Raw genomic sequence first — 72,089 nt, 5'->3', positions numbered from 1 at the left:
TAAGCAGAAGTTTTTCTAAAAGCTTAGACTCTATCTTGTTGATTCGAAACCATTGAAGAGTTTTAAGCAGCCAGGTGACAAGACGAGATTTGCCTTTTAGAAGCAAGTGGCTAGTAATTAGCATATGGTTACAAAAGGGCTGCAGACTTTAATTTCCTGGAGAGGCAAATAGAAAAGGGGAGTGTCTGAGCTGTCTGACCAAGCCTGGAGAGAGATGTTCTAGCAGGTTTTTTGACACTGGGGCTTCAAAGCCTCCAATTATTCCAGGAAACCATGCCTTTTTTCTTTAATCATAAATAACCATCATCTATCAATCAGACATTTAATCTAGCAGGTTCTGCTGAAAGGAGCCTCTATTTTCCATAGTCAGTCTTAACTACCATTTTAGATTCATATCAAACTTATCACTGGGGGCACATGATGGCATAGAACAGCTGGAAAACCATTAAAAAAAAAAAAGTCATATCCCAATTGTCCTCCTCCATGATGACACCATCACACCCCTTCAAGATCTATCTGGTTAAGAAGCACCTAGGTAAAATGTAAATAGAGCGTTTTTGAAGTTGGAGCTAAACTATTTAATTTCAACTCTAGGTTTATTTCAGGTGTTGGAGAGAAGTATAGAAACTTTCTCAACCGAAGTCTTTTTTCTCTCAACTCACCAAACTTCCCCTAGCAGTAACCCAAAAATATGACAGCCAAATATCATCTATGTTAAATTACTTTTTCAATAGTAGTTGATTTATAGTTGATTAGGTATTTAAATCAAATACAAGTGGCTGAAAGTAAATCTATTTTTATCATCCCTGTAAATTAAAAGTTCCGCATCATAAAAAATCATGACCATCTTGAAAATGACTAGTCAAGTGCCTTTTAGAGGCAAGCAGGATTTATTGTCAATTAACGTATTGAACTGTATAGTCAGCATAACCCTGTGCTCAAGACTTTTAAAATTATTGGCTTCCTCTTCTGAGCTGCTCCCTATCATGGTAATGAAATGTATCTCCCTATTCTCATATTGAACAATTCCGTAGGTTGGGTTTATATCTCCCTATAACAACATTTCATTTTATTTTTATCTCCAATCCGCTGTAATGAATACAAATATGTTCCTTTTTTCCATCATGAGTTTATCAATTTTCATTGATTTGCCTATAATGAATATAGTCAGGAAAAGAAAGGCAGACAGATCATATCCATTAAAGTGTCTTTAGCTTCAGAAGTTTGTCTGTGGCATTGTTTAATTAAAAAAGAAAAAGAAAGTCATCAGGAAACTAATTAAAAAGACACATTACTTTCAGGCCAGCTTATAAACAAGAAGTCAATAATTATTACATAAAGGGATTTGGGAGACTTTCCACCTATAGAAATTTTGCATTTGCATCCATCCCACTTGAAAAAAATAAAATAATTCTTTTTTTTTAATTTTTTTGTGCTTGTAGGTGAGAATTTAAAAATAATTGATTCTTAGCAAACATTTATTGCATATGGATAATCAATATTATCTAGTTATAATAGTCTACTTTCTCTGTCAGTAAAGGTCATCTGGAGCAGTTAAAGCTAAGATGCACTTAGGACAAGTTCAGTTTTTGTAACTAGGTGAATTTGGGAGCTCTCACACACACGCTTCTTTCTGAGTTCTGTAAAAATGAACTGGCTGCGTGATTTTGAGAAATTCACGTGTGTTTCTAGCTGTACACGTCTTCATCTGTAGAGTGTTTTTTCCAAGGTCATTTCTAGAAATGATTTTCTATCCTTGGTACCATTGACTTAGGAGCTCAGTAAAGCAACTGACTTGCCCAAGGACACACTGCTCATGTGGGGCCATCTGGAAGCTGAGCCCAAGTGTTGGACTCCAAGTCAGGGGCTATTTCTACCTCTATGGAAGGCAAGAAGCATTGTCTTATCAGAGGGAGACAATAAATCCATTCTCAATACAGATGAGAATTCAAGTGTAGGCTATAAGGATTCCCCCACTCCCATTCATTTTCTTCTCTACCATTTTCCATCTTGACTTAGAGAAGTACCTCTTGAGGTTAAAGAAGGGTTTGTCATGAGTGAAAACTCACCCTGTTTTCTGGGATGTGCAAAGAAATCAAAACAGCAGGACACAGTGCATTAGAGATGCTTCTTCAGTCTTTCCCAAACTGTTTAATCGAATCCTAACTATTATAATCAAAATCTGAACAGTGGTATCTTCAGTGACATTTCATGGCCCTATAATCATTGCATCTGCTTGAGCTTAGCGATTGTATCCCCATGTGGTAGTGTCGTTTGGTATAAAATCAAGTGATTCAATAACCTTTCAGAATTCTGAAGGAGAAAAAAATTGGGAAACAGCTAAGTATTCCATGTTTCCTTCTTGCTCCCTCATGATCTGGAGTTGGTGAGAACATGTCGTCGTTTTCGTTAGTTACCGTGGAGTTGATTCTAACCTATGGTGACCCCATATGTTATGGAGTAGTACTACTTCATGGGATTTTCTTAAAGGAAGCAGACTGCCGGGGCTTTTCTTCCGCGATACTTCTGGATGGGTTCAAACTGCCAACCTTTTAGGTTAGCTGTTGAGGGCAAATCATTTGTGTCCCCTAGGGGCTTTTGAGAATAACATATGAGGCTTCCAGTTTTGCCCAGAAAGAGATGCTGAATTCAGTTTTGATGTTGGAACTTCCTTCATGGGGGAGTTTCCCTTTTAAAAAGCTACTGATTCTCTTAAGTGTCCCTACTAAGAGCTTAATATTCCAAAACTATGCCTTACTTAAGAGGATCATGAACTTTGTCACCCAAACAGGGACACTGAAATACCAGACAAAAACTGGGATGATTCTGGGCCACAAAGAACATATTTCATTCTTCCTATTCCTCCCTGTATCTTCCGCCCTTACCCCACAGTAAGTGCCTTGTCAACTTTGCTAAAAGAATGAGCTTGCCTTTGACTCAGATAGAATTCGATAATCCAAGAGTGGTCCATGGATCAATAGCGTCCGTATTACCTGGGAGCTTGTTAGAAACTCAGAGTTTTGTGCCCTGCTCCAGATTTACTGATACAGAGCATGCACTTCAGCAAAATGCCCAGGAAGTTCATTCACACATTAAAGTTTGAGAAACATTGACATACAATAATATCGGAGTAAGAGAGAGAGAAGGGATACCGCGTAGACGGTTAACAGTGTTTATCAGTCTTTCCAAATTACTGTGGGCTCTTTTAGCTTTGGAGTAATAGTCAACTCTGCTTAAACCATAGCATCATCTCCACAACCTCCCATGGAACCACTGGGTAGATTTGAACCACTGACCTCTTGGTTAGCAGCTGAACACAACCATTGCATCATCAGGGCTCCTCATCCATAGGTATAAACCAAAACCAAACCCTTTGCCATCGAGTTGATTCTGACTCATAGCAACCCTATAGGACAAAGTAGAACTGCCCCATAGGGTTTCTAAGGAGTGGCTGGTAAATTTGAACTGCTGACCTTTTGGTTAGTAGCTGATTTCTTAATCAGGATTTGTAACAAGTATTTTGGGGGGACACAATTCAATCAATAATAGATAGTGATGGATATGGTTGGAGGAGGCTGGTGCAGATGTGGCCAGGCGTGTGCCACATTCAGACTCTGGAATCCGTGCTGTAGACGATGGGGGATACAGGAGTCTTCGCCCAAGGCTGGCCTTGTCAGAGGCTCACGTGCTGCTAACACCGCGAGTCCCCAGCTCTCAGAAATGAGGCAGACTGCTCAGCCCAGTCGATACCTGCAGCATCAGCGAAGTTGGAGGTTTAGTGCTCCTTGTTGCTCCTGGGGAAATCTGCTGAGTTATATCACCAGCTTCAGGGGCCCATAGCAGAAGGGAATGAAATGCATCAGTGACAGCACCAAGTGTCCTAAAGGGCCGGTGTAATTAAAGCTATCTATCCACGTTACTGGGCATTGGGAAGCAGGTGCGGAGGTTTTGTATCAAACAAGGCGGTGTTCCTCAGCACCCCAGGTAAGGCCCTCCATTCCCACAGTGACAGGGAAGCACTCACTGTCTGGCTCTTCACTTTTTTACTAAAAGCTCAGTTTGTGTGCAAGAAGGCAAGGTCAGGCAACTTAACCAGAAAATGCCCAAACACAGGGAAGAGGTTAGTTGTAATAATTATGGAACCACAGGGGCCCTGTCTAGACTTCTACTCTCTCCTGGACCTTGAGATCTTTGTAGCTCTCACCACATTTGCATTAATAATAATGATAATAAAACTTCTGTGTAATCATTTGTTAAATATCACGTTATCACCCTAAGAGAGAGCAGTGGTGGCTTAGTGGTAGAATTCTCTCCTTTCATGAGAGAGACCCAGGTTCAATTCCCAGCCAATGCACCCTGTGAGTAGCCACCGCCTATCTGTCAGCAAGGGCTTGTGTGTTGCTATCATACTGAACAGGTTTCAGCGGAGCTTCCAGACTAAGTCAGACTAGGAGGAAAGGCCTGGTGATCTACTTGTAAAAATCAGCCAATGAAAATCCTAGGGCCTCAGTAGTCTAATCTGTAACCAATCACGGGGGTGGTACAGGACCAGGCAGGGTTTTGTTCCATCATACATGGGGGGGTTACATTGATTCAGGGCTGACTTGAGGACAACTAACAACAACAACAGCATCACCCTAAGCGATTAGCTCAGTGACGATAGAGACTATTTCTGGCTTATTCAATTCTGTATCCCCCGTGCCTAGGATGGTGACGGCACACAAACTCCATGATATTAGTTGTGTAAATAGCACTGTCATTTAAGCAGGATATTCCTGGCAGGTGTAGGGAGTCAGGTGGAAGAGACCTTTACCTACTTATATGGCCAATTACCCTGTTTTCACTTAGTCTGTGATTTACTCCATTCATTCATTCTTTTTATTTTCAAAAAATTTAACAGCTTTATTAAGACGTAATTTATATACCATACAATTCACCCATTCAAAATGTACAATTCAATGGCTGTTAGTACATTTGTAGAGTTGTACATCCATCGCCACAATTTTATTTTTGTTATCCAAAAAAGAAACCCTGCACCCCTTAGCCATCACCTTCAATTCCCTGATCATCCCCAGCCCTAGGCAACTGCCTATCTACCTCCTGTCTCTACAGATTTACCTCTTCTGAACATTTCATATAAATGGAATCATATGACATGTGGTCCTTTTGTGTCTGGCTTCTTTCACTGGGCATGTTTTCATGGTTCAATCACATTGTAGCAAGAATCAGTACGCTATTCCTTTCTGTTGATGAATAATATTTCACTGTATGGATATACTGCATTTTATTTATCCATTCATCAATTGATGGGCATTTGGAATGTTTTCACTTTATGGCTATAATGAAACTATTTTATTCTTAAGCATTGATTGGCACCTACTGTTTGGCTGGCACTGTTCTGGGCTCCATATATGAAAATCAAACCTTACTTGCTCAGGGAAATAATCCAGACACAAAAGGGCCACATATTATATGATTCCATTTATATGAAATGTCCAGAAGAGGCGATTGGTCTTAGGAGCCCAGGTGGTGCAATGGTTAAGTACTCGACTGCTAATCCAAAGGTCCACAGTTTGAACCCACCAGTCACTCCGAGGGAGAAAAGACCTGGTGATCTGCTCCTGTAAAGATTACAGCCTAGGAAATCCCATGGGGCAGTTCTATTCTGTCCCGTAGGGTAGCTATGAGTTGGAATCGACTCCAGGGCACACAACAACAACAAACAAGTCTTGGCCTCGGTCCCTGTAGAACTTGCAGTCTTTAGGGAGAGAGTCATAGTTAAGGCCACACAACTTGAGAAGTACCAATGAAAAGGGCTACAGAAATCCAGAGGAAGGAGCCGGTATTGTTTGTTGCTGAAAAGATGGAGGCAGAGGATTGCTGCATGAGCAAGAGTTTAGTGGGAGAGCTTAGGAGGGTTGCCTCAAGCAGAGGAAGCAATGTGACCTGGCGTGTCACACAGTGGATGCAGCCTTTATGTTCAGGACAGAGTGAGAGGGTTGGTGTGACCCAAGTGAGAGGGCATGGTGGGGAGAGAGAGAAAAGAGGCCGATAACAGCTTCTCACACTCGTGAATACGTGTTCTTGCTAGGTGCTGTCGAGTCAGTTCCAATCATAGCAACTCCATGTACAACAGAACAAAACACTGCCCAGTCCTGCACCATCCTCACAATCATTGTTATGCTTGAGCGCATTGTTGTAGCCACTGTGTCAATCCATCTCGTTGCAAGTCTTCCTCTTTTTCACTGACCCTCTACTTTCCCAAACATCATGTCCTTCTCCGGGGACTTGTCCCTCCTGATAAGATTTCCAAAGTACGTGAGACGAAGTCTCACCATCCTTGCTTCTAAGGAGCATTCTGGCTGTACTTCTTCCAAGACAAATTTGTTCATTCTTTTGGCAGTCCGTGGTGTATTCAATATTCTTTGCCAACACCATAATTCAAAGGCATCAATTCTTCTTCGGTCTTCCTTATTCATTGTCCAGCTTTCATATTCACATGAGGTGATTGAATATGTAGGGTATACAGCTAAGGAAGTCTCTCTCCAACCCCAGACCTCCAGCTATCCAGGCCATTAATCAACAGATATTTATTGAGTACTTCCTATATCTCATTACGGAGGATAGAGTGATGAATAAAACAAAGTCCCTGTACTTATGGAGGTCCCAGTCTAGTATGGAAATACAAATAGCACTTAAACGAAAAAAAAGTATATTTTAAATAATTTTTCTTAACATTTAATGTATTATCCTATTTACATTGTTCTGCGACTTCCTCCTTTATTTTATTTTTTACTTGAAAAGATATTTTGGCAATTGACCCAGAAAAGCACATAAGCATTACCTTATGCTCTTTTTTCTTTATTTTTTTCCCAAACCACATGACTTTCCTGCTAGATGTAGCATAATTTATTTAAGCAGCATTGATTATTGATCATTTAGGTTTTTTTCCAGTCTTTATTGTGAACAATGCTGCAAGAAATATGCTCAACTAGTGTATCCGAAGGTGAGTTGGTAGAATTTGAATTTCAGGGTAAAGAGTATGTCCATTTTTTAACGAGAAATATTGCCAAATTGCTACCTAAAGGGGCTGCATTGAGTTTACCCCCACAAATAGAGTATAAGACCACTGTGTAGTATATAGAAACATCTTAAGTAGCAATACCAATATGGCTAAGTGTGTACTTTAGAAATATTATATAGGAACGATTATGACTTTCAAGGGATGGGTTTGAAGTGGAGAGACTGAAGGAAAGAGAAGCCACTTTGCAGGTACCTAGGATGAGACGAAGGGGCCCTGGTGGTGCAATGGTTAAGTGGTTGGCTACTAACCGAAAGGTCAGTGGTTCAAACCCACTAGCAGCTCTGTGGAAGAAAAGACCTCGCGACCTCCTCCCATAAAGATTACAGCCTAGGAAACCCCATGGGGCAGTTCTACTCTGTATATAGGGTTGCTATGAGTCAAAATCAACTTGACAGCACCTCACAACAACACTAACGGGGAAGGTGATGTGTTGGAGGCAGAGGGAATGGAGAGCTCAGAATTTAGATAAGAGCACTCAGTCAAGTTACTCTGGAAAGGAAGGAATGGAAGGTTTCAAATATATTACCTTAGAGGTGAAAGGGGCTGGGTCAATGCCTTCATTTGTGAGGTGAGGACCCAGGGCCATGATAGAGGAAGTGACTTGCTCAAAGTCCAAGGCTTGAAACCAGCTCTTGACTCAGAATCCAGCACTACTTTCAGCTTTTGCATGCCAAAGAAACAGACTTCAAAACTGCCAGGAGAACTCACCTTAAATGACTTACGCTAAAGCCTGGAGAAGCAAAAATTTCCAAACTATCAATGGGGGAAATTGCGCTTGCTTCTGGAAAGAGGCCCTGGACAGAGCTTCCCATCTGGGAGAACATATGGAACAAGACGATCTCTTTAAAGAGGAAAGAAGTGGTACAAAGCTGCCAGGGGACCAGAAGGCATTCCTGAAAGTCAGAAGGTTTTGTCTGTGTTTCCTTTGCTACACCAAAATGGGAGTTCATCGTAGGGATCCCCAAGTGAAATCACAAGACCTAGAAGGACAATGTCTTCATGTTTTCTGGAACTCAGTTTGAAGACATGGGCAACTGTGTTCTCTCTGAATATCCAAGACTAATTTTAGAGCTTGAAATGTAGACCCAAATGTCTACTTCCAGCTTTGATAAACAAGCTTCTATTAGACTAACTCTCCCACCAAGTACAACTAAAATGTCTTTTTTTTTAATAACTTTGATTGTGCTTTAAGTGAAAGTTTACAAATCAAGTCAGTCTCTCACACAAAAACCCATATACACCTTGCTACACACTCCTGATTACTCTCTGCCTAATGAGAGAGCCCGCTCTCTCCCTCCACTCTCTCTTTTCGTGTCCACTTCGCCAGCTTCTAACCCCCTCCACTCTCTCATCTCCCCTCCAGGCAGGAGATGCCAACCTAGTCTTAAGTGTCCACCTGATCCAAGAAGCTCACTCCTCACCAACATCCCTCTCCAACCCATTGTCCAGTCCAATCCATGTCTGAAGAGTTGGGTTCGGGAATGGTTCCTGTCCTGGGCCAACAGAAGGTCTGGGGGCCATGAGCACTGGGGTCCTTCTAGTCTCAGTCAGACCATTAAGTCTGGCCTTCTAAGAATTTGGGGTCTGCATCCCACTGCTCTCCTGCTCCCTCAGGGGTTCTCTGTTGTGTTCCCTGTCAGGGCAGTCATCGGTTGTAGCCGGGCACCATCTAGTTCTTCAGGTCTCAGGATGATGTAGTCTCTGGTTCATGTGGCCCTTTCTGTCTCTTAGGCTCATAATCACCTTGTGTCCTTTGTGTTCTTCATTCTACTTTGATCCAGGTGAGTTGAGACCAATTGATGCATCTTAGATGGCTGCATGTTAGTGTTTAAGACCCCAGATGCCACTCTTCAAAGTGGGATACAGAATGTTTTCTTGATAGATAAAATGTCTGTTTTTTTAAAAAAGGCACTTGGTAGTTATCAATATAGCTATGACTTGAGGGCCCAAGATGTGAAGAGAAGGGAAACCTACGGAGATGAACCCAGTAAACTTAAGAATCTGAGCAGAAAGCATCTACTAAGGGTCAGATAAATGAACTGGAGTTTTTTCCAGCTTTATAGGGCTGTGGGGCCAAAGAGAAACTATATGGAACTCCTAATTATCTGAACATCCGGGATCCGGGAAGCTACGATCCCAGAAAGAAGAGAAATTCAGGACGGGAGTCTGATAGTCTAAGCTGATTTGTAAGTGAAGGATAGAATGGAAGGCAGGAAAGGCAGGCATCAAGTCGCTACTGGGGAAATGAAAGGTTAACCAATGCTTCCAGAGTTTCTCATGCGGGGGGAAATAAGGATTAGAGTTCAGAATTCATCGGAGTCGGGACGTTCTAATGAACCTGGCATGCATTTAGACACTTGAAGGCCTACATCCGAGGGGCTGGTTGGGGAGCTGAAATGGAAATAGAAATGTTTTTGCAAGACTAAAACCCCGCTTCAAATCAAGTTGATTCCTGATTGAAGCAAGGTGATGTTCCTCTACTTGAACTACCTACTAGGATCTAAAGGTGGCCCTGGATACCCTTTTAGCTCAGTAATGAAGTTGCTCCTGAGGTTCACCCTTCAGCCAAAGATTAGACAGGCCATAAAGCAAAGCAAGACTAAATGGGCACACCAACCCAGGGGCAACAACGAGAAGGCAGGAGGGGATGGGAAAGCTGGTAATGGGAAACTCAAGGTCAAGAAGGGGAGAGTGTTGACATGTAGTGAGGTTGGCAATGTCACAAAACAATTTGTATATTAATTGTTTAATGAGAAACTAGTTTTCTCTGTAAACTTTCATCTAAAGTACAATTAAAAAAAAAAAAAGCAAGATGGAGAATTTAGCCAGATATCTGAAATACATAGAAAATTTGAGAATGAAAAAAAATGTAATTAATATTGTGATAATGTCTAAATAGCCTATCAGTCACATATGAAGAAAGTATGAATGAACTGGAAGATAGGTCTGTAGAAAGCATTGAGACAGAATCCCAGAGAGAAAAAGGAGAGAGAGAGAGAAAAAAAAAAAAAAGAGAGAAAAGAGACACTCTCTTGAGAGAAATACAGTAAGTATGACAGCTGATTCTCAGGAAAACATGGAAACCAGAATAAATATGGACACTAAAAGAAAATAACTACGAGCCTACAGTTGTATACCCAGCAAGACTATAACTCAAAGGTAAAGGCAACACCAAAAAAAAAAAAAAAAAAAATTCCATAAAAACAAAAACTTTGATATTTGTCATCAGCAGACCTACATAAAGAAAAATACTTAAAGAGAGCTGTCCAGGCTCAGGAAAAATAATTACATATGTTGTTGTTGTTAGGTGCTGTCCAGTTGATTCTGACACATAGTGGCCCTATGTACAACAGAACTAAATATATCCTGGTCTTGTGCCATCCTCACAATTGCTGCTATGTTTGAGCCTGTTATTGAGCCACTGTGTCAATCCATCTTGTTGAGGGTCTTCCTCTTTTTCATTGACTCTCTACTTTACCAAGCATGATGTTCTTCTTCAGGGACTGGTCCCTCCTGATAATGTGTCCAGAGTATGTGAGACAGAGTCTCACCATCCTTGCTTCCAATGAGCATTCTGGCTGTACTTCTTCAAAGAAAGACTTGTTCCTTCTCCTTGGTATATATGATATTCTTTCCCAACACCATAGTTCAAAGGTGTCAATTCTTCAGTCTTCCTTATTCATTGTCCAGCTTTCACATGCATATGAGGTGATTGAAAATACCGTGGCTTGGGTCAGGTGCACCTTAGTCCTCAAACTGGCGTTTTTGCTTTTTAACACTTTAAAGAGGTCTTTTGCAGCAGATTTGCCCAATGCAATACAACCTTTGATTTCTTGACTGCTGCTTCCATGGACGTTTATTATGAATTCAAATAAAATGAAATCCTTGACAACTTCAACCTTGTCTCCATTTATCATGATATTGCTTTATTAGCCCAATTGTGAGGATTTTTTCTTTCTTTCTGAAGGCTGTAGTCTTTGATTTTCATCAGTTAGTGCTTCAAGTCCTTTGCTTTCAGCAAGCAAGGTTGTGTTATCTGAGTAGTGCAGGTTGTTAATGAGTCTTCCTCCAACCCTGATGCCATGTTCTTCTTCGTATAGTCCAGCTACTCTGAGGATTACTTGCTCAGCATACAGACTAAGTATGGTGAAAGGATACAATCATGACACACACCTTTCCTGATTTTAAACCACTCAGTATCCCCTTGTTCTGTCTAAACGACTGCCTCTTGGTCTATGTAGGGGTTCCTCTTGAGCACGATTAAGTGTTCTGAAATTCCCATTCTTAGCAATGTTGTCCTTAATTTGTAATGATCAGCACAGTCAAATACTTTTGCATAGTCAATAAAACATAGGTAAATATCTTTCTGGTATTCTCTGCTTTCAGCCATGACCCATCTGACATCAGCAATGATATCCCTCTTTCCATGTCCTCTTCTGAATCCAGCTTGAATTTCTGTCAATTCTCTGTTGATGTACTGCTGCAACTGTATTTGAAATATCTTCAGGAAAATTTTACTTGCATGTGATATTAATGATACTGTTTGATAATTTCTGTATACTGCTGGATCACCTTTCATTGGAATGCACACTAATATGGGTCTCTTCCAGTTGGTTGGCCAGGTTCCAAATTTCTTGGCATAGACTAGTGTGTGCTTCCAGCATTGCATCTGTTTGTTAAAATATCTCAATTGGTATTCCATTCATTCCTGGAGCCTTGTTTTTTGCCAGTGCCTTCAATGAAGCTTGGACTTCATCCTTCAATACCATTGGTTCTTGATCTCATGTTATCTCCTGAAATAGTTGAATGTCATCCAATTTTTTGGCACAGTGACTCCATATATTCCTTCCATCTTCATTTGATGCTTCCTGTGTTGTTCAGTATTTTTCCCATAGAGTCCCTCAGTGTTATAATTCAAGGCTTGAATCTTTTTCTTCAGTTTTTTCAGCTTGAGAAATGCCAAAGGTGTTCTTCCTTTTTGGTTTCCTAACTCCAGTTCTTTGCATATTTCCTTATAATAATTTACTTTGTCTTCCAGAGCTGCCTTTTGATATCTTCTGTTCAGCTTTTTTACTTCATCATTTCTTCCATTAGCTTTACCTACTCTATTTTCTAGAGCAAGTTTCAGAGTCTCTTCTGACATCCATTTTGGTCTTTTATTTCTTTATTGTCTTTTTAATGAACTCTTGCTTTCTTCATGTGCAATGTCCTTGATGTCATTCCACAACTGGTCTGGTCTTCAGTCATTAGAGTTCAATGAGTCAACTGTATTCTTGAGTTGGTCTCTAAATTAAGGTGGGATACTCAAGGTGGCACTTTGGTTCTTGTGGACTTGTTTTAATTTTCTTCAGCTTCACCTGGAACTTGCACATGAGAAATTGATGGTCTGTTCCACAGTCAGCCCCTGGCTTTATTCTGACTGATGATATTGAGTTTCTCCATCATCTCTTTCCATAGAAGTAGTTGAATTGATTTCTATGAATTTCATCCAGTGAGATCTATGTATACACTCGCTGTTTCGTATTGTTGAAAAAAGGTATTTGTAATGAATAAATCCTTGCTTTTGCAAAATTCTGTAATGTGATCTCTAGCATCGTTTCTGTTACCAGAGCTATGTTTGATCACTTTCAGGCTGCAGAAGTTGTTAAAAATCTTCAATTTCTTCATCTTTGGCATTAGTGGTTGGTGCAGAAATTTGAATAATTGTCACATTAACTGGTCTTCCTTGTATGTGTATGGATATTGTTCTATCATTGACAGTGTTATACTTCAGGTTAGATCTTGAAATGTTCTTTTTTTTTTTTAGTAATTTTCATTGAGCTTTAAGTGAATGTTTACAAATCAAGTCAGTCTGTCACATATAAGCTTATATACACCTTACTCCATACTCCCACTTACTCTCCCCTTAATGAGTCAGCCTTTCCAGTCTCTCCTTTCGTGACAATTTTGCCAGTTTCTAACCCTCTCTACCCTCCTATCTCCCCTCCAGACAGGAGATGCCAATACAGTCTCAAGTGTCCACCTGATACAAGTAGCTCACTCTTCATCAGCATCTCTCTCCTACCCATTGTCCAGTCCCTTCCATGACTGATGAGTTGTCTCCTGGAATGGTTCCTGTCCTGGGCCAATAGAAGGTTTGGGGACCATGACCGCCAGGATTCCTCTAGTCTCAGTCAGACCATTAAGTCTGGTCTTTTTATGAGAATTTGGGGTCTGCATCCCACTGATCTCCTGCTCCCTCAGGGGTTCTCTGTTGTGCTCCCTGTCAGGACAGTCATCGGTTGTGGCCAGGCACCAACTAGTTCTTCCGGTCTCAGGATGATGTACGTCTCTGGTTCATGTGGCCCTTTCTGTCTCTTGGCCTCATAGTTATCGTGTGACCTTGGTGTTCTTCATTCTCCTTTGATCTAGGTGGGTTGAGACCAACTGATGCATCTTAGATGGCCGCTTGTTAGCATTTAAGACCCCAGATGCCACATTTCAAAGTGGGATGCAGAATGTTTTCATAATAGAATTATTTTGCCAATTGACTTAGAAGTCCCCTTAAGTCATAGTCCCCAAACCCCCGCCCTTGCTCCGCTGACCTTTGAAGTATTCAGTTTATCCCGGAAACTTCTTTGCTTTTGGTCCAGTCCAGTTGAGCTGACCTTCCTTGCATTGAGTATTGTCCTTCCCTTCACCTAAAGTAGTTCTTATCTACTAACTAATCAGTAAATAACCCTCTCCCACCCTCCCTCCCTCCCCGCCTCATAACCACAAAAGTATGTGTTCTTCTCAGTTTATACTATTTCTCAAGATCTTATAATAGTGGTCTTATACAATATTTGTCCTTTTGCCTCTGACTAATTTCACTCAGCATAATGCCTTCCAGGTTCCTCCATGTTATGAAATGTTTCACAAATTCGTCACTGTTCTTTATCAATAAGTAGTATTCCATTGTGTGAATAGACCACAATTTATTTAACCATTCATCCGTTGATGGACACCTTGGTTGCTTCCAGCTTTTCGCTATTATAAACACAGCTGCAATAAACATGGGTGTGCATATATCTGTTCATGTGAAGGCTCTTATTTCTCTGGGGTATATTCCGAGGAGTGGGATTTCAGGGTTGTATGGTAGTTCTATTTCTAACTTTTTAAGAAAACACCAGATAGATTTCCAAAGTGGTTGTACCGTTTGACATTCCCACCAGCAGTGTAAAAGAGTTCCAATCTCTCTGCAGCCTCTCCAACATTTATTATTTTGTGTTTTTTGGATTAATGACAGTCTAGTTGGAGTGAGATGGAATCTCATCATAGTTTTAATTTGCATTTCTCTAATGGCTAATGATCGAGAGCATTTTCTCATGTATCTGTTAGCTGCCTGAATATCTTCTTTAGTGAAGTGTGTGTTCATATCCTTTGCCCACTTCTTGATTGGGTTGTTTGTCTTTTTGCGGTTGAGTTTTGACAGAATCATATAGATTTTAGAGATCAGGCGCTGGTCGGAGATGTCATAGCTGAAAATTCTTTCCCAGTCTGTAGGTGGTCTTTTTACTCTTTTGGTGAAGTCTTTAGATGAGCATAGGTGTTTGATTTTTAGGAGCTCCCAGTTATCTGGTTTCTCTTCATCATTTTTGGTAAGAAATGTTCTTTTTGATGATGAATGTGACACCATCCTTCTTCAATTTGTCCTTCCTGATGTAGGAGACCATATGTTTGTCTGATTCAAATGGCCAATACCAGTCCACTTCAGCTCACTAATGCCTAGGATATTGATCTTTATGCATTCCATTTCATTTTTGATGGCTTCCATTTTTCCTATATTCATACTTTGTGTATTTCAAGTTCTGATTGTTAATGGATGTTTGTAGCTATTTCTTCTCATTTTAAGTCATGCCTTGTCAGCAAATGAAGGTCCTGAAAGTTTAACTCCATCCGTGTCATTAAGGTTGCCTCTACTTTGAGGGGGCAGCTCTTCCCTGTCGTATTTTGAGTGCCTTCAGCTGCTAACTAAAAGGTCACAGGAGAAAGATATGGCTGGCTGCTTCTGTAAAGATTACAGCCTTGGAAATCCTATAGTACAGTTCTACCCTGTCCTACAGGGTCACTATGAGTCGGATTCGACTTGACGGCAATGGGTTTTCCAACCTGAGTGGCTCATCTCCTGGAACTATATCAGACCATGTTCCACTGCTCTTCATAAGGTTTTCACCAGCCAATTTTTTTAGATGTAGATTGCCAGGTCCTCCTATACGGAAGTATGGAAATCCAGGAAAATATGATGAGCAATGGAAAAATTTAAATATACTTTAGTAGATATATGCAAAATATGTAAATATTACCTGTACAGAAAGATAACATTGTCTTATGTGATTTAAAATATATGTAGAATTGAAATGAATGAAAGCATTATAACAAAAGATAAGAGAGGGTAAATGGAATTAAAGTATACTAAGTTTCTAACATCAGGAATAGGGTGAAAGCAGTAACTCATATTTGACTATAGTAAAGGATGCATGTTGTAATCTCTAGGGAAACTACTAAAAGAATAATAAAAGTACGTGTCAACAGGGCGAGGCTTGGCATAATAATAATCCAATAGAAGTCAGGAAAGAAGAGAAAAAAGGACATAGAATAAATGAGATAAATAATAGAAAGAAAAATAGTGAAAGTATGCAGTTAAACCTAAATATACTATAAATTATATTAAATATAAACAGATTATTAATCTAACTAAAAGACATGGATTGTTAGAAATTGGAGACCTCAATCTCCATCTACCCAGCCAACCACCCATCTACCCACCCACCCACCTACCTACCTATCTATCTATACCTGCTTTCAAAAACACTCCTTAGATATAAAGATAAATCAGTGCTGAAATTAAAGACATGGAAAGGCTCTATCTTCCAAATACTATGCAAAAGAAAGCAGATAAAGCTACATTAATAAAAATGTAGGCCCACTAGTTGAACACAGTGGACAGCATCAACCCAAGGAAATTCTGAGGGTTATTCCTTCATTCCACACACAGTTGCTGCATATCCAGTAGGGGCCAAGGAAGGACAGCCATCAGGAATTTAGGGCATCAGGGGAATTAGCTGGTGGAGATATTTTAATAAAATAGGGAGGTGATTGTGACTATTCATGTCATCTACAGGTTAGGCAGGCTCAACTCCTTTCAGGTACATATTCTTTTAGCTTTTTTTATTTTGAGAAAAGTTATTTTTTAAGATCTTTTTAAACTAAGAAATAGATTAATAAACTGGGGAAAATGGGCAAACTTTTAAGAAACGTTTTTAAATGCTTGCTTGTACTATTAATCGTCATAAAAAGATATAATTAAAAGGGAAGGGGGATATTTGTGCCATTTCAGGATACTTGCTCTGCATTAATTATGATGGATAAAGCAGAGACCAGACAACTGTCAGGGGACACCCTCTTAAAACTTTCTGTACTGCCACTGAACTAATCTTTCACTGTGGAGAAGGCACTTCTCTCTGGACCTCCATTAGCTTGTTGGCAAAATTGAAGTGTAGGATTAGAAGATCCCAGGAGATTCTGAGATTGTATTATTTTAAAATACCAGAGGGCTATCTTGTTTTTTATTCTTTTTTCAATTTGGTGAAAATATATGCATGCATAAGGAGCCCTGGCGGTGTAGTAGTTAAGTGCTCAGCCACTACCCAAAAGATCTGTGGTTTAAACCCACCAGCCTCTCTGCAGGAAAAAGATGTGGCAGTCTGCTTTCATAAAGATTGCAGCCTTGGAAACCCAATGGAGTGGTTCTACTCTGTCCTATAGGGTTACTATGAGTCAGAATCAACTGAACAGCAATATATATATATATATAACCAAAGATACACCATTTCAACCATTTCTACATGTATAGTTCAGCAACATTGATTACATTCTTCAAGTTGTATTACCATTCTTGCTTTCCTTTTCCAAATTTTTCCACCACCTTTATCTTAAACTCATTGTTCCCTAAGCTTTCCATGCAACCTTTCAGGTTGCTGTTGTTAATTTGATCTCAAATAGGTATCTTTAAAAGAGAACAGTACTTAAAGCGGATGTATTTTACTAATTAAGATTTTTTTGTTGTTGTTCAAAGAAGACTTCAAGGGATTGTTTTGGTTTAAGGCTTCAAGTTTAAATATTATCTCTGGGTAATAGTTTTGGGGGTTTATCCAACCTCAGTGGCTCCAGAAAGATTGCATTCCATCGAGATTTTTAAATTCTGTTCTGCATTTTTTCCCCTTTTGATCAGGATTCTTTTATATAATCTTTAATCAAAACATTCAGTAATGGTAGGCAGGTACCATCCAATTCTTCTGGTCTCATGGCAAAGGAGGCAGTTGTTCAAGGAAACAAATAGCTCCACATTCCATTTCCTCCTCCAATTCCTGACTCCCAGAGGGCTGTCTTGATAGCCCTACATGAGCTGCTTGGAAAGTGTTGGCCTATCTCCTGGAACTTCTCTGTAAGTTCTGAACTTTTTTATAATAATAATAATTTGTTATTACCATCATTACCTTTATATCAGCTAACTGTATTGACTGCTCATCTGCATGCAAGGTGCTGTGCTAAGCTTGTCAAGCATTTATTTCATTTAATCCTCACCACAACCTTATACTTACCTCAATTTATAACTAAAGAAACTGAATATTAGGTTAAGCAGTTTGCAAATGTTACTTGACTTAAAAGCCTTGAGGGGACAGACGGAGGTCTGTGTGGGTGAGACTCTTCTCTCGTCTCTGCTCCGTCCTCCCCAAGGAGCACTAGTATATTAGGAATACACAAACCCCTCCCGTCATCCTGCACACAAGAAAGGCTGCATTTCAGGGGGCTGAGGCTCTGCCTCCATATGAGATTATAGCTCATTCGCCAATTAATTATGCAGCAGCCTCTCTGGCTAATAAAGTCTAAACAAAGAGCATTTAATCCAATTCATCGTTTTTTCCTCCATTGCGAGCAGCTTGTCAAACACAATCAGATTCCACATGCAAAGCAGAAAGGAGGCAGACGCGGGCCACACCTGCTTAGCGGGGCTGCAAGCGAGTGGCGCGCAGGCAGGGAACAGTTGGCTGCACAGATGGCGGAGATGGGAAGACTTGGGGGGGAAAGCTGCTCTCTGACGCCGGCTCAGTGCAGGGAAGGGGCCTTTTGGGGGTTGCAGGCAAAGAAACACTTCTTCATATCTCTTGGTGTGGTCCAAGCAATGAGTGGTAAGAATACTCAGAAAGAAAAAGCAGAAATATTTACTAAGAGCCTCCTTGGTGATAGACACTTAACCTATGTGATCTCTAATTGTCAAGTACTTTTCTGAGATACAGACTGGCATTGGGAGAAATGAAGGCCAGACTGGTAAATTGGCCTACCTGAGGTTACACAGCTAGTAAGTGCAGTTGCGGGGGTTTGATTCCATGTCTTTTAGATGTAGTATGTCAGGCTAATTGAAGAATGGGAGAAGAACCTCCATGGAGCAACAGCTCTGTGCTCATCCCTGGATGAAATGATGGGGAGAGATGCCAGATCTGTGAAAAGCCCTGTCCTTACATTTAAAGAATGCTTGATACAAATGGATACCACCTGTCTGTCCGTTTGTCATACTGCAGTAGCTTGCATATTGCTGTGATGCTGAAGCTAAGCCATTGGTATTCCACATACCGGCAGGGTAACCCATGGTGGACAAATTTCAGTGGAGCTTCCAGACTAAGACAGACTAGGAATAAAGGCCTGGTGACGTACTTCTGAAAATCAGCCAACAAAAACCGTATGAATCAAAATGGTCCAATTTGCAACTGATCATGGGGATGGTGCTGTGTTTCACCAGGAGTTCAGGGCCGACTCAGCTAACAACAACATGCATTACTGTAAATCCAAATAAAGGATCGCTCTACAAATGTGTAATATTATTACAAATGTGAGCCGCTTTTCCTTTGCACACTGTCTCCATAGCATGGAATACTTCCTGCAGTGGTGTCACTGGGGGGGCTGGACGGGTGCAGACCACTCCAGGTGACACTGTCAGAGGGGGTGACACCAAAATGACTGTCTATAAAATTTATGTGCAGTGTTTCAGCAGAATTTTAGTATTTTTGGTAAAAATATCCCTATAATTATAACAACGAAAACATTTTTCATAAGCCCAGCTTAACCCACTACCCATAACCCACTGCCATCTAGTCCATTCCGACTCATAGCAACCCTATAGGACAGAGCAGAACTTCCCCATAGGGTTTCCAAGGCTGTAAATCTTCACAGAAACAGACTGCCACCTCTTTCTCCTGAAGAGCGGCTGGTGGGTTTGAACCGTTGACATTTCCGTTAGCAGTCAAGCCCAGCTTACATGTACCAATATATTTGCAAGCTTAAAACTCTATGCTAATTTACCTTTGGAACCTTCTAATGCACTCTGGTCTGTCATTATTACCCAATTACATTGAGGCTTTGAATCACATGGTTTTGTCTGCACCAGCTACAAGCACACACTGTTGTTTTCGTTGCTGCCACTGATTTTGTCAGATTTTCTGGTGTTTTAGCTACAATATTGTGGTAAGTACTATTAGCATATCAATAACTTTTTTGAGAATGAAGTAGTAATTAAAGGAAAAGAAGGAGTGATGTATGGGAATTACGATTTACAAGTAACATTAGTGCAAACAAAGTTACTAAGGATTCTGTATGGTCTGGTCCTGGAGGAGGTCCATGGGGGTGGGCATGACACCATGCGTTACCACACTGGGTGACACCAACCCTAGTGACGTCACTGATTTCCAGCACACTAAAATTACTGGAGCCCCAATTGGCATAACGTAGTTTACAAAGAAAATGTCTTATATGCTACTTTGGTGAGTACCATCTGGGACCTTAAAAGCTTGTGAGTGGCCATCTAAGATAGTCCAATAGTCCACTGGTCTCACCCCATCTGGAGCAAGAAAGAATGAAGGAAACCAAAGTCACAAGGGAAAGATTAGTCCAAATGACTAATGGACCACAAGTACTACCGGCTCCACCAGACTGAGGCCAGCACTACTAGATGGTGCCCACCACCAACTGGTATGACAGAGATCACAGGGTCCCAGACAGAGCTGGAGAAAAATGTAGAACAAAATTCTAACTCAAAAAAGAAAACAACAACAGCAACAACAACAGACTTACTGGCCTGACAGAAACTGGAGAAACCCTGAGAGTATAGTCCCTGGACACCCTTTTAGGTCAGTAATGAAGTCAATCCTGAGGTTCACCCCTCAGCCAAAGATTAAACAAGCCCATAAAACAAAATAAGACTAAAGAGGCGTACCAGCCCAGGGGCAAGGAAAGAAGGCAGGGAGGAACAGGAAAGCTGGTAATAGGGAACTCAAGGTTGAGAAGGGAAAGTGTTCACATGTAGTAGGAGTAGCAACCAATGTCACAAAAAATATGTGTACTAATTGTTAAGTTAGAAGCTAGTTTGTTCTGTGAACCTTCATCTAAAGTATAATAAAAATAAAATAAACTTACTGGAGCCCTGGTGGCGCAATGGCAAGTGCTCGGTTGCTAACCAAAATGTTGGCAACTTGAACCCACCAGCCATTCTGTGTGAGAAAAGAACTGGCAATCTGCTCCCGTAAGGATTACAGCCCAGGAAACCCTATGAGGCAGTTTTACTCTTCATAGAGGGTCACTATGAGTCGGAATCGACTGGACAGCACACAACAACAGAACAACAATAACAAAATTACTGCCTTTTCAGGATAGAATGTGTACATTGAGCCCAAAGTTCACCTTGATTTCTCCAAGAAAGACAGAAAGCATGCAAATCTACACTGAATATTGCAAACATCTTACTAGACGACAGATGCCCAGTGGGTTGGACTACTACCTTGCATGCTTTTACCTGTGCCTCTGATACCCTGAAATAGATGGCTCCATCCATTCTTAGGAGATCAGACCATCCAAACGGAGGCACCCCATTGCCATCTAATTAAGCAACTAAAAAAGGGGATTGAAAAACCAATCCCAGTGCCATTGAGCTGATTCTGACTCATAGCGACTGCATAAAAAAAAACCAAACCCAGTGCCATTGAGCTGATTCTGACTCATAGCGACTGCATAGGACAGAGTAAAACTGATTTCCAGGGAGCAGCTGGTGGATTCGAACTTCCAACCTTTTGGTTAGCAGCTGTAGCTCTTAACCACTGCACCAGCAGGGCTCCAGGGGACTGAAAGCAGGGGATATTAAATACCTCTTTTGAAGGTTAAATTTTCAATTTCATAAGTGTGTGTCAACATTCAAAAGACAATACTTTGGCATGAAATATTTCTGTCTACTTCCCTCTTTAGAGATGTGGCTGGGGGCAGTTAGTGAGCCCTGGCAAGCTGCCACTCTAAAGAGAAAGAGAGGAGGCCTGGTATTCTAGAAACCAAGTAGAAGTTATTCAGGAGTGTATGCTAGAGGATCGGCTGAAGCAAGGTCTCAAAGAAATTCACAAAGTTTAAATGATCCAAACAGCAGAACTTGTACGAGAGATTTTGTGATCAATGAAGTCCCGATGAAATCAGCAGAGGACAGCATGTGTTTCTGATGAAGAGGGAATTTCATAGCCATCAGGAGAGAAAGGTGGGAAAGGGCATCTGTGTCACGAGATAGAGCCACTGCTGCTGCCTATGTGGTGTGGAGCAGGTAGGGAGTTGGGTATTAAACTGAAAAAGTAGTCTCACCAATGGTTTGATACTTTGAACATTTCTAAAGTCCACTTTTGACAGCTGGGGGATACTGTCCTACCCTTCAGCAACAATAAGAAAGAAAATATGTTCGAAATTTTCACCTTTATTTAATTATTAAATAAATATTTATTGAACATCTCTGTCTGCCATTATCGTTCTAGCCACAGGCTTTCTAGCAATGAACGAGACAGGCAAAGACTTCTCCTTTTCAGGAGATACAGATAATTAGAGAGCAAATATATCCATGTTGTTGTTGGGTGCCATCGAGTCAATTCTGTCTAATAGTGACCCCACATGACAGAGCATAACTGCCCCATAGGGTTTCCTAGGCTGTAATCTTTACGGGAGCATATCACCAGGTCTTTTCTCCTGCAGGGCTGCTAGTGGGTTTGAACTGCCGACTTTTCAGTTAGTAGCTGAACACTTAACAATTGTGACATGAGGGCTACTTAAACACATACATACATGATACAAATTCAGTTAGTACTGAGTGCTACGAAGGGCATAAAACAAGGTGAAATGATAGAAGGTACTTGGGTTGATCAGAGAAGACCTATTGGAAGGTGAAATATGAGTTGAGAGTCCCTGGGTGCTACAAACGGTGAACACACTTGGCTCCTAACTGAAAGGTTGGAGGCTCGAGTCCACCCAGAGGCATCTTGGAAGAAAAGCCTGGCTATCTACTTCTGAAAAACCAGCCATGGAAAACCCTATGGAGCACAGGTCCACTTTGACACACATGGGGTCGCCGTGAGCCGGAATCAACTCGACAGCAACCGGGGCTGGTGGTTTAATGGTTGCATAACACTCCACCGTGAGGATGCTCTTGAGTTTACGCATCATCTTCGGTAGACATTCGGTGGGGGCCTGGTTCTAGTTTCTCACTAAATAGAAGCTAATTTTATCATTATCATCATCATTATTCCCAGATTAAAAATCTGTCATTTATCTATTTATAGGCAACCTCTGAAGCCCATGTCAAGTCATGATCTTTCCTTTACTGAAGCAAGGGTTGTAGGGGTCAGTGACCGGCTTAGTGAGCAAGGCTAAGCGTTCCTGTTCACACACTGTCATCACACACCTGGAACTCTCCACAAGTGATCACAACTTGTTACTTCGTGAAAGGACCCCAAGGAAGAGGCCGCTGCTAGTGGTAGAGATGGAAACGAGAAATTACGGGGACTCTCAGATGGACACAGGCTTCACGCGGGGCGTTGATTTTGTGTTTGCACACTCATTCTTTTCCTGCGGAGTAACCTGCTCTCCTGCTGGCATGCTTGTTGTGTTCCTGAGAAATATTGAAAGCTGCTGTGGTGATATTCAGAAACTTGAGGATTTGTGAAGGTCTTAGACCTAAGATCCCTAGGTGGTGCAAATGGTTTGCGATCTGCTGTTGACTGAAAGTTTGGCAGTTTAATCCCACCCAGTGGCACTGTGGAAAAGAGGCCTGGAATTTGCTTCCTTAAAAATTACAGGTAAGAAAACCCCGTTCTACTCTGTAACACGTGGAGTCACCATGAGTCGGAACCAACTCGACAGCGATGGCTTTGGTTTGGTTTGGACCTTTCCATCTGATAGTTACAGGAAGTCAACCTGAAGTCAGTGTTCTGTATTCTAGAAAGCAGGAGCAGACCTAGATTTGAGAATTGGCTGTGATTTTTTTTTTTTCTTTTAACTGCCTGATCTTGTACAAATCATTTAACTTCTCTTATTGTCATTTTGCTCAACTGTAAAATGGGGATAAAGATCCTGTAGGCTTGTTAAAATAGAGTAAATGAAAAAAAGTGGAAAAAGTACCCAGCAGAGGGCGTTATCACCATCACCAACATCTTTATCTTTATTATCATTATTAGCAAGAGGCAATGTAGTCCACACAGTTAAGCACTGGGCTGATAACTGGAAGGCTGGCAGTTCTAACCCATCCACAGATGCCTCAGAAGAAAAGCCTAGCAATCTGCTTTCAAAAGGTCACAGCCTTGAAAACCCTATGGAGCAGTTCCACTCTGCACATCTGGGGTCACTATGAGTCAACACCAACTTGACAGCAACTGGTACTGTTAATGCAGTGTAATGTACCAACGTCAGGACTGGGAACCAGTCCACTTTGATTTGAATCCTGGCTCTGTTCTTTCTAGACATGTGACTTTATGCAAATTTTTATCTCCCTTTTTAATTATGTGTGAGGACAACAGCACCGACCTCATAGGCCATTGTCTTTCTAGAAATACCACAAGTGGATGGCTTTAACAAAGAGAAATTTATTTCCTTACAGTAAAGTAGGCTAAAAGTACAAATTCATGGCGTCAGCTCCAGGGGAAGGCTTTCTCTCTCTGTCGGCTCTGGAAGAAGGTCCTTGTCCTCAATCTTCCCCCGGTCAAGGAGCTTCTCAGGCGCAGGGACCCCAGGTCCAAAGGACACACTCTGCTTCTGGTGTTGCTTTCTTGGTGATATGAGGTCCCCAACTCTCTGCTTGCTTCTTTTTCCTTTTATCTCTTAAGATAAAAGGTGGTGCAGGCCCCACCCCAGGGAAACTCCCTTTACCTTGGATCAGGGAGGTGACCTGAGGAAGGGTGGTATTACAATCCCACCCTAATCCTCTTAACATAAAATTACAATCACAAAATGGAGGACAACCACAGAATACTGGGAATCATGGCCTAACCAAGTTGATACGCACCTTTTTTGGGGGACATAATTCAATCCATGACAGGCATGTTGTTGTGGATAGTTGCTGATGAGTCAGTTCTGACTCACAGTGATCCATGTATGCAGAGTAGAACTGTGCTCCCTAGGGTTTTCAAGGCTGTGACTTTCTGGAAGCACATCACCAGGACTGTCTTCTAAGTTACCTCTGGGTAGGTTTGAACTGCCAACCTTTTGGCTAGTAGTCGAATACTTAACTGGAAACAGACTGCCACATCCTTCTCCTGAGGAGAGGCTGGTGGGTTTGAACCGCTGACCTTTTGGTTAGCAGCTGAGCACTTTAACCACTGCACCACCAGAGCTTCTCATAGGGCACGCTTTAGTGGCGTTTAGGAATTTGAGGATTTTCAAAGGTCTCAGGCCTTCCTACCTCAGAGTGTGTGCGTGCTTGGAAAGCCTGTAGAATAAGGTTTGACACACAGCAAGCATTTAAGAATTCTTAGTTACTGTGATTGTTTTCTTATGACAAGAAACAAGGTGCTATCTCTATGTGCTGTTAAAACCGGACCTCACATATTTTAGTTCTAAAACCTTGTTCCTGAGACTTGAAGCCAGATGCACCTGGGTAGTAATCTGTTAACATCTGCTTCTAAGGGTCAGTGATAAAAGTGGGACCCCCAGTGCTCAATGGCCCCCTGCCCAGTGCCATTCTGCCTTCCTGTGCAGACCCAGGACGCAGCTCCCGGAGGATACCTGAATCCACAGCCCAGCTGGTGCTGAAGTGGAGAAGGGCATCAGATCCCAGCTGCATCCACCAGCCCACCCTCCCCGTGCATGCTTCTCTTGGTGAACCCCCTCAGGTCTCAGTAATTCACCACAGTCACCCTGCTCTGACAGGTTGCTTGGAAAAGCGAGTTCTGAGCCAAGGATTTTGGCAGGTCTTAAAATATTTCCTTCTGTGCAATGGCAGTCACATCTCCATCACCGGCACCTGGGAGTGCAGCAAGGCATAAAAGGGGAAAGAAATGAGGAACAAATGCAGCCCGGGTTTATAACTCACCCTGGTCACAGGGAGGCCCAGGCACAGCTGTCTGGCCTGTATGTGAGCTCGCAGGCAGAGGAAGGGGTGCCTTTTTAGTTGCGTCTTTTTTTTTTTTTGGTGAAAGTATACACAGTCAAAGGAGCCCACCAGCCCCTAAGCTGGAGAAAAGACTTGGTGATCTGTTCCCCTAGAGATTAAACCCTTTGCTGTCCAGTTGATTCTGACTCATAATGACACTATAGGACAGAGTAGAACTGCCCCATAGGGTTTCCATGGCTGTAATCTTTATAGAAACAGACGGCCACATCTTTCTCCCAAGGAGCAGTTGGTGAGTTAGAACCTCTGACCTTTTAATTGGCAGGTGAGTGCTTAACCACTACATTACCAGGGCTCCTCCACTGTGATTTCAAACCAAACCAAATCAAACCCATTGCTGTTGAGTTGATTCCGACTCCTAGCAACCCTGTAGGTCCCTGTAGGACAGAGTAGAACTGCCTCCTAGGGATTCAAACTGCCAACCTTTTTGTTAGCTGCCTGATCTCTTAACCACTGTGCCACCACAACCTAGGAAACCCTATGGGGAAGTTTTACTCTGTCACATGGGGTTGCGGTAAGTCAGAATTTTCCCAATGGCACACAACGACAAAAATAATACGCAGCCGAAGGTACACCATTTCAGCCATCTTAACTGTTTCTACCTGTACAATTCAGTGACATTGGTTACATTCTTCAGACTGTGCTGCCATCTTCACTCTCCTTTTCCCACATTATTCTGCTATCGTTATCTTAAACTCACTGTCCGCTAAGCTTTCCATCCAACCTTTCCAGTTGCTATTGTCAATTTGATTTCACATACATGATTCTTTAAAAGAGCAAAATGTTCAAAGCAGACACACTTTACTAATTAAACAAGCTTTTTTAAAATTATTATTCAAAAAACACTTCAGGAGATAGTTTTGGTTTAAGGTTTGTTATTTGTTGTTGTTAGGTGCCATCAAGTCAATTCCGACTCACAGCGACCCTATGTACAACAGAATGAAACACTGCCCAGTCTGCACCACCCTCCATTGTTGCAGTCACTGTGTCAGTCCATCTCATCGAGGGTCTTCTTTTTCACTGAGCCTCTACTTTACCAAGCATAAGGTCCTTTTCCAGGGATTTGTCCCTCCTGACAACACGTCCAAAGTAAATGAGATGAAGTCTTGTTATCCTTGCTTCTAAGGAGCATTCTGGCTGTACTTCTTCCAACACAGATTTATTTATTCTTCTGGCAGTCCATGGTATAGTCACTATTCTTCACCAACACCATAATTCAAAGACATCAGTTCTTCTTCAGTCTTCGTTATTCATTGTCCAGCTTTTGCATGCATATGAAGTGATGAAAATACCATGGCTTGGGACAGGTGCACTTTAGTCCTCAAGGTGACATCTTTGGTTTTTAACAATTTACAGAAGTCTTTTATAGCAGATTTACCCAATGCAATACACCATTTGATTTCTTGACTACTGCTTCCATGGATGCTGATTGTGATTTAAGTTTAAATAATACCTCAAGGCAACTCTCTTCTCTCTCATGCACACAGACACACACAGGTCAGGCTTATACATGGAACATCTGCTAAACAAAAACACCAGTTGCCGACCAGTCAGTTCCTACTCATGGAGACCCCGTGTGTGTGCAGAGTAGAACTGTGCTCCTTCGGATTTTCATGGCTGTGACCTTTCAGAAGCAGATCGACAGGCCTGTCTTCCAAGGTGCCTCTGGATGGGTGCCAGCCTCCAGCCTTTTGGCTAGTAGGCGAGTGCTTAAATGTCTGCACCACTGAGGGTGTAACATCTGTAACATCTCCTAGGTGTTATTTACTTTTTGTCTTTTTTAAATAATTTATTATATTCTTTTGCTGTTGTTGAGAATACACACAGCAAAAACATACATGATTTCAAGCCTCCACACGTACAACTCAGCTACATCGCCCCCCGCCCCGCGGCTGTGCAGCCACTCTCAAGCTCCTCCCCTGGGCTCCCAAGCCCCAGTGATGTAATGGTAGCAGCTTTCATGTATTGATATTCATTGTGTGCTGGACATCATGCTAAATACTTTACAACAATTTTCTCATTGTGTTCTCACAGCTTCCAAGAATCTAGAACTTGGGAATTTATTCATCCACAACTCTTACATGGAAGAGCTGAGTCTGGAAATCACACTGCCTAATTCCAGTCTTCGCTATTCTAACGTGTTTCTCTGTATACAAGTAAAGGACGGAATGGAATGAAAGGGAGGGCCACAGAGGTCCAGCAACATCCACAGCTACACATAAGAAGTCAGCAGCAGAACAAGAATTAGAGTCCAGCTTTCCTGATTCCTAAGCCAGTACACTGCCAAACCTTATCTGGCAACCAACAATGGTTAAGAATAGAGGCAACCTCAGCTTATCTCTGACCCAGCTGCAAGGTTTTGGGAGGCGTCTGACTCTGCACTAATACAATTTTTTTTTTTTTTTTTTTTTTGCAAAATCTTCTGGGGATGAAAGTTTTGAAAGGGATAACATTAAATCGATGCAGATTCCTGGTTGCATGTCACAGAAAACCAGCTAAGACTAGATTAAACAACAACAAGAAACTAGAGTGGAGTAGGGTCTGAATAAGGGTAATTACTTGACTCTTGTAACTGAAAGGCCCCCACACGGGACTGGACTCAGGTGTAAGTTACTGCAGGGGCTCAAATGATGTCATCAGTTGTCTCCTCTTCCTCCTCCCTCTCCTCTTCTTCCTCCTCTTCACCTTCTGCTTCTGTTTCTATATCTGCCTCTCTGCCATCACTTAGGCCTGGTTTTCTCTTTGTAGGTTTATTTCTTACTCAGGCTCACGCCAAATGAATGCAAAGCTCCAAACTTACATAAGCCTCACATTTTTACCAAAAAATAGAAAAAAAAACCAGTTGCCGTCGAGTTGGCTCCAACTAATGTGTGTCAGTGTAGAACTGTGCTCCATACGGTTTTCAGTGGCTGATTTTTCAGAAACAGATTGGCAGGCCTTTTTTTCATGCTGCCTCTGGGTAGACTTGACCCTCCAACCTTCTAGTTAGCAGCTGAGTGTTAACCGTTTGCACCCACCCTAGAAGAAGAAAATTCCTCTCTTTCCTAGTGACCTTATCAATCTTTGATTGGCCCTGATTGGGTCATATCTACCCCTCTGGGTCAATGACTGTGTTCAGGAAGACAGTACTATGGATTGAATTGTGTCCCCCAAAATGGGTGTCAACTTGGCTAGGCCATGATTCCTAGTGTTGTGCGATTGTCCACCATTTTTTCATCTGCTGTGATTTTCCTATGTGTTATAAATCCTACCTCTATGATGTTAATGAGGCAGGACTCAATCTACAAGATTAGGTTGTGTCTTAGGTCAATCTCTTCTGAGATATAATAGGGAAAAGCAAGCAGAGAGACATGGGGGCTTCATGCCACCAAAAAGAAGTACCAAGAGCAGCACAATCTTTGAACCTGAGGTCCCTGCACTAAGAAGCTCCTAGACCAGGGGAAGACTGATGACAAAACCTTTCCCTAGAGCCAAGAGAGAGAGAAAGCCTTCTCCTGGAGCTGGTACCCTGAATTTGAACTTCTAGCCTCTTAGACTATGAGAGAATAAATTTATGTTTGTTAAAGCCATCCACTTGTGGTATTTCTGTTATAGCAGCACTCGATGACTAAGATGGTATGCTTTGATTAGGAAGCAGGAGCCACACCTTATTGATTAGGAGGACAGTTGGATTAGGGTAGGGAATTTCACAGAGGAAAAAGAGATACTCTGTTACCAGAAGAAAGAGAAGAGACACTGGTCAAGGCAACCAACTAGATGCCTGCTACTAGTCTATACCTGAGCCACTCCACATTTATAAGACTCATTCAAACCCTGAAGTCCTGCTCAGGTGGCTTACGAAGCACTGTGGTTCCCCACTCATTGTGACAGTAATGAGTGCTGAAGCAAAGCCTGCATTGTCTGCCAAACGTTTCTCCCGGAATCCTCTCATTCCAGGAAGATTTAATCATGTATCATTTGAAAATACTTCCCAACAGCTGAAATCCTGGAGGTAAAGGAAGGTGGGAACTCATGTGATGTTGACTTTGCAGCAAACTCCTGGAAGGCAGAGGCTTGTTCTTGACTAATCGCAGCACCCATCTTTATCGATGATCTCCTCAAGCAGAGTGGATGTCTTCATAAGCCCAAAAAGGAAAGAAAACAGCAAAACCTGTAGACGGAAGCCGAGGAGAGAATGTGACCAATATTGAAGCAGATAGGAAATTGTTTTAAAGAGTTAGGAATTCTCGGAGAATAGCGGGCTACCTGTGCCCTTAGTTGAAAAGACACGTGAAGTCCACTCTGCCGACTCAGAGACTGGAATCTGAGCACCACTGTTTCGAGAGCGATGAGCCTCTTTGGACCAAGAGGATGCCATAAGGGCCCCAAACTAGGTTTTCTTCAAGCTGGCATATGAAATGTTGTGATCAATCTTCTCCCAGCCACAGAGAGAGCCAGAGCTTCTTACCACTGGTGTTCTTGTTTCCTTCACCTGCCCCTGCTTTTGTATTTTTATTTGTTTATTTTTGCATCTGAGCATGTGACAATGAAGACGCTCTTTAGCTGCCATCTAAATTCTTATCCTGGAACCCGCATGTTGGCATTTTATTTTACATGACTTCTGTCGACTATCAGAAAAAGAATAAAGAATGAAACATGGTCAGTCAGCAGGAAAGCCCAGACCTTCTGAAGGACTTGAAAATTGGAAACACGATTCCTTGATCGGCGACAGAGTCAGGACATCGTGTTCCCTTTTGCCAAGGCTGTTGATTTCAACTACAGGCATGAGAAGTCATTAAGCTGATTTTATGTAGCCACAGTAGGTGTTTCTCTTGATGAAGACTAGGGAATGGGTATGCGCACACACGCATGCGCACACACACACACACACTCGCGGAAGACAGAGCATTTTGCCTGAGATATTATATGATACCTGGAGACACCACTGGACATTGGATTGAAATTGTAGAAATCTGGATGATTCCAAATAATATAATTACAACAGAAACCTAGCAAGAATAATAAAGTTGTAACAGTGTGCAGACACTGGGCAAAGCAATTTATATACATTGTCTCATTAGATTCTTATAACAACTCTGTGAGGCTGATATAAGAATGTCATAAACTGAGGCTGAGGGCAAGTGAGCAACATGCTCCAGTCTACAGAACTAATAAGTGACGGAGCCTGGATTTACATCTAGCTCTCTCTGTCTCAAAGCCCGTAATTATCATCAACTTGCTGTATTGTTTGGGTTCTAGTCCAAGCTCTGTTACTGTCTTACTTTATAGTCCTGGGAAAATTATTTCTCCTTTTAGGCCGACTCATCTATAAAGTGAGATTGATACAAATTATAGAAACCAATCTTTTTTTTAAAAAAAGCCAAAACATTTTTCAGGCACCCAAATGATCTGAAAAAAGTATTCATTGATTGAGAAAGTAAGGAAAATACAGCTTCTATATGTTGAGTAAGGTCTCTGGTTGGTGCAAACAGTTAACACCATCAATTGCTAACCAAAGGTTAGAGGTTCAAGTCCACCCAGAGGTACCTCAGAAGAAAGGCCTGGCAACGTACTTCCAAAAAATCAGCCATTGAAATCCCTATGGAGCACAGTTCTACTCTGATTGCATGAATTGGAATCGACTCAGTGGCAGCTGGTTTGGTTTTTGCCAAGCCTTGGTGTGTCCAATCATGGCATCTGCATGCGAAAGTTGTGCGATGAATAAGGAACACCAGGGAAGAATTGATGCCTGTGAATTGTGGTGTTGGCGAAGGATGCTGAATATTCCATGGACTGCCAAAAGAACAAACAAATCTGTCTTGGAAGAAGTACAGCCAGAATACTTCTTAAAAGTGAGGATGGCGAGACTTCGTCTCACATACTTTGGACATGTTATCAAGACGGATCAATTCCTGGAGAAGGACATTGTGCTTGGTAAAGTAGAGAGAAAAAGAGGAAGACCCTCAATGGGATGGAGTGACACATTGGCTGCAATAACGAGCTCAAGCATAACGATGATGCGAGGATGGGACAGGACCGGGCAGTGTTTTGTTCTGTTGTCCATAGGGTCTCTATGACTCGATGGTGCCTAACAACAACATCTCATGGGGTTGTTATGAGGATGAAATAAGCTTAGAACTGTGCCTGACACTACATACCTGGTTGTCATTGTGAGTGTGCTATAGCCTGGTCATATAAGCCTGCAAACTGTCTGCTCTGCCTAGAATGCTTTTGAACCCATTCTTTTGTTGTGATGGTGGTTGTTTTTTTCCTCTGGCTAAAACCTACTTGTCCCTCAATGTCAGCTAAAATGATACCATCTCTTGGAAATATGTCTTTGCTCAATGGCTCATCCTTTGTGGCCATCTAAAGCTGGCATCTAGCACATCAGTAGACAATGCAGTTTTTTAAATTATTGTAAAAATATAGATAAGACATCTGCCAATTCAGCATTCTTCACAAGTATGATGCAGTGACACCAATTACATCAATCATGTTGTGCACTGCAAGCCATTGCCAAACTTTCCATCACCATAAACAGAAACTCAGTGCTTCCCAAACAATGACACCGCCCCCCCTTCTCCCTTCCATCCTGCCCCTAGTAACCACTGTTAAACTCTGATCTCTATGTATTTGCCTATAGGAGCCCTGGTGGCACAGTGGTTAAGTACTCATCTACTAACCAGCCACCCTGTGGGAGAAAGATGTGGCAGTCTGCTCCTGTAAAGATTTACAGCCTTGGAAACCCTGTGGGGCAGTTCTGCTCTGTCCTATAGAGTTGCTAAGAGTCGGAACTGACTCGATGACAATGGGTTTGTTTTTTTGTTTTTTAGGTTACTCACAGTAGTGAGATCATACAGTATTTGTCCTTTTGTGATTAACTTATTCCATTCAGTGTAATGTTTTCAAGGCTCATCCATATTGTGCTATGCATCAGGTTTTCATTTCTCTTTATGGCTGAGTAATATTCCATTGTATGTGTACTCCATTGTATGTGATGGACGCTTGGGATGTTTCCACTTTTTGGCTATTGTGAATAGTGCTGCAATGAACGTTGATGGACACTTATATAGACAATACAGTTTTGTTCTGTATTATAAGAATCGATTGTTTCTCTCTGTCACTAGGCTGTTTCTTAAGAGCAGGTACTATGAGCTATACACGCTTTTATCCCAAATATCTGGTCTCCCCACATAGTGACCCTTTGTCTCTTCTAACAGCATGTGGTTTGCTTTAGAGAAAGACAAGGGTGGGCTCATTTTCCATCTCTGCCACCACCATTATATCAATCATGTTGGGCCATCTCCATATTATTTCTCACTTATTGGCAACCACTGCTTCTATTTGAACTTCTTCAATGTCTTATCTAGACCCCTGCAGACCATTCTAGACCACTTCTCCTTGGTCCCTTGCTTCCAACTGCTCCTACTCCCCATTGGCCCTACCTGCTTTGGGATTAATCTTCCTAAAATGCAAATTTGATTATTGCTTACTTCCTTGTCCCTCCCATTAGACCAAAAGTGTAGTATTTTTTCCCCATGTCCACAGTTCTAGCATAATGTCTGATGCAAAAGAGATGCTCGAATTACCTAGTGTTACTTTCTCCCTTTTTTCTATGCTTACATCCTCAACCCCTAGAAAAGCACACTCCATATGTTAGCAGGAAGGTGACAGACATATATATGGTGGCATAAGCATAGCATGAAATACTGAACAGAAGAGGACATGACAGAACTAGATCTGCTTGTATTAATGTGGATGGGTCTCAAAAACAGGGTCTTGAGTGAATGACGCAAATCGAAGGATTATATGCAGGCTGTGGTCTATTTATCTGAATTAATAACACACAGTGCAACACTACGTTTTTAAAGTATTCAAAAGTGAATGAATGAATCACGCTTTTTATATGCTTATAAAATCATCGGTGACTCCACACTGCTTACATAGTCATGTCCACATTTCTTAACTCATTAGAAAATGTTTTTCCCACTCAAGACCTATGCTGCCTGGTCAATTTTTATCTGCTTCCAGGATTCCAAAATGCCCCCTTTAAAATTGTAGGAAGCCTGGGAGAGTATAGAAATTTGTTAGAGAATCAATGAGCGAATGAAAAAATAAATGAATTGATTTTTCAGGGTTCTTGCCATCACCTCTTGTTGCCTTCGTAAGCACTCACACCTGTCTACCACTGTGAGAAGAGAAGACCTGATAATCTTGGGAGGACAAAGCTTCCAGTGAACTGAGGTAAGTAGTCAAATTAAACATTTGTCCTTTTCCGTAAAGCACCCTTCATTGGATGGTGGGTTTGTTTTTTATTTACTTTTTATAGCACTTCCCTTCTATCTCATAATCACCACTTAGAAAGCATGAAAAGGACTGATCTTCACTTCTGAAGACAGTCTCCTTAGAAGATCAAGTGGGAATCAGGGAGGGGCCAGTAAAAGGAAGCAGGGGCAGGCTGCCAAGGTCTGTCTTTAATCTAGCCAGGATAAGTCTCTTCCTCTAGAGTTTTTTTTTTTTTTTTGATCTTTCTGACTGCATCAAATCCCTTAATATATGTGTTCATAGCCTCATTGAATTTCCACTCATGGCATTTACCATGTTAGGATTTCATATTTTTGTGTCTACTTGACGATTACGTCTCCCTCACTTCACTCTGTGTCCCATTGGAGCCGGTACCCTGTCTGTTTTGTGCTCAGCATTGCCTTGCAGGGTTCCTGGCATGCAGTAACAGCTCAGTGAACACTGTTGGATGAACGAATGAGTGAATGAATGCAAGTCTTTGATGACCGTGCATCTTCTGGGCCACAAAACAAATTATAGATTTGGAGCCACACACTCAACCTAATAAGAATGCTCTTGCTGTCTGTCTACCTAGCCTGGGAACCTGCAGTGGCTACAGACAAATTATTAAATAAAAGTAAGCAAGATGAAGTGGGTTTTTTATAACACTAAATTTATTCCGTTTAAAGGGCAGATCTTTATTCTGATGGTGTGTCCTTCTGATTTTCCTGGTGTGAAATGTTCTTTCTTTCTGAAATGATAAGATTAAAGGGCAGCTTTAAAAGATGTCCTTAATTAGCAAAGTAAATGTTTGGCTACTCTTTGAGGGCCCCCTAGACATGCTGAGCTTGTTTTTATTCCTCCAATGATCTAGCCTTTTCCTAACCCACCACATCTCTCCACTGAGCTGACTCAATTCACACTTCAGGGCTTGGATGAAAAATTACCCCACCCACTCCTAAAAGTACTTTCTGACCCTGCAGACTTTATTTGATCTCCCTGTAACAGACTCCCATTTTATTTGCCACTTGGCTTCGTAATATGCACCACATGTATTTTCACTAAGTCAGTGTGAGTCTCTTCCATCCCAGGTGATTATTAGCTCTGAGTACAAGGAAGATGCTTATCTTTTCCAGGGCCTAATACTAATCCTCAGGGCTCAATACTATGCCTGGTATATAGTAGATAGGTAGGTAGATAGATAGATAAACTGCCAGTGAGTTAACTCTGACTTATAATGACTTATGTACAACAGAACAAAACATTGCCTAGGCCTGTGTCATCCTTATGAGCACCGACATGTTCAAATCCAGCTTTGCGACTACCATGCCAATCTATCTCACCAAGGGCCTCCCTTAGCCTCACTGGCCCTCTACTTCACCAAATGTGATGTCCTCCTCCAGGGTTTGATCTCTCCTAATGACATGTCCAAAGCAAGTGAGTCAGACAGTGTTTGGTTGTGATTCATAAGGTTTTCATCAGGTAATTTTTGGAAGTGGGTCATTAGGCCCTTCTTCCCAGCCTGTCTTAGTCTGGAAGCTCTGCTGAAACCTGTCCACCACGGGTGACCTTGCTGGTAGTTGAAATACTGGTGGCATAGCTTCTAGCATCACAGCAACACGCAAGCCACCACAGTATGACAAACTGACAGGTAGGTGGTGGTAGCATATAGTAGCTGCTCGATAAAAAAGCATTTCCTAACTATAGTAAACGAATGGATGAGTTCCACAGCAAATTTAGCAAAAAGAATTAGTTTGTTTGCCTCAGCTACCAGAAATCTACACAAGGCACTTTCCTATAATCCTTAGCCCTATAATCCATTCTAGGAATGACAATCTTTAGGTGAGCTGATGACAAGACAAGCTCATGGCCTATTCCTTCCCACTCTTCTGTCTGGAAGAGCTGGTATATTGTAAGGGGAAAGAGTCTCTAAACAGAGTTTTATGTTCACTGACTTTAAATTATCTTGGTCATTTCTCATAAGGGTCTTATGAGTCATTTTATTTACCTCATTTTATTCATAAATAAATTGGGGCTTAGATTAAGGCACTTACTCACCCAAGTTTATATAGTAGTAGATAGCAGGGCTGACATCACAGCTCAGCTCCGTCTGTTTGCAAAGCCCACACTGTTTTCTACAGTGTTATTTATGATCTTCCTCATTGTCTTAGTTCCCTGGTACAACTGTAATACAAATACCACAAGTGAGTGGCTGTAGAGAAGAGGAATCTATTTTCTCACAGTTGTGGAGGCTAGATGTCCAAATCAGGATCTTGGCTACATCGATTTCTGCCTCATTGGTAGCTTTGGGCATTCTTTGGTTCTTTGAGTCCTTGGTGATCCTCACATGGCATCTGTCTTCCCCATCTCTGCATGTGTCTGTGTCTAGTCTGCTCTTTTTGTCACTCAGAAGTGATTAGGTTTAGAACCCTCCCTATACTGATATGGCCTCCTTACCATAACAGAGAAAACCCTATTTCCAAACAGAATCATGTCCACAGGTATGGGGGTTAGGATTCCAACATATATTTAGGGGACACAGTTTAATCTGTAACAGTCTTCTCCATGAATGGGAGGTACCTTGTCTACTCTGGTTTTGGTTGGGACAGTGGTGTAGAGAAGACCAGGATGCTTTCCTGGGCCCCATCTTCCCCCATCCAGAACCTGGCAGAAAGGACCCCCCGCCTCACCACTGGAGCAGGCACACGTTGGCACGGCTTCCCAATCAATCAGTAGGAAATCATTACTGCATTGCTGGGAAAGCGAAACAACGTGAGTTATACAAGCTCCACAGTGACACTGAGAAATGAGGGGCTGCCGTGCCTGTCACACAGTGATATTTGTACTCCTGCCAGCCAAACCACACACTGCCCCTCTCCCATTTGTCTTGGAAAACAGAGAAACTTAATTGTGGTGCATGATAAACACACAGATGGCCAGGAGCAGGCCGTGGAGAGAGCACCAGAAGCAACCATCACAGGACTGAGTGGGGACAAGGTGCAGGTTCTCAACAGCAACCTCAACTCAATAAATCATAGAATGATCATTGTCCTGGGCCACAGGGACCCTGGCTACCTGGTAGCCAGGTTACCTAACCGCCTGGCCAATATCACTGCTGACTCTGGCCTTGTTGGAATACTTCTCTGACTCATAGTTCCCTATTTCCTCAATGACCCATCATTGGGTATCCTGGGCAGTGCTTCCCAACGTGTGGGATGTACCTGTGGGATTTTCAACAGTATGAGACGTTATTGTTGTTGTTGTATTGTGCTCTCTAGTTGATTCTAACTCATAGTGACCCCAGGTGACAGAATAGAAATGCCCCACAGGGTTTTCTAGGCTGTAATGTTTATAGGAAGAGACCGCCAGGTCTTTTCTACCATGGAGCCACTGGGTGGGTTTGAACCATCAACCTTTTAGTTAGCAGCTGAGTGCTTAACCATTGCATCACCAGGGCCTCTTATGAGACATTAAACCAGAACAACCAAACCTGTTGCCATTGAGTTGATTCTGACTTGTGACGGCCCTATAATGACCGTATGAGTGACATTAATTATCACAGAGTGAATATTATTTCCTTAGTTTTTTTCATTTCTTCAGATATCAAGGAGAGGTGTGTCCTCTGTCTTTACTAGAGCTCTAACACTTTCTAATCTTCCTATTTAAAAAGAGGTATCAGGTGACCCACTTCTGAAAATTAGCCAGCGAAAATCCTGTGGATAATAGCTGTCCAATCCACAACTGATTATGCGGGATGGCACAGGACCATGAAGTATTTCTTTATTATATTTATCTTTATTGTTGTTAGGTAGAAAGAAAGCAGAGAGCAATAACTATTTGGCTGTGTTCAAGACACAGAGAATATTAAGATCAAAAAGTAAAATTTATTTTGAAGATTAACAAGAAATATCACAATGCTGCTATTCCACTCAATCATAAAAATGCATTAGGCACCAGCTACCAAGGTTTTGGTAGGCGGTCAGATGCAGTGGCATTGCACCAGTCCAGACCTTTCTCATTTAAGCTGACTTAGGCAAAATGAGTTTCTGTAGTTGTTGTTAGGTGCCATCTAGTCAGCTCCAGCTCGTGGTGAACTTAGGTAAAATAGAAGGAAACATTGCCTGGTCCTGCACTATCTTCAGGGAGCCCTAGTGGTGCAGTGGTTAAATGCTCAACTGCTAACCAAAACGTCAGTGATCTGAACCTACCAGCTGCTCTGAGGGAGAAAGATGTGGCAGTCTGCTTCCGTAAAGATGACAGCCTTGGAAACCCTATGGGGTAGTTAATACTCTGTCCTGTAGGGTCGCTATGAGTTGGAGTCAACTCATTGGCAATGGTGGGCACCATCTTCATGATTGTTGGTATGTCTGAATGCACGGAATGAATAAGCTATTGGAAATACTTAAGGGCATGGATGTAGCCAGCCCCAAGGCTATAATAAGCTCATTGTATTTGTCACTTCTCTTCATACACCCATCATACGTGTTTTCACTAAGTCAATGTGAGTCTCTTCAAGCCTTGGAAGAAAGGCCCCGTGATCTACTTCCAAAAATGTATGGAACACGTTTCTACTCTGTAACACTTGGGGTCACCACTCCTCAGCAAGGGGTGGTGGTGTTGGTGGTGAGACTCCAGCCCAGAACAGGGAAAGCCTTATTAGCCGAGTTGTTCCATGAGGTGTCTGCTCTGTTGTCTCTGCTTGTTTCATTCTGGCTCTTGGAAGCCAGATTTCTGTTCACAGCTCCTCAGACCCAGTTGGGTTTCAATTCCAGATATCAAGGATTGAGAATCTTACTGGCTTCCGTTGGGTGAGGTTTTACTCCTGATACAGCCAACTCTCTGGGGCCAGGGGTGGTAATCAAGGTCATTTCATATACATGTGACAACAGAGCCCGCTCCTGAGGTGCCAGGAAGTCACTGGCCTAAAGGGGCCATGGGATGATCAGACACCCAACAGGTGGCCACTGTCACCACTACTTGTTACTGTCAAGGACATTCCGACTCATGGTGACACCATGTATGTCCGAGTAGAAATGTGTTTCATAGTGTTTTCAGAACTAAATCACCAGGCCTTTCTTCTAAGGCACCTTTGGGTGGATTCAAACCTCTAACCTTTTGGTTAGCAGCCCAGTGCATTAACTGTTTGCACCACCCAGGAGCTCCTTGTCCACTACCAAAAAACCAAAACCGAACCCACTGCTGTCAAATAGATTCTAACTCATAGCAACCCTAAAGGGTGGAGTAGAACTGTCCCATAGTTTTCCAAAGCTGTAATCTTTATGGAAGTAGACTGCCACATCTTTCCCTCATGAAGCAGCTGGTGGGTTCAAACTACCGACCTTTTGGTTAGCAGCTGAGCACTTAACCACTGCACCACCATGGCTCCTTTTGTCCACTATATGAGGTTAAAAAGAAATATAGACTTTGTTGCTCTGAGGACTTCCTCCTTATATATCTTCTCATGATAGAAAAGTAGGGATATGGTCATAGAGAAAGGCTTGACTAAGGCTGAATAACTTGTCTCTGGTTTCTATAGCCAGGACCCACTATTAGGAATTTTATTTGTCCTCCAAGATGGTGATTTTTATATCCTGACTGTAGCCAGTCACGTCTACCCACAACCTCTCCTACGCTGAAATTCTCTCTTCACCCAATCCTAAAATATATTATTTTACCAATCCAAATATGTCAGGGATTTTATTGCATTTGCATTTCAAACCTGATAAAATCATTTTCCGGGTGACATTTCCTTGAAGGCAACTTCAAATTGAATATTTTTTCCCTTGTTATCTCTCTCTCCCTTTCCAGGCCAACTTCACTTTCAGATTGCAAATCACTCAATATCAAGAGAGAGGCAATGATCCACAGTTGCCATCTTTCCCTCCCTGGTGTGTGGAAATGTTCAGCTTTGCATTTCCAACTTAGGTCTGTACTTGCAGAAAATCTTTTTCAAGCCCCTTAAAATATCTTTATTGCCCACATCTCACAAGCTGATCATTGCTTTTTGCCAGATGCTTTCAGTAAACATCTCCCACCATGCCCCAAAGGAATGTGTTGTTGCTGTTAACTGCTGCCAAGTTGACCCCCAACTCACAGCAACCCCATGCACAATGGGATCAAATCATTGTGATACACAGGGTTTTCACTGGCTGATTTTTGGAAGTAGATTGATAGGCTTTTCTTCCTAGTCTGTCTTTGTCTGGAAGCTCCACTGAAACCTGTTCAGCGTTATAGCAGCATGCGAGCCTCCATAGGCAAATGGGTGATGGCTGCACATGAGGTACACTGGCCAGGAATTGAACCTAGGTCTTTTGCATGGAAGACAAGAATTCTACCACTGAACACCACTGCCTCCATAAAGTAAGTAAGGTCGAGATACCTCTTCATGTTTGAACTTCACCCACCCTATACCTATGATCCTCATTCTTTGTTTCCTTGAAGCACCTGTATGGAGGCTATAGGTTTAGCGTCACCAATTTCTGGGTGTGAAACCCTTTGTGTGTGTGATCATGGCTGAACCTTAGTTTCATCATCTACAATGGGAGTAAAAGCTAAAATCTCTAGTACTTGGAAACCTATAACGTAAGTCTAAGCAAGAACATAAAAAAAAAACAAACTACTTCTTCATCCATTTCACATCATCTTCCACCAAAACCCGTTTCTTAGAACAATCTAACAATCGCTAATATGGGAAAGGTGTTCTGTAAGGGAATAGGTAAGAGAAAGGAATCTCTAATATGGAAAGGGTGGTCCATAAGGGAAAAATGAAACTTGGAATCAAAATAGCTGGCATCAGCTGGGAGCCACTAGAAACCAAGCGACCCTGGTGACCCCCGTAATCCTGTGGGCATTATTTAACCTCTTTAAACTTTGTTTTTCGTCTCTGTAAAATGGAGCAAATAATCTGCACTTACAGTAAGATGTAGTGCCCAAAATAGCTTTGCGATCTTCAAAACGTCATTGTTTCCGTTATTAACAAAAGGTGATATGCATAGACTTCTGTGTCTGGCACTGTGCTAAAAATTTCATGTGATTTGTCATATTCAGTCCTTACTACAGTCATATTGTAGGATTTCATTCTCCTTGGATCCACAATCAACACACATGGAAGCAGCAGTCAAGAAATCAAATGACATACTGCATTGTGAAAATCTGCTGCAAAAAACCCCTTTAGAGGCAATGATGTCACATTGCTGACTAAGGTGCACCTGACCCAAGCTGCGGTATTTTCAATTACCTCATATGCATGCAAAAGCTAGACAATGAAAAAGGAAGATCAAAGGAGAATTGACCCATTTGAATTGTGTTGTTGGCAAAGGTTGTTGAACATATCATGCACTGGGAGAAGAACCAGCAAATCTGTCCTGGAAGAAGTATAGCCAGAATACTCCTTAGAAGGGAGGATGACAAAGAGTTCATTTTGCTGACTTTGTTCATGTCTTCAGGAAAGACCTGTTGTTAGAAAAGAACATTATGTTTGGTAGAGCAGAGGGTCAGTGAAAATGAGGGAAACCCTCCATGAGATGGATTGAAACAATAGCCTCAACAATGGACTCGAGCATACCAACGATTATGCAAACGGTACAGTGTTTCCTTCTGTTATGGTCCAGGTTGCCATGAGTCGGAGCAGACGCAACCCGCGGTAACAACAGCACAATCCTAGGTGCCAGATATCCTTGCTGGTTCGACACAGGAAGAAACTGAGGCACCAGTAAGTTCACTTCGTACCTATGTAAGTGCCTGAGCCAGGGCTTATTCCTAAGTTGTTGTCTTTACTGTCACTTGTCACTGTATTCACTCTGCCAGAGGTACAGGCCTTTTAAAACCTAAAATTAAAAGGGAAAACAAAGGGAAATTGTTATGAAAGAAGGGAAAGAAATTTAACACTCTGAGAACAATTTCTTGGCACTTCCTCGAAATACTAATTGAAAACTTGTTTAAACACCCAGGACTGTCATCCAGATGGTGAAACATATAATTAAAATAATTACCCTAAATCTGGCAATCTAGAAGTATCATTTATTATTATTAATAGAGCACCTATTCAGACAGTAATTTTTCTTGTATAATATTTAGCATGGCCCTATAGGCACAAGGATTATCAATCTTTTGGATAACGTCTTTATGTTGCCTTTGTACTGTTACTGAAAATATACACAGCAAAACATCCACCAATTCAACAGTTTCTACATGTACAATTCAGTGACACTGATCACATTCTTCAAGTAGTGCAACGATTCTCACCTTCCTTTTCTGAGTTGTTCCTCCCCCATTAACATAAACTCACTGCCCCCTAAGTTTCCTGTCTAATCTTTTGTGTTCCTGTTGCCAATTTGATCCCATATAAATAGCTCTTTAAAAGAGCACAGCTTTCAAGGAAGACCCAAACCAAAAAAAAAAAAAAAAAAAAACCCACTGCCATTGAGTCAGGACTCACAGCGACCCTATAGGACAGAGTAGAACTGCCCCATAGAGTTTCCAAGGAGCACCTGGAGGATTTGAACTGCCAGCCTCTTAGTTAGCAGCCATAGCAGTTAACCACTACACCACCAGGGTTTCCCTACGCCACCAGGAAGACAGTCTTTACTAACTAAGCTAGACTATTGTTTGGTTTAAAGAAGAATTCAGGAAATATTTTTGGTTTAAGGTTTAAAGATTATCTCAGGGCAATTGTCTTGGGGATTCATCTAGCCTCTGTAGCTCCAGAAAATCTGGATTTAAATCCTGTTCTGAATTTCCCCCCTTTTGATGAGAATTCTTCTGTAGAATCCATGGTTGAAACATCCAATAATGGTAGCTGGGCGCCATTAGGTTCTTCTTGTCTAATGGCAGACCCTCATCAAAGATGGGAACATCCATGTTGTATGCAACAGAGCTACAAAATAACAGGACAGGGATTCAGGTTTCTTGGCTTTTCAACCACTGTTTTTTTTCCCTTTGTCTCCTCATTTAATTTCTTTCTTTCTTTCTTTTTTTTAGTATTTCAAACGCAGCTGTTTATTTAAGCTCCCATTTTACACAGTCACTCATTACCAATCAGAGTCTTTCTGAGCATTCCAAAAAGCCTTTCAAACATGACCAGTTTTTTTTTTTCATTTAGGTTATACTAGTCCTTACTTCATACTGGGTTAGTCCTTACTTCTTCTTCTCTTATTTTATTGTGCTTTAGGTGAAAGTTTACAGTGCAAATTCGTTTCTTATTCAAAAATCGATACGCAAATTGTTTTTTGACATTGGTTGCAATCCTCGCAATGTGTCAGCGCTCTCCCCCTTTCCCTTTACCCAGTGGGTTACCAGTGTCCATTGGTCCAGTTTTCTTGTCCCTTCCTGCCTTCTCATCTTTGCTTTTGGGCAAGTGTTGACCATTTGGTCTCATATACTTGATTGAACTAAGAAGCATGTTCTTCACATGTGTTATTGTTTGTTTTATAGGCTTGTCTAATCTTTCCATGAAAGGTGGACTTCAGGAGTGGCTTCAATTCTGAGTTAGCAGAGTATCCCAGGACCGTAGTCTTGAGGTTCCTCCAGCCTCTGTCTGATCAGTAAGTCTGGTCTCTTTTTGTGACTTTGAATTTTGTTCTATATTTTTCTTCTGCTCTGTCTGGGACCATCTATTGTGATTCTTGTCAGAGCGGTCAGTGGTAATAGCCAGGCGCCATCTAGTTATTCTGGGCTCAGGCTGGTAGAGGCTGTGGTTCATGTGGTCCATTAGTCCCTAGGACTTATATTTTCCTTGTGTCTTTGGTTTTTTTCATTTTCCTTTGCTCTGGATGAGATGGCATCAATAGATAGCAGCTTGCAAGCTTTTAAAATCTCAGATTCTATTCAGCAAAGTGGGATGCAGGACATTCTCTTTATGAGTTATGTTGTGTCAGTTGACCTAGATGTGCCCTAAGACCATAGTCCCCAGCCCTCAGCCCAGGTAAGTCAATCCCTCAAGGTGTTTGGATGTGTCTAAGAAGCTTGTATGACTTGACTTTGGTCAAGCTGTGCTGACTTCCCCTATATTAAGTGTTGTCTTTACCTCTTGTCTACTGTTTTGTTAATGATTTCCCCTCCTCACCCTCCCCTCCCGTATAAACATCAAAGATTGTGTTTTTCAGTGTGTACACCTTTCTTGAGTTTTTATAATAGTGGTCTCCTCATACAATATTTTTTCTTTGGTGATTGACTTATTTTGTTTCCATCCTTTTCCTATTGTGAATAATGCTGCAATGAACATGGGTGTGCATATGTCTATTTGTGTGATGACTATTATTCAATTACCAGCAGGGGCACCCTTGGTGGACAGGTTGCAGTTGAGCTTCCAGACTACGAAAGACTAGGAAGAAGGACCTAGGGGTCTACTTCTGAAATGAATTGGCCAGTGAAAACCTTATGAACAGTGGCAGAACATTGTCTGATATAATACCAGAAGATGAGCCCCTGAGGTTGGAAGGCACTCAAAATACAACTGGGGAAGAGCTGCCTCCTCAAAGTAGAGTCGACCTTAATGACATGGATGGAGTCAAGCTTTCAGGACCTTCATTTGCTGTTGTGGCACAACTCAAAATGAGGAGAAACAGCTACAAACATCCGTTAATGATGGGAACAAGGAATGTACAAAGTATGCATCTAGGTGTCATGGATTGGATTATGTCCCCCCCAAAAATGTGTGTATCAACTTGGTTAGGCCATGATTCCCAGTATTCTGTGGTCGGCCTCCATTTTGTGATTGTAATTTTATGTTAAAAGGATTAGGGTAGGATTGTAATACCACCCTTACCCAGGTCACATCCCTGATCCAATGTAAAGGGAGTTTCCCTAGGGTGTGGCCTGTACCACCTTTTATCTCTCAAGAGATAAAAAGGAAAGGGAAGCAAGCAGAGAGTTGAGGATCTCTTACCACCAAGAAAGCAGCACCAGGAGCAGAGAGCATCCTTTGGACACAGGGTCCCTGTGCCTGAGAAGCTCCTCAACCAGGGGAAGCCTTCCTCCAGAGCCCACAGAGAGAAAAAGCCTTTCCCTGGAGCTGACACCCTGAATTTGGACTTGTAACCTACTAGACTGTGAGGAAATAAATTTCTTTTTGTTAAAGCCATACACTTATGGTATTTCTGTTATGGCAGATAACTAAGACACTAGGAAAACCGGAAATTGTAAAAAATGAAATGAAACTCATAAAGATCGATATCCTAGGCATTAATGAGCTGAAATGGACTGGTATTGTTCATTTTGCATAAGACAATCATATGGCCTACTATGCCAGGAATGACAGATTGAAGAGGAATGGCATGGCATTCATCATCAAAAAGAACATTTCAAGATCTATCCTAAAACACAACGCTGTCAGTGATAGGATGATATCCACACCACTACAAGGAAGACCAATTAATACAACTATTATTCAAATTTATGTACCAACCACTAAGGCTAAAAATGAAGAAATTGAAGATTTTTACCAGCTTCTGCAGTCTGAAATTGATGGAACATGCAATCAGGATGTGCTGATAATTACTGGTGATTGGAATGCAAAAGCTGTAAACAAACAAGAAGAATCAGTAGTTGGAAAATATGGCCTTGGTGATAGAAACAATGCCAGAGATTGCATGATTGAATTTTGCAAGACCAATGACTTCTTCATTGAAAATACAATTTTTCACCAACATAAATGGTGATTACACACATGTACCTCACCAGACAGAATACACAGGAATCAAATCAACTACATCTGTGGAAAGAGATGATGGAAAAGCTCAATATCATCAGTCAGAACAAGGCCAGGGGCCAACTGCAGATCAGACCATCAGTTACGCATACACTAACTCAAGTTGAAACTGAAGGAAATTAGAACAAGTCCACAAGAGCCAAAGTATGACCTTGAGTATATCCCACCTGAATTTAGAGACCATCTCAAGAATAGATTTAACACGTTGAACACTAATGACCAAAGACCGGATGAGTTGTGGAATGACATCAAGGACATCATACATGGAGAAAGCAAGAGGACATTAAAAAGACAGGACAGAAAGAAAGACCTAAAAGGATGTCAGAAGAGACTCGAAACTTGCTCTTGAACATCGAGTAGCTAAAGCAAAAGGAAAAAATGATGAAGTAAAAGAGCTGAACAGAAGATTTCAAAGAGCAGCTCAAGAAGACAAAGTAAAGTATTATGATGACATGTGCAAAGACCTGGAGATAGAAAACCAAAAGGGAAGAACATGCTCAGCATTTCTCAAGCTAAAAGAACTGAAGAAAAAATTCAAGCCTCAAGTTGCAATACTGAAGAGTTCTATGGGAAAAATATTAAATGACTCAAGAAGCATCAAAATAAGATGGAAGGAATACACAGAATCACTACACTGAAAAGAATTGGTTGACATTCAATCATTTCAGGAGGTAACATATGGTCAGGAACAGATAGTACTGAAGGAAGAAGTCCAAGCTGCACTGAAGGCTTTGGCAAAAAAAAAAAAAAAGGTTCCAGGAATTGGTGCAATACCAATTGAGATGTTTCAGCAAAAGGATGCAGCACTGGAAGTGCTCACTCGTCTATGCCAAGAAATTTGGAAGACAGCTATCTGGCCAACTGACTGGAAGAGATTCATATTTATGCCTATTCCCAAGAAAGGTGATCCAACCGAATGCAGAAATTATCGAACCATATCATTAATATCATATGCAAGCAAAATTTTGTTGAAGATCATTCAAAACTGGCTGCAGCAGTATATCAACAGGGAACTGCCAGAAGTTCAAGCTGGATTTAGACGGGGACATGGAACCAGGGATATCATTGCTGATGTCAGATGGATCCTGGCTGAAAGCAGAGAATACCAGAAAGATGTTTACCTATGCTTTGTTGACTATGCTAAGGCATTTGGCTGTATGGATCATAACAAATTATGGATAACATTGTGGAGAATGGGAATTTCAGAACATGTAATTGTGTCCATGAGGTATCTGTTCATGGGTCAAGAGGCAGTCGTTTGAACAGAACAAGGGGATATGGAATGGTTTAAAGTCAGGAAACGAGAGCGTCAGGGTTGTATCCTTTCACTATACCTATTCAATCTGTATGCTGAGCAAATTATCTGAGAAGCTGGACTATTTGAAGAAGAACGGGGCATCAGGATTGAAGGAAGACTCATTAACAACCTGCATTATGCAGATGACACAACCTTGCTTGCTGAAAGTGAGGAGGACTTGAAGATCAAAGACCTCAGCCATCAGTATGGACTACATCTCAATATAAAGAAAACAAAAACCCTCACAACTGGGCCAATGAGCAACATCATGATAAATGGAGAAAAGGCTGAGGTTGTCAAGGATTTCATTTTACTTGGATCCACAATCAACAGCCATGGAAGCAGCAGTCAAGAAATCAAAAGACACATTGCACTGGGTAAATCTGCTGCAAAAGACTTCTTTAAAGTGTTGAAAAGCAAAGATGTCACCTTGAGGACTAAGGTGCACCTGGCCCAAGTCATGGTGTTTTCAATTGTCTCATATGCATGTGAAAGTTAAATAATGAATAAGGAAGACAGAAGAAGAATTGATGCCTTTGAATTGCGGTGTTGGTGAAGAATACCATAGACTGCCAAAAGAATGAACAAATCTGTCTTAGAAGAAGTACAACCAGAATACTCCTTAGAAGTGAGGATGGTGAGACTTCATCTCATGTAGTTTGGACGTTATCAGGAGGGATCAGACCCTGGAGAAGGACATCATGCTTGGTAAAGTAGAGGGTTAGCAAGAAAGAGGAAGACGTTCAACAAGATTGATTGACACAGTGGCTGCAACGATGCACTCAAGCGTAGCAACAATTGTGAGCATGGCACAGGACTGTTTCATTCTGTTATGCACAGGGTTGCTATGAGTTGCAAAAGACTCAACAACCCTAACAACAACAATGGCTAATGATCCTGAGCATTTCCTCGTGTGTCTTTAGCTGCCTAAGTCTGTTCATATCCTTTGCCTGTTTTTTATTGGGTTGTCTTTTTGTTGTTGAGATGTTGAAGTATTTCATAGATTTTAGAGGTTAGACCCTTGTTGGATATGTCATAGCCAATGTTTTTTCCCCAGTCTGTAGGTTCTCTTATTACTCTTTTGGTGAAGTCTTTTGATGAGCATTAAGTCTTTAATTTTTTTTTTTTTTTTTTCCTTTCTGCCATCTGGGCCAGGGCTTTTTTTGGTTGGGAGTTTTATTATCATTATTATTATTATTATTAACCATTTTCAATCTCTTCTCTTATTATAGGTCTGTTCAGATTTTCAATGTCATTTTGTGTTAGTTTGGGTAGGTAGTGTGTCTGTAGAAGTTTGCCCATTTCCTCTGGGTTTTCAAATTTGTTGGAGTATAGTTTTTCATAATACTCTGTTAAGATCCTTTTTATTTCAGTTGGGTCCGTTGTAATGTCCCCCATTTCGTTTCTTAGTTGGGTTTTTTGCATCCTCTCCTGTTTTTCTTTTGTGAGTTTGGCCAGGAGTTTGTCAATTTTGTTGATCCTTTCAAAGAACCAACTTTTGGTTTTATTGATTCTATTTTTCTATTCTCTATTTTATTTCTGTTCTGATCTTTATTATTTCCTTTCTTCTGGTGGCCGTGGGCTTCTTCTGTTGTTGTTGTTCAAGTTGTGTAACCAATGTTTTGACTTTGTCCCTTTCTTCTTTTTCAATGTGTGCATCTAGTGCTATAAATTGACCTTTGAGGATGGCCTTTGCTGTGTGCCAAATGTTTTGGTATGATGCGTTTTCATTCTCATTTGGTTCTAGGAAATTTTGATTCCCTCTTTGATTTCTTCTATTACCCAGTGGTTTTTAAACAGGGTGTTATTCGGTTTCCATGTAATTGATTTTTTCCCTTAGTCCTCCTGTTGTTAATTTCTACTTTGATAGCACTGGTCAGAGATGATACTTTGTATTATCTCAGTGTTTTGGATTTTGTTGAGGGTCTGGAGAATGTTCCATGTGTGTTGGAAAAGAATGTGTACTTTGCAGCTGTTGGGTGGAGAGTTCTATATATGTCTATGAGGTCAAGTTGGCTGATTGTGCTCTTTAGCTCTTCTGTACCTTTGTTGAGTTTCTTTCTAGATGTTCTGTCCTTTACTGAGAGTGGTGTGTTGAAGTCTCCTACTATTATTGTGGAACTGTCAATTTCTCTTTTCAGTGCTTGTCTGTAGTCATGATACTTTTCACCTCCTAGTCCATTGGGCAGGGCCAGTCATTCAGCTATGCTGCAGCAGGGCAGGTCCAGCTGAAGGGGAGGGGCTGAGGTGGGTTGTTTGTAATACACACTAGGGGCGACAAGCGGGCCAGGAATCAGTACTGGGCAGGTTCCAGTGGACGGTGCCTGTGCTGCTTGGGGGTGTGATGTTCAGTACATGGTGCAGGTAGGCAGGAAAGAGGGGGAGTTTGTAATGTGTAGAGCTAATAGGAGTATTGGAAAGAGGAGAGAGAGGAGAGGAAAACCAAGCCAAAAACAAGCAAAGAAAGAAAGAGAAAAAAAAGAAAAAAGAGTGCTAAGGGAGCTTGCCGTTGGAGTGGAGAGATAGGAAACCGTGAAGTGGAGAAAAGCAAAAAGGAGGTGGGGGGGAGGGGAAGAAAAAGAAAAAAGAGAAAAGGAAAAAGAAAGAAAAGAAAATAACTAGATAAAAATTTGGAAAAGAAAAGCCCCCAGGAGTCCCAGAGTCCCACCAGTGGGCTGCTAAGACTGGGGAAGTGGCTTCTAGGCTGCACAGTACAGCCTGGCTAGAGGGGGTATAGATGTCACACAGCACCAGGTATTCAGGAGACAGTAAAAGCAGGTAAGTGTAGAGAGATGAGAACTGAGAAATGAAGACAGAAGGGGAAAAAGAAAGAGGAAAAAAAAAAAAAAAAAACAGAAAGAAGAAAAAAAGAAAGGCCCCCAGGCTGCGCAGACTGGGGAAGTGGCTCCTAAGCTGTACAGTGTAGCCCGGCTAGAAGGGACTCCCAAACTGTGAAAAGGAAAAGAAAGCAAACAAACAAAACAAAACAGAAGAAAGCAAAACAAGGAATAAAAAAGCCCCAGGGATCCCACCAGTGTGGTGTTGGGCTGGGGAATTGGTTCCCCAGTCGAGCGTGGCTTCACAGCCTTTCAAGAAGAAGCGAAGATGGCACATGAAGCCAGGTGTTCCAGAGAAAGGAGAGGGAGGTGGTAGGAAGCACAGAAGAAACGAAAAGAAACTGGAAAGAACCAACGCTAGCTCAGGGGCCTGGCCAGTGTGGGCTGGGTGAATCCAAGCAGCCTGAGGCCAAAGCATTTGCCTCCCGGCCTAGAGACTGCGGCTGGCAGGAAGCAAAGGAGGCCAAAGGTGGAGCGGGGGATGGCGGGGGTGGGGGGAGACTAGGAAAGTATGTATCACTTGTTACCAGGTGCTCTGTCCCCTGCTGGGAACGAAGCTGCTTTCCCATACTCCCTGTCCGCCCATCTCTGGTGTGGGTGGAGTGAATCCAAGCAGCATGGATGCTGCACTTCCTGGCCGAGCGAGCCGCCACAGCCAGCCAGGAAGCTTGGAGGTAGAGCAGCGGGGAGAGAATGGGGTGGGAAGGCATGTATCGCTGGTTACTGAGTGCTCTGTCTCCTGCTGGGAGTTCTGCAAAGCTGCTTTCCCATGCTCCCTGCCTGCCACTCCCTGACAGGACTCCAAGATGGCGAATGCATGCTGCGTTAGTTGATGGGGCCCTTGGCATGTATCTCTCCTTGCTCTCTGTCCTCTGTCAGTTTCTTATTCCATTCGGTACTTGGCTGAGTTCTCTATCTCTTCATGTAGCACTTCAGATTCCCGGAATGATGACATTTGTCTCTGTTATACTTAGTTTTTGGCGTCTTTGCTGTGGAGGGACGGCGTGGTCCTTCTGTCTATGATGCCATGTTGGCCAGAAGTCTCATAACTGTTTAATTTTTAGGACCTCCCAGTTATCTAGTTTATCTTCTGGTGTTTGTGCATTGTCAGTTTTTGTGTATGGTGTGAGGTATGGGTCCTGTCTGTTTCATTTTTTTTTTTTTTTTACAGATGGACATCCAGTTCTGCCAGCATCATTTGTTAAAGAGACTGTCTTTTCCCCATGTAGTGGATTTTGGTCCTTTGTCAAAGATCAGCTGACTGTAAGTGGGTGGATTTACATCTGGGTTCTTGATTCTGTTCCATTGGTCTATGTGTCTATCATTGTACCACTACCAGGCTGTTTTGACTACCATGACTGCATAGTAGTACGTTCCTATATCACGTAGTGTGAGGCCTCCTAATTTGTTCTTTTCCTTCAATAATGGTTTGCTTAGTCAGGGCCTCTTTCCTTTTCAAATAAAGTGGTGATTAGTTTTTCCATTTCGTTAAAGAATGCTGTTTGTATTTGGATTGGTTTCGCATTATATCTGTAGATTGCTTTCGGTAGAATTGACGTTTTAACAATGTTGTGCCTTCTATCCATTAGCATGGTATGTTTTTCCGTTTATGTAGGTCTCTTTTGATTTCTTCCAGTATCATTTTGTGGTTTTCTTTGTATAGATCTTTTATGTCCCCGGTTAGATTATTCCTAAGTATTTTATCTCCTTAGGGGCTTTCATAAATGGTATTGTTTTCCTGATTTCTTTTCTGAAGTCCTCTTTGTTAGTGTATAGGAATCCAACTGATTTTTGTATATTGGTCTTGTATTCTGCTACTCTGCTGAATCTTTCTATTGGTTTCAGTAGTTTTCTTGTGAAATCCTTGGGGTTCTCTATTTATATAGTATCATATCGTCTCTGAATAGGGATTGCTCACTACTTCCTATCCAATTTGGGTGCCCTTGATTTCTTTTTCTTGTTTTATTGTTCTAGCTAGGACTACCAACACAACGTTAAGTAGGAGTGGTGATAATAGGAATCCTTGTCTTGTTCCTGTTCTCGTGGGGAATGCTTTTGTCCTCTCTCCATTGAGAATGATGTTGGTTGTTGGTTTTGCATAACCAAAAAAAAAACAAACCTGTGGCCACCAAGTTGATTCTGACTCATAGCAACTTTATAGAACAGAGCAGAACTTCCCCATAGGGTTTCCAAGGAGCATCTGGTGGATTCGATCTGCCTACCTTTTGGTTAGCAACTGTAGCTCTTAACCAGTATGCCACCAGGATTTAAAAACGCCCTTTATTATGTTGAGGAATTTCCCTTCTATTTCTATTTTATTGAGAGTTTTTATCAGGAATGTGTGTTGGACTTTATCAAATGCCTTTTCTGTGTTGATTGAGATGATCATTTGATTCTTTTCTTCTATTTATGTGGTGGATTATGTTGGTTGATTTTCTAAAGTGGAACCATCCTTGCATACCTGGTATGACTCCTAGTTGGTCATGGTGGATTATTATTATTTTAATATGATGCTGAATTCTATTGGCTAGAATTTTGTTGAGAATTTTTGCATCTGTATTCATGCGAGATATTGATCTATAATTATCTTTTTGGTGTGGTGTCGTTGCCTAGCTTTGGTATCAGGGTTTTGCTGGCTTCATAGAATAAATTCAGGAGTATTCTTTCCTTCTCTATGCTCTGAAATAGTTTGAGTAGTACTGATGTGAGCTCTTCTCCTAATGTGTGGTAGAATTCTCCAGTGAAGCCATTTGAGCCTGGGCTTTTTTGTTGTTGCTGGGAGGGTTTCTGTTTTTAATTACCTCTTCAATTTCTTCTCTTGTTATGCATCTGTTCATATTTTCTATCTCAGTTTGTGTTAGTTCAGGTAGGTAGTATGTTTCTAGAAATTTGTCTACTTCCTCTAAGCTGTCAAATTTGTCAGAGTACAATTTTTCATAGTATTCTGTTATGATACTTTTTTTTTTTTTTTTAGTTGGATCTGTTGTAATGTTCATCATTTCGTATCTTACTTGGGTTATTTGCTCCCTCTCCTTTTTTTTTTCCCCAGCTTGGCCATTGGTTTGTCAATTTTGTTGATCTTTTCAAAGAACCAACTTTGAGGGTTGTTAATTCTTTGTACTGTTTTTCTGTTTTCTGTTTCATTTATTTCTGCTCTGATCTTTATTATTTCCTTCCTTCTGGTGCCTATGGGCTTCTTTGGCTGTTCTTTTTCTGTTTGTCCGAGTTGTAGTGCTGACGTCTGATTTTGGTCTGTTCTGTTTTGATGTGTGCATTTATTGCTGTAAATTGACCTCTGAGCATTGCCTTTGCTGTGTCCCAAAGGTTTTGGTATGATGTGTTTTCATTCTAATTTGATCGTGGGAATTTTTTTTATTCCTTCTTTGATTTCTTCTATTACTCAGTTGTTTTTAAGCAAAGTGTTACTTGGTTTTCATGTATTTGATTTTTTTTTTCCCTTGCTCTTCCTGTTACTGATTTCTATTTTTAGGGCATTTGATCAGAGAGAATGCTTTGTGTTATCTTGATGTTTTGAATTCTATTGAGGGTTGCTTTGTGGCCTAAAATGTGGTATATTCTGGGGAATGTAACATTTGCATTGAAAAAGAACGTATATTTTGCTCTGATGGGTAGAGTCTTCTATATATGTCTATGGCATCAAGTTGGTTGATTTTGGCCCTTAGATCTTCTGTATCTTTGTTGAGTTTTTTCTAGGGTGGTGTGTTGAAGTCTCCTATTTTTGTGGAACTGTCTATTTCTCTTTTCAGAGCTTTTCGAGTTCGTTTTATATGTTTTGGAGCCCTGTTGTTGGGTGTGTAAATATTGATTAAGGTTGTGTCTTCTTGGTAGATTGCCCCTTTAATCATGATATAATGTCCTTCCTCTTTTTTTTTGGTAGATTTTGTCTTAAAGTCTATTTTGTGTGCTATTACTATTGCCACTCCCACTTTTTTGGTTTTTTTTGGTTACTGTTTGCTTGATGGAAACCCTGGTAGCATAGTGGTTAAGAGCTATGACTGCTAACCAAAAGGTCTACAGTTTGAATCCACCAGGTGCTCCTTGGAAACTCTACAGGGCAGTATTACTCTGTCCTATAGGGTTGCTATGAGTTGGGATCGACTCGACAGCAATGGGTTTTTTTTATTTGCTTGATATATTTTTTCACCCTTTGATTTTTAATATATTTGTCTTTGTGTATAAGGTGTATGTCTTGTAGATAGTGTATTGATAGAACATATTTTTAAATCCTTTCTGCCACTCTCTCTCTTTACGGATGCCTTTAAGCCATTTACATTCAATGTGGCTATTGATAGGCATGAGTTTATTGCCGTCATATTGTTGTGCTTTTCCTTTTTCTTTTTTTTGTGGTGCTGACTTTTTGTTGTTGTTGTTGACTTTTTGTTGTTATTCTTCTTACTTTCCTGTGCTGTGTTCCTTTTGTTTGTGGATTTTCTTTTCATTATTATAGATTTTGTGTTTACTGAGTCTTTATGTTTTTCTTCTTTCTTATTTTGATGAGTAGGTTTGTTAACTTTCTTTGTGTTCAACCACTGTTTTTGCTTCAGTTCAGACAAAACATTTTGAATTACGAATATCTTCAAAATAAGATGGAATTAAAATCTTAACATAAACTAAAATCTTAAAGTCTAGAACTGCAAGCATTTTTTACCCAGCTCTTGTATTTTCAGTTTAGCCTGGATAATGTGCTAACCAAGTGAGTCGGTAATTGCTGGTTTTTACTTGATTGTGAATGGCAGAGCTGCTGTGGATCAGTCTCTTTTGAGGAATAGAAGAGTGTCTACACAAATTCAGAAATCAGACTTGGTAAGATTTTATCAGGAGTCCCTGAGCGGTGTAAACAATTAACATGCTCAGCGGCTAACTGAAAGGTTGGAGATTCAAGTCCACCCAGAGTCTCCTCAGAAGAAGAACTGGCAATCTATTTCTAAAAACTCAATCATAGGAAACCCTATGGAGCACAGTTATGCTCTGACACAGTTGGGAAATCTAAATCGACTAAATGGCAACTGGTAAAGATTTCATCATCACAGATGTGGATTTGAGTAGATACTTTTTATTGGACATTAAGTTAGTTTTTTTTTTACACACATCATTTTGACAAATCTCTCCATAATCTGCATAGCAGGACCTACCATATTTTTACAAAAATAACATGCACCGTCTCTGTTTTTTTTTTTTTTTTTACTTTTTTTTTCTCTGTTTGTTTGCCCACTGCTCCCTTCCCCCACAAGGTATTTTTGTAAGCTCCTTGTGCTATTTTTTTGACAGCAGCATGTGAAAAAAAATAGCATAACAGTGCTTCTGATAATACCTAGTGGGCGGGGGAGGGAGTGGTCAGCAAACAAACTTAGAAGGCACACGTTATTTGCATTAAAATACAGTAGTCCCAAGCTGCCTAAGTTTGAGACCTTGCTTTGATCTTGAACACATTACTTAACCTTTTAGCACTTTAACTTTGTTATCTGTGAAACAGGTATTAATAGTATCACCTTATGAGGTAAGGAGCCCCAGAGGCACAGTGGTTAAGTATTCAGCTGCTAACTGAAAGGTCGGTGGTTGGAACCCACCAGCTGCTCCTGGAAACCCTATGGGGACCGCTCTACTCTGTCCTATAGGGTCAGTATGAGTTGGAATTGACTTGATGGCAATAAGTTTGGTTTTAGTTTTACTATGAGTTTGGAGGATTAACTGAGCTAATACATTGAAAAACACTTAAAGGAGTGCTCAGTAGGACTTGGATAAATAGTAACTTCTCTTAGTCTCAGCATGAAGGGAGAGCAGGAAGACCAAGGGACATCTAGTCAACTGAGGAGCCTGAGCCTTGGCCTAGGCTTTTTTGACCTGAAGCCAAAGTAAAACTACAGTGTCCAGTTTGAGCCATATGATCGGGCCTGGTGGCATATTCCCTGCTCAGAGAGTGGCTTGACACTATTGCAGTATTATGGCCTCATGCAGTCTCTTCTTAATTGTCATTTTATTTACCTTGCTAGAGAGAAAAGTAAGCTTGGATATTGACTACTAGGTAATAAAAGCACAACACCCAGTTTCTGTTCTACATCAAGACTGATCAGACCCCCAAAGGTGCGGGGCAGGTACCTATGAAAACAAATGGTTATTTGTTAAAATAATGTAATTTAATTGCATAAATAAAACCAGAAGGCAGAAAATAAAAGAAATTCAGCTTCATGGCAAAGAGCTAATGTTTATATGATATGAAAAGCTCCTCCAAATCAGTCAGGCCATTAAAAAAAAAAAAAGTGAACAAAGTACATGAATTGATAAATCAGAAGGGCAGAATTACATCTAAACCAAAACCAAACCAAACCCACTGCCGTCAAGTCGATTCTGACTCATAGCGACCCTATAGGACAGAGTAGAACTGCCCCATAGAGTTTCCAAGGAGGGCCTGGCAGATTTGAACCGCCAACCTCTTGGTTAGCAGCCATAGCACTTAACCACTACGCCACCAGGGTTTCTGAATTACAACTAGTCAAGAAAAAAAAATCAGCCTCATTAGTAACCCAAAAAAATGTTAATTAAAAAACAATGAGTGAAATAAGTCAGGAAAAGGGCAACCATCATCTGATCCCACTTTCATGTGGATTAACACAGTGGCTGCAACAATGGGCTCAAACATAGCAAGGATCATGAGGACGGCACAGGACCAGGCAGCATTTCTTTTTTGTGTGTGTGCATAAAGTCACTATGAGTCAGAGCCGACTTGATGGTGCTTGACAGCAACAGTGACTTATATGAAATATCTAGAATAGGCAAGTGTGTACAGACCTAAGTTTATGCATGGTTACCAGGGACAGGTGGGAGGGAAGGGGAAAGGGAAGCTCACTGAGTTTCTGTTAAGGGTGGTGGAAAAATCTGGAAACAGTGGTGATGGCTGTATAACATGATATGCACAATTAATGTACACGTGAAGAATGTTGAAATGGCAGGTGTTTTGTTAGATATACTTATTTGTTGTTGTTAGGTGCCATCGAGTTGATTTTCAACTCATAATGACCCCATGTGACAGAGTAGAACTGCCCCACAGGATTTTCTAGGTTGTAACCTTCGTGGGAGCAGATCACCACGTCTTTCTTCCACAGAGTGGCTGAGTGAGTTTGAACCACCAGCCTTTTGGTTAGCAGTTGAGTGCTTAACCATTGTGTCACCAGGGCTCCTTACATATTTATCACACACACATGCACACACACACACATCAAGTACTAAATCTGCTGAGAGACTGGGGCTAATTACTTAGCCATTATTTTTGGAGGCCCATTGCAATTGAGTGGATTCCAACTCATAGCGACCTTATAGGACAGAGTAGAACTGACCCATACGATTTCCAAGGAATGGCTGGTGGATTCAAACTGCCGACCTTTTGGTTAGCAGCCTGCGCTCTTAGCCACTGTGCCACCAGGGCTCCTCTCATTGGAGAGGAGAGCATTATTTTGCCACCTCAAATAGTCAGACTTGCTGAAGAAGGTAAATAAGGTGAGGGAGAAGGTGAGATGCTTCACTAGGAAGATGGTGATTATGAGAAGCATTTAGTAGAAGGGATTAAGAAGTTGAAAGGTCAATCCCAGAGGGCAGCCATTTCTCTTGTAGATATATACCCTAAAAATATCTTAAATGTATTAACACCATTATTTCCAGAACAACATTAAAAAACAAAACAAAAACTGAGAACATCCAACAAGTCCAGTAATGGGAGAATGGGTGGATAGAATTTGGCGTATCATATAATGCACTATCAGTTAGAAGTAGAAACAATAGCAACACACAACCTGGATAAATCTCATGAAATACTTGGAGCAAAAAAGAAGACAAAACCAACAACAAATCTTAAAAGAATACGTACAGTATGACTTCATTTATGTACAGGATGAGAGCTTTATACGTATAGTAAGATTTCATTTCCTTTATATTCATTGAAAAGTAAATGATACTTTGAAGTTTTATTAAAACTTAAAGAAAAGACAGTTTTTAAAAAAAGTTTTATGTGGTAAAACTTTAAAGGAAAGTTAAGGCACGATAATCATAAGGTTTGGGAGATGGTTATCTTTTGGCTCAATGTAGGAGGATGTATTGAAGATACAAACACAAGGTAGGCCACAAATGGAGGCTTTAAAATTATTGGAGATTTTCTTTATCCTGTGTTGATTGATTGGTGCGCTGGTATATATGATACTATTTTATAATTTTTAAATCCATAATGTACATTCTTTATGCATGAAATATTATATATTTTTTAATGGAAGAAGGACTAGCTAGGTGATTATGTTGCATTCTTGCAGTATTTATTTTCCCATCAACTACATTATTGGTAAATATTGGAACTTTGTGAGAAAAATTTTTCATGACTTTCTGAGGCACTGAGATGCCTTATGAATAGACAACCAGATTACTTCCTTATCATTTAGAAATATTTTATTTAGATTTAAATGTTTTAATCAAGGCATATTCTCCAGAAATTGAAATCCATGCTGGTTGTAAAAGTGGATGATGAGTCATCTCTTTGAACAAAATATCATTCCTAATGATCTGTAGAACTGTCACTTTTCCTTGATTGCCCTTTGATAATGAAGGAGACCTTTCCCACTGAAGTGATTAAAGCCGGTGATTGAATAATCCTGCAGTCACCACGTCTGTTGCTCTACAGAAATGGGCACCTTTCCTACTACGATGGTTAATATGAAAATTGGTCTGATCCTCTGATGAGTCCTGTTAAATGTTGGATTAAGTGTTTTACAGATTAAATGGTCAGGAATCTGGTGGTCTGCTTGTTCCGAGGGTGAAGATGCTCTCAGACTTGAAGAGTGATCGGAAACCTCCCTCTTAGCCACTTGGGTTGATCTTTCTAGATGTTGCCGGAGTATGGTTGAATCATCTTGAAATATTGCAGATCAACAGGATTAAATATTACTATTACTTCCTGCATAAGGTAAGTTGAAGACTTGAAGTAAATCTTAGATCCCGGCTGCTAGACACTATTGAGCAAGTCGTCTTCTTTGGGGGGACTTGGACTCGTTTCTGTATGAGGGTTTTGGAGTGCGTGGAGGATTATGAAAGTAAGTACCATTTTTAGGCTACTTCACTCTTTCGGCGAGCTTTGCTTGCTGATACGAAGTATGCATCGGGCTTAGTGCTGTGATATTCTTGGCTAGATGTCTGAATCATTGGGGAGTTTAAAAAAACAACAAACAAAGAATGATGCCCAGTGCTCATCCAAGATCAAATATGTTGGATTTGTGGGTGTAGCATTTCCAAATTGTTGTATTGTAAATTTTCAACAGGTGATTCGAATCATGCAGCAAAGGTTGGAAAGGAGATTTGAGTTTGGATTCCAACTTTAATCCTTAGTTGCTTGACTTTACTGATTAAGCCTTTCTAAAATGCGAGTCTTCTTGTATGGTAAATGTGGCTAATCATGGTACCAACCTCATCAGTTCATGGCAAGATTAAATGAGATAATTTATGTAAAGCTCTTAGGGAAATGCTTGGCACATAAAATATGTATGTTAAATGCTGGTGGTTGTTGTGATAGGTATTCGTTGTATTTACTCCAGAGGTGTAGAGAAAAGAGAACAAGGTATGGAGTGAGACAGTCCGGAAGGTTCCGAGAAGAGAGTTGAGTCTCTGGTTCCTCTTTTTGTTTGGTTTTCGCTTTTCCAACACTTTCTACATGTTTAATTCGGTGACACTGATTACATCCTTCATGTTGTGCAACCATTGTCTTGATCCTTTTCCAAATTATCCTACTACCATTAACATAAACTCAATGTCTCCTAAGCAAAAACTCCCCTTTTCCTCATCCCTCCACCCTCTAATCCTCTCTGGTAAACACTAATGATGTTTGGTCTCCATATGTTGCCTTCTTTCTTCTACCCCGCAATGTCTTTAATAAGAAATGTGAAAGCAGTCACATTCTTCCATTCCAAACATGAGTTCTAAAAGAAACAATGATTTCTATGTTCTTTACACACCTGCAGGAGATGCTGGGTCTAGAAGGCTTGAGCTAACCCAAAAGAGTTGGTGGAAAAGTTCAACTATTCCTGGCATCCTGCCAATCCAGACAGCACTCCTAGAAATATTTTATCTCTGAAAATAAAAAATCAATTTAGTGGACCCGAAGATAATGTAGTATTCACAGACATGCCATTTTTCTTCCAACGTAATTCCCCCTGATGCTGCAAAAGGGTTCAGTTGTCAGCAGCAAGATAGAGGGAGCTTTTTTTTTTTGAGATGAATTATGAAATGGCTGCCACTCCATCAGCCCGGTGCTAATATGTCACCAACCATCAAGGTCAGGCGTGGTTTCAGTTCACTTACTCAAGGTGATAGTGTGGTTAGCAGCAGAAGGTTTTCATAACAGATTGTTTGGTTTCAACTTCTGCCTGTGCCCATCTTAATAACATGGCATATGGCAAGTTCATCTCTGGTGCTTCAGTTTTCTCATCTGTGAAATGGGAATAATATTACCCACCACACAAGGTCTTTGTAAGAATTAAATGAACTAGTGCCTTTAAGGTGTTTTTTATAGTGCCTGGAGGCCCTGGGTAGTGTAAACAGTGAAGTGCTCAACTACTAACTAAAAGGTAGGTGGTTTGAAGCCACCAAGAGGCACTTTGGAAGAAAGACCTGGCTATCTGCATTCTGAAAGGCCATGGCCTTGAAAACCCTATGGAGCACAGTTCTACTCTGCACACACTGGAGTTGTCATGATTCAAAATCGACTCCACAGCAACTGGTTTGGTTTGGTTTGGTATTTAAAAAGTGCTCAGTGCATGTTGCTATTGGACTTACGTTAGTGATTTTGAGAACTCAATTGGGATTTAAAGTTGTGTGAGGGCTTTATGCTTGGAAAGCAGATATGTGATGCAGCTCTAGTAGGTACTTGAGGAAAAATACAAGAAATGGCAAATCACCCTAAAACCAGGCTGCAAGGAACATTTTGTCTGGCAGCCAGAATAAAACGTCCACATTTCTAGGATTAAATTTATAGTAGTAGAAGGAATTCTAGGTCGATGAGTTTAAGCAGTGCTGGTTCTAATCTTGTTTCTGACAGTAACTAGCTATATGACCTTAAGTCAAATCATTTCCACTCTCTCAGCCTGTTTGTTTGGTAGTGAAGAATATCTAAGTTGGACTAGATGTTGCAGTCAAAGCCTGGTTGACTATGCATTGAACCTGCTCATATATAGGTAATCAGTGTTGGTTTACAGAACAGACTAAGAGAGATCCTTCTACGTGGGGTGACGGAGTGGCTGCTGATAAAAGCCAGGCCTATTCCCACAAGCACCATATGTGTAAGCACCGTACGGATAGAGATTTTGTCTGCTCTGTTCTGGTTATGCTCCAGTCATTGCTGTCTCTATCCTCTATCCATCTTCACCTTGTGTTGTGAATTAAGAGGCTGACTCTTCGGGATGGCTCTGATGGGGCTTTCTTGCCTTCTAGCCTCCAGTTCTATTGAGCCAATGGGATGAACTGGTAGGAGATGAGATAAGGAGAGGGGAGGGAAGTCACAGTATTTATTCCCAGGTTTCCTTCCTCCTAGGCTATGGTTTAGTAGTGACTGAGCTCCTCTATCCAATATCATAGCATCCACAAAACAGTAAACCAGTTGCCATCAAGTTGACTCCCACTCATAATGATTTCATGTGTGTCAGAGTAGAACTGTGCTCCATAGGACCTTTTTTTTTAATAAGTTTTATTAAGCTTCAAGTGAACGTTTACAAATCCAATCAGTCTGTCACATATAAGTTTACATACATCTCACTCCCTACTCCCACTTGCTCTCCCCCTCTTGAGTCAGCCCTTTCAGTCTCTCCTTTCTTGACAATTTTGCCGGCTTCCCTCTCTCTCTATCCTCCCATCCCCCCTCCAGACAAGAGTTGCCAACACAATCTCAAGTGTCCACCTGATATAATTAGCTCACTCTTCATCAGCGTCTCTCTCCCACCCGCTGACCAGTCCGTTTCATTTCTGATGAGTTGCCTTCGGGGATGGTTCCTGTCCTGTGTCAACAGAAGGTCTGGGGAGCATGGCCGCCGGGATTCCTCTAGTCTCAGTCAGACCATTAAGTTTGGTCTTTTCATGAGAATTTGGCGTCTGTATCCCACTGATCTCCTGCTCCCTCAGGGGTCCTCTGCTGTGCTCCCTGTCAGGGCAGTCATCGATTGTGGCCGGGCACCAACTAGTTCTTCTGGTCTCAGGATGATGTAGGTCTCTGGTTCATGTGGCCCTTTCTGTCTCTTGGGCTCTTAGTTGTCGTGTGGCCTTGGTGTTCTTCATTTTCCTTTGCTCCAGGTGGGTTGAGACCAATTGATGCATCTTAGATGGCCGCTTGTTAGCATTTAAGACCCCAGACGCCACATTTCAAAGTGGGATGCAGAATGATTTCATAATAGAATGATTTTGCCAATTGACTTAGAAGTCCCCGCAAACCATGTTCCCCAGACCCCCGCGCTTGCTCCGCTGACCTTTGAAGCATTCATTTTATCCCGGAAACTGCTTTTGGTCCAGTCCAATTGAGCTGACCTTCCATGTATTGAGTGTTGTCTTTCCCTTCACCTAAAGCAGTTCTTATCTACTGAGTAATCAATAAAAAACCCTCTCCCACCCTCCCTCCCTCCCCCCCTCGTAACCACAAAAGTATGTGTTCTTCTCAGGTTTACTATTTCTCAAGATCTTATAATAGTGGTCTTATACAATATTTGTCCTTTTGCCTCTGACTAATTTCGCTCAGCATAATGCCTTCCAGGTTCCTCCATGTTATGAAATGTTTCAGAGATTCGTCACTGTTCTTTATCGATGCGTAGTATTCCATTGTGTGAATATACCACAATTTATTTACCCATTCATCCGTTGATGGACACCTTGGTTGCTTCCAGCTTTTTGCTATTGTAAACAGAGCTGCAATAAACATGGGTGTGCATATATCTGTCTGTATGAAGGCTCTTGTATCTCTAGGGTATATTCCGAGGAGTGGGATTTCTGGGTTGTATGGTAGTTCTATTTCTAACTGTTTAAGATAACGCCAGATAGATTTCCAAAGAGGTTGTACCGTTTTACAATCCCACCAGCAGTGTATGAGAGTTCCAATCTCTCCGCAGCCTCTCCAACATTTATTATTTTGTGTTTTTTGGATTAATGCCAGCCTTGCTGGTGTGAGATGGAATCTCATGGTAGTTTTAATTTGCATTTCTCTAATGGCTAATGATCGAGAGCATTTTCTCATGTATCTGTTGGCTGCCTGAATATCTTCTTTAGTGAAATGTGTGTTCATATCCTTTGCCCACTTCTTGATTGGGTTGTTTGTCTTTTTGTGGTTGAGTTTTGACAGAATCATATAGATTTTAGAGATCAGGCGCTGGTCGGAGATGTCATAGCTGAAAATTCTTTCCCAATCTGTAGGTGGTCTTTTTACTCTTTTGGGGAAGTCTTTAGATGAGCATAGGTGTTTGATTTTTAGGAGCTCCCAGTTATCGGGTTTCTCTTCATCATTTTTGGTAATGTTTTGTATTCTGTTTATGCCTTGTATTAGGGCTCCTAGGGTTGTCCCAATTTTTTCTGCCATGATCTTTATCGTTTTAGTCTTTATGTTTAGGTCTTTGATCCACTTGGAGTTAGTTTTTGTGCATGGTGTGAGGTATGGGTCCTGTTTCATTTTTTTGCAAATGGATATCCAGTTATGCCAGCACCATTTGTTAAAAAGGCTATCTTTTCCCCAGTTAATTGACACTGGTCCTTTGTCAAATATCAGCTGCTCATACGTGGATGGATCTGTGTCTGGGTTCTCAATTCTGTTCCATTGGTCTATGTGCCTGTTGTTGTACCAGTACTAGGCTATTTTGACTACTGTGGCTGTATAATAGGTTCTGAAGTCAGGTAAGGTGAGGCCTCCCACTTTCTTCTTCTTTTTCAGTAGTGCTTTGCTTATCCGGGGCTTCTTTCCCTTCCATATGAAATTGGTGATTTGTTTCTCTATCCCCTTAAAATATGACATTGGAATTTGGATCGGAAGTGCGTTAAATGTATAGATGGCTTTTGGTAGAATAGACATTTTTACTATGTTAAGTCTTCCTATCCGTGAGCAGGGTATGTTTTTCCACTTAAGTATGTCCTTTTGAATTTCTTGTAGTAGAGCTTTGTAGTTTTCTTTGTATAGGTCTTTTACATCCTTGGTAAGATTTATTCCTAAGTTTCTTATCTTCTTGGGGGCTACTGTGAATGGTATTGATTTGGTTATTTCCTCTTCGGTGTTCTTTTTGTTGATGTAGAGGAATCCAAGTGATTTTTGTATGTTTATTTATAACCTGAGACTCTGCCAAACTCTTCTATTAGTTTCAGTAGTTTTCTGGAGGATTCCTTAGGGTTTTCTGTGTATATAATCATGTCATCTGCAAATAGTGATAACTTTACTTCTTCCTTGCCAATCCGGATACCTTTTATTTCTTTGTCTAGCCTAATTGCCCTGGCTAAGACTTCCAACACGATGTTGAATAAGAGCGGTGATAAAGGGCATCCTTGTCTGGTTCCCGTTCTCAAGGGAAATGCTTTCAGGTTCTCTCCATTTAGAGTGATATTGGCTGTTGGCTTTGCATAGATGCCCTTTATTATGTTGAGGAATTTTCCTTCAATTCCTATTTTGGTAAGAGTTTTTATCATGAATGGGTGTTGGACTTTGTCAAATGCCTTTTCTGCATCAATTGATAAGATCATGTGGTTTTTGTCTTTTGTTTTATTTATGTGATGGATTACATTAATGGTTTTTCTGATATTAAACCAGCCTTGCATACCTGGTATAAATCCCACTTGATCAGGGTGAATTATTTTTTTGATGTGTTGTTGTATTCTATTGGCTAGAATTTTGTTGAGGATTTTTGCATCTATGTTCATGAGGGATATAGGTCTATAATTTTCTTTTTTTGTAATGTCTTTACCTGGTTTTGGTATCAGGGAGATGGTGGCTTCATAGAATGAGTTGGGTAGTATTCCATCATTTTCTATGCTTTGGAATACCTTTAGTAGTAGTGGTGTTAACTGTTCTCTGAAAGTTTGGTAGAACTCTGCAGTGAAGCCGTCTGGGCCAGGGCTTTTTTTTGTTGGGAGTTTTTTGATTACCGTTTCAATCTCTTTTTTTGTTATGGGTCTATTTAGTTGTTCTACTTCTGAGTGTGTTAGTTTAGGTAGGTAGTGTTTTTCTAGGAATTCATCCATTTCTTCTAGGTTTTCAAATTTGTTAGAGTACAATTTTTCGTAGTAATCTGAAATGATTCTTTTAATTTCATTTGATTCTGTTGTGATGTGGTCCTTCTCGTTTCTTATTGAGGTTATTTGTTTCCTTTCCTGTATTTCTTTAGTCAGTCTAGCCAATGGTTTATCAATTTTGTTAATTTTTTCAAAGAACCAGCTCTTGGCTTTGTTAATCCTTTCAATTGTTTTTCTGTTCTCTAATTCATTTAGTTCAGCTCTAATTTTTATTATTTGTTTTCTTCTGGTGCCTGATGGATTCTTTTGTTGCTCAGTTTCTATTTGTTCAAGTTGTAGGGACAGTTCTCTGATTTTGGCTCTTTCTTCTTTTTGTATGTGTGCATTTATCAATATAAATTGACCTCTGAGCCCTGCTTTTGCTGTGTCCCAGAGGTTTTGATAGGAAGTATTTTCATTCTTGTTGCTTTCTATGAATTTCCTTATTCCCTCCTTGATGTCTTCTATAACCCAGTCTTTTTTCAGGAGGGTATTGTTCAGTTTCCAAGTATTTGATTTCTTTTCCCTAGTTTTTCTGTTATTGATCTCTAGTTTTATTGCCTTGTGGTCTGAGAAGATGCTTTGCAATATTTCGATGTTTTGGACTCTGCAAAGGTTTGTTTTATGACCTAATATGTGGTCTATTCTAGAGAATGTTCCATGTGCGCTAGAAAAAAAAGTATATTTTGCAGCAGTTGGGTGGAGAGTTCTGTATAAGTCAATGAGGTCAAGTTGGTTGATTGTTGTAATTAGATCTTCCGTGTCTCTGTTGAGCTTCTTACTGGATGTCCTGTCCTTCTCCGAAAGTGGTGTGTTGAAGTCTCCTACTATAATCGTGGAGGTATCTATCTCGCTTTTCAATTCTGTTAAAATTTGATTTATGTATCTTGCAGCCCTGTCATTGGGTGCATAAATATTTAATATGGTTATGTCTTCCTGATCAATTGTCCCTTTTATCATTATATAGTGTCCTTCTTTATCCTTTGTGGTGGATTTAAGTCTAAAGTCTATTTTGTCAGAAATTAATATTGCTACTCCTCTTCTTTTTTGCTTATTGTTTGCTTGATAGACTTTTTTCCATCCTTTGAGTTTTAGTTTGTTTGTGTCTCTAAGTCTAAGGTGTGTCTCTTGTAGGCAGCATATAGATGGATCGTGTTTCTTTATCCAGTCTGTGACTCTCTGTCTCTTTATTGGTGCATTTAGTCCATTTACATTCAGGGTAATTATAGATAAATAAGTTTTTAGTGCTGTCATTTTGATGCCTTTTTATGTGTGTTGTTGACAATTTCATTTTTCCACATACTTTTTTGTGCTGAGGCGTTTTTCTTAGTAAATTGTGAGATCCTCATTTTCATAGTGCTTGACTTTATGTTAGTTGAGTCGTTACGTTTTTCTTGGCTTTTATCTTGAGTTATAGAGTTGTTATACCTTTTTGTGGTTACCTTATTATTTACCCCTATTTTTCTAAGTAAAAACCTAACTTGTATTGTTCTATATCGCCTTGTATCACTCTCCATATGGCAGTTCAATGCCTCCTGTATTTAGTCCCTCTTTTTGATTATTGTGATCTTTTACCTATTGACTTCCATGATTCCCTGTTATGTGTATTTTTTTTTTTTAATTAATCTTGATTTGTTTTTTTTTTTGTGATTTCCCTATTTGAGTTGATATCAGGACGTTCTGTTTTGTGACCTTGTGTTGTGCTGATATCTGATATTATTGGTTCTCTGACCAAACAATATCCTTTAGTATTTCTTGTAGCTTTGGTTTGGTTTTTGCAAATTCTCTAAACTTGTGTTTGTCTGTAAATATCTTAATTTCGCCTTCATATTTCAGAGAGAGTTTTGCTGGATATATGATCCTTCGCTGGCAGATTTTCTCCTTCAGTGTTCTGTATATGTCGTCCCATTCCCTTCTTGCCTGCATGGTTTCTGCTGAGTAGTCAGAACATATTCTTATTGATTCTCCCTTGAAGGAAACCTTTGTTTTCTCCCTGGCTGCTTTTAAAATTTTCTGTTTATCTTTGGTTTTGGTGAGTTTGATGATAATATGTCTTGGTGTTTTTCTTTTTGGATCAATCTTAAATGGGGTTCGATGAGCATCTTGGATAGCTCTCCTTTCGTCTTTCATGATGTCAGGGAAGTTTTCTGTCAGGAGTTCTTCAACTATTTTCTCTGTGTTTTCTGTCCCCCCTCCCTGTTCTGGGACTCCAATCACCCGCAGGTTATCCTTCTTTATAGAGTCCCACATAATTCTTAGGGTTTCTTCATTTTTTTTAATTCTTTTATCTGATTTTTTTTCAGCTTTGTTGGTGTTGATTCCCTGGTCCTCCAGATGTCCCAGTCTGCATTCTACTTGCTCGAGTCTGCTCCTCTGACTTCCTAGTGCATTGTCTAATTCTGTTATTTTATTGTTAATCTTTTGGATTTCTACATGTTGTCTCTCTATGGATTCTTGCAACTTATTAATTTTTCCACTATGTTCTTGAATAATCTTTTTGAGTTCTTCAACAGTTTTATCAGTGTGTTCCTTGGCTTTTTCTGCAGTTATCCTAATTTCATTTGTGATATCATTAAGCATTCTGTAAATTAGTTTTTTATATTCTGTATCTGATAATTCCAAGATTGTATCTTCATTTGGGAAAGATTTTGATTCTTTTGTTTGGGGGGTTGGAGAAGCTGTCATGGTCTGCTTCTTTAAGTGGTTTGATATGGATTGTTGTCTCCGAGCCATCACTGGGAAACTAGTTTTTCCAGAAAATCCGCTAAAAAAAAATGCAGTCAGATCCCTATCAGAGTTCTCCCTCTGGCTCAGCCTATTCAGATGTTAATGAAGCCGCCTGGGGAGGGTGGGGGAGGGAACAGAGAGATAGGAGAGTAGCACCTCAGAATATAGCCAGAGTTGCTTGTCTTGCTTGGAATGACTATTATATCTGAGATTCCCGCGGGCGCATCGCCTATGTGTGCTGGCTGTGTGGAGATTGCCCCCGGGGGGTCTGGCCCGCTGGAGTCACGGTCAGATCCTCCGCCTCCAGCCCCACGCCCAGCGTCAAGGCTCCCCTACTGGGATGATGCACTCTCGACTCCAAAATCAGTCGCTGCCTCCCGGGGACTTCTCGTCCCTCCAGCCACGTGGCTGTGCCGCCCCCGAGAACCAGTTAGGCCTCCTCCCAGGGTTAGTTCAGATGGGTGGAGCAGCTCCCCGTGCTTGTGCCGTGACCGAGTGTCCTGGCTGGGATGCTGTTCTCCCCGCTCCAATACCAGTCGCTGCCTCCCAGGGACTTCTCCTACTGGCTGCGTCCCACGCTGCCTGCACGACCCGGCTGGTCCCCTTCCCGGGGTTAGTTCAGGGGGGTGGAGCAATTCTCCCTGTTTATGCCGTACCTGCGTCCAGTCCAAATCCCTGTGGGACGGTTCCCCGGTTCGGACATTGCTGTTTCTGCTCCAATACCAGTCACTGCCTCCCGGGGACTTCTCCTACCAGCTGCTTCCCACGTCGCCTGTGGAACCGGCTGGTCCCCCTCCCGGGGTTAGTTCAGGGGGGTGGAGCAGCTCTCTGTGCTTGTGCCGTACCTGACTGGTACGCTGGCTCCAGGCTCTGGAAACAATCGCTGGTTCCCCATATTAGTTCGTTCTCCGTCTCTAAATCTGTGTTTGTTGTTCAGGGTTCGTAGATTGTTATGTATGTGATCGATTCACTTGTTTTTCCGTGTCTCTGTTGTAAGAGGGATCCGAGGTAGCGTCTGCCTAGTCTGCCATCTTGGCTCCGCCCCCTCCATAGGACTTTTAATAACTGGCTTTTTGGAAGTAGATTGCCAGACCTTTCTTCTGAGGTGCCTCTGGGTGGACTCAAACTTCTAGTCTATCTGTTAGCAGCCAATCTCTTAACCATTAGTTCCCAAAAGGCAGCCTTATTTTACAGTATAGCTCTCACTAGGCTTTGGCTACTACTTTCTTTTCTTGCCCCTTCTGGCCTAGGAATTGTTTAATGGTGTTTTCTATGTTTCTAGCTTCAGAATATTTCACAATGTGTTGTTGATTTTCCACACCATGTAAGGAGTCCTTATTAAACTCTCTTCATACTCATCTCTTTTGAATGTGCCGTCTGTTTTGTGCCAGGTACCTCAATGCCACTATGCATTTAACATCTGCCAATTCTCTTGCGTTTAGAAGACATTCAAGACATGGTTTTAAAATGACCCTTTGGCTCAACAGGAAATCATCAAGTCTTTGTTCTACTAGTGTATTGGTCATCAGAAGCCAGGTGGCCAGGATTGTGCATTTTTTTTCTTTTGTTGTAGCTCCCCCTTCACCCTATCCCATATTTTCATTCAACCCTAAATTTCTAAGCATCTACTCTCTGTCAGGAGTCTCTAGATGGTGGAAATGGTTAACACATTTGGCTGCTAACTGAAAGGAAAGGTTCACGTCCATCCAGAAGTGCCTTGGAAGAAAGGTCTGAAGGTCTCCTTCTGACATCAGCCATGGAAAACCCTATGGAGCACAGGTCTATCTGATGCATACTGGGTTGCCATGAGTTGGAATCAACTCAGTGGCAACTGGTTCTGTCAAGAACTACATAAAAGTGCTGGAATAGATATTTTGAAGAAATTAAGATAAAATCAGTATTTTATATTCATGTACATATTTACCATTTCCAGTGTTCTTCCTTCCTGAACAGGTGAGACCAATTGATATCATTTTCCTTCAACCTGAGAAACTTCCTTTAATATTTCTTGTAGCGTACATGTTCCATCAACAAATTTGCCTAATTTCCTTTTATCTGAAAATACATTTATTTAGCATTAATTTTTGAAAGATATTTTTTAAGTTTTCTGGATTGAAATCTTTTTTTTTTCTTTCAATGCTTTAGAAATGTTGTTCCACAATCTTCTGGCCTCCATTGTTTCTGATGGGAAATCAGGGACCTTTCCCCTGTATGTCATATGCTGTTTTCCTTTGGCTGCTTTCAGGATTCACTCATCACCTTTGCTCTTCACAGTTTGACTATGATGTGCATGGGTATGGTATTCTTTATATTTATTCTGTAGGAGTTTAACTAAACTTCTTTAATTTGTAAATTTTAGTCTTCCTCCAAATTTGGGAAGTTTGTAGATATCATGTCTTCAAAAAATTATCGTGCTCTCTTTCTTCCCCCTCTTCATCTGGAGCACATATATTAGACATTTTGATATTGCCCCAAAGATCCCTGCAGCTCTCTTTATTTATTTATTTTTTTCAATCTTATATTTCTGTTTTTCAGATGGGATATTTTCCATTTATCTATATTCAAGTTTACCTTACTTTTTCCTGTGCCGTCTCCAATATAAATGTTAACCCCATACAGTGAATTTTAATTTTAAATATTGTATTTTTAGTTCCAAAATATCAATTTGTTTCTTTTTAGTAGTTTATATATCTTCTGCTCTTTCCTATCTTTTCATTTGTTATGAACATATTTTCGTTACCTCATTGAGCACAGTTATACTAACTGCTTTAAAATAGTTTGCTACTATTTCCAATGTATTGATCATCTCCAGGTTGGTCTGTATTGATTGTGTGTTATTTGAGGGATCAGTCACATTTTCCTTTTTCTTTTGGCAAGATAAGTAATTTTGGATTGTATCCAGGCTTTTTTTGGACTCCCCAGGGCCTTCAAGTTGTTGTGTTTTTGTTTTTTCCAGAGTTATAGTTGTTATTTACGGTGGTTTAGTCTGGTCATGTGTTGCTTAACATCCACAATATGTTCTGTGAACTAGGATGTTATGTGATATACGTATATATATGCATTTCAGTTTTGATTTCCAGTATAACTAAGCAAGCTTCTGCCGGATTAAAACAAAAACACAACAACTTGAAGGCTCTGGGGAGTCAAAAAAGCAGATTTGGGAAGGGAACCATAAAGAGAAATGAAGTTCTGACACATGATAACACAGGGTTATTTAATGAAATACATACATATATACATACATACATATATACACACAGATTGTTGCTGTGTGCCATTGAGTTGATTTCAACTCATAGCAACCCCACGTGACAGCATAGAACTGCCCCGTAAAGTTTCTTAGGGTGTAATCTTTATGAAAGCAGATTGCCAAGTCTTTTCTCCTGAATAGCTGATGGTGGGTTCAAACTGTCAACCTTTTTGTTAGCAGTCAATCATATGTATATGTGTATGTATGTATGTGTGTGTGTATATATATATATATGTAAACCCTGGTGGCGTAGTGGTTAAGAACTACAGCTGCTAACCAAAAGGTCAGCAGTTCGAATCCACCAGATGCCCCTTGGAAACCCTATGGGGCAGTTCTACTTTGTCCTGTAGGGTCGTTATGAGTCGAAATCGACTTGATAGCAACGAGTTTGGTGGGTTTTGTTTATATACATATACATATACATATACATATACATATACATATACATATACATATACATATACATATACATATACATATACATATACATATACATATGTATGTGTGTGTGTGTGCATGTGTATGTATGTATATACATATAGAGTTTCTGACAGGGTAATGGATCAGGCTCAAATACAAATCAGAAACTACAACTTCATTTGATAAAAGTCTAGGGTCTATCCCAGAAAGTGTGCTTAAAACATAAAGTAGGGTTTAATTAAATTGAAGACGTTATTTGGAAACCTTTTAGCAGGCAGTGTTTCTCCATATATATCAACAAAATTCCTCTAAATTTGAAGAAGATAAGTTCATGTCTCAGTATCTCTACTCCTTCCAGATAGGGCTTGTATAGTCATACAAAACAGTTTTTTTTTTTTAATTGAAAAGTGTTCTCAAAGTTTTGTTTTATTTTAAAACCTCAACAATAATACAAACAATAGTAATAGTAAACATATCATTGCTACTATTGTACTACTGCTAATACTAGCCAAAATTGAAGAAAAAATTTTTTTCTGCCCGCCAGGAATGGTGGCATCGTAGATATTATGACAGTCCCTGTCTTACAGATGAGGAAATTAAAGTGCACGTTGATAATGTTGCCCAAATTCACATAACTTGTTAGCGATGGAGCCGGGATTCAAATCTCGTTTCCTGTATGCATAGTAAGGAGCCCTGGTGGAGCCAAGCTTAGGTACTCCACTGCTAACCGAAAGGTTGGTGGTTCAAACCCACCCAG

The sequence above is a fragment of the Loxodonta africana genome, chromosome 12 (genome assembly GCF_030014295.1).
Source record: "Loxodonta africana isolate mLoxAfr1 chromosome 12, mLoxAfr1.hap2, whole genome shotgun sequence".
Taxonomy (NCBI): Eukaryota; Metazoa; Chordata; class Mammalia; order Proboscidea; family Elephantidae; genus Loxodonta; species Loxodonta africana.
This window is presented reverse-complemented; position numbering follows the sequence as displayed.